The following is a 63,022-nucleotide window of genomic DNA, read 5'->3' on the forward strand; positions in this document are numbered from 1 at the left end:
GCAAAATTTGACACTGAGGATATGTTACTTTGGGAAAAAGGTTCTGTTTTTGTTTCTGCAGAAGATGAGAAACTGTGGATTCCTTCCAGGCTAATGTGGTTTGTTGGAACAAGACCCCAAAGTAAAGGTCTCTGTGAAGCCTAAAAATACTTTGCCCAACAAACAGTATGAAGCAGTTTGGAGAAAAGTATGCCCAGATTTCCAAAATGATTGTTTATAAATGTTTGTTTTCATTTAAAGGGAGATATGACACAGAAATGCATATTTTGATTTGGTGTGGATCTCGGTCTATTGATACTTTTTTTTTTGTTGTTTTTTGAGAAAGGGTTTCTCTGTAGCTTTGAAGCCTGTACTGGGACTAGCTAGCTCTTGTAGACTAGGTTGGTTGGTCTCAAACTCACAAAGATCTGTCTGCCTCTGCCTCTCGAGTGCTGGGATTAAAGGCGTGTGCCACTACCACTTGGCTTATTGATACAAATTTTAAATTGATTTTGTTACACTGTGTATATGTATTTTTTGCTCTTGTTTAAGGTATTGTGTTCATGCAGCTCATTTTAAAATGTAATATATAAATAAAAATTATATAGATTAATAGTCATCTATAATAGTCAAGCTTGTAGTCAAGTTATATTAATAGATAGTCATCTATAATAGTCAAGCTTGTAGTCAAGTTATATTTTCTAGATATACAGAGATATATTTCAGTTAGATAGTCTTCAACACGTCAAAGACCTATGGAATATGGCATTTAAAATGTTTTAAAAACTTAGACTTTTCTTTACAGTGAGATATGTCTGTTTCTGGCAGCACCAATTACTTTAGAGAAGTTGATGGGCATTGAAGAAACTCATTATGGAATTTGCCTTCAATGCGACAAGGCTAGTCATTTGGGCAAGACACTGCTCTTGCCTGTACTGTTTAATGGTATGCTGCATGAACTGGACATTCAGGACCCACAGAAAAGTGACTGTTAAACTTTCTAAAAGATGGGAAGGTCCTTCAGGGTTCCTGCTTCACAGAAGAAACTGCCAGATATTCTGCAGGACACAGAGGAAAGCAACTGATGAACTTTGCCATTACAAGGCAGAACAAATCTTCAACTTTCCTGCTTCAAGGAAAAGTCTGCTGGATACTCTGGGCCTACAGGCTGAAGATGGATACCCCAAAATTACAGAAAACTTTGGGTGACTGTCTAGGGAGAAAGATGTCTCTCTGTCAGATCTAGAACTTTGGAAGTTATTTATAATGCACTTTCTTTTTACTTAGGTAATATTATATCCTTCTGGGGTTTTTGAAGAGTTGAAGACAGATAGTTATAGTTTTCCTTAGTTGTGATAAAAGATAAATTAGATATAAAACTTTAGACTCACAAAGATAGGACAGATAATAGATTATTTTTTTTAATTTGCCAAGTAAAAACGAACTAAATATTGTAACTATAATTGTTGCTTGATAACTGTTTTGTATATGTAATTTCACTATGTTAAAGTTAAAACCTTTTTTATTTAGATATAAAAGGGGAGTTGGTGTGGGATGTCTCTCTGTATATGTGTTGCAGTTATTGGTTGATGAATAAAGCTTTTTGGGCTAATGACTTAGCAGATTAAAGCCAGGCAGGAAATCAGAACAGAGATGGAGAGGGGGGTGGAATTCAAAGAGATGCCATGTAGCTGCTAAAGGAAGCAGATGCTGGAACTTTACCTGGTAAGCCACAACCTCATGGTGATACACAGAATAATAGAAATGGGTTAATTTAATATGTAAGAGCTAGCTAGGAATACACATAAGCCATTGGCCAAGCAGTGTTATAAATAATATAGTTTCTGTGTGATTATTTGGGTCTGGGCAGCTGAGAAACAAACAGTCTTGGCTACATAGGGCTCTCAGCTACAATACCACGTCTGCCTGCTGCTTCTATGCTCCCCGCCATGATGATAAGGGACTGAACCTCTGAACTATAAATCAGTGCTTCAATTAAGTGCTTGGAGTCATAATTGCTCCTGGCAACACTGATCTATTCCCCAGAGAATGTTGGGCACCAAAGACACTCCACTTGGAGCTTGTTTTCTTCTTGGCCAAACTGGCCTTTGGGAAAGGAACTGCCCATGCCTCGACCACTGACAAAATGCACAGTGTCTGGACTGGACAAGCAGGATACAAGAAAAAAGATTGCCAGATCTTGCCAAGACAGGGTAAGATGGTTTTAAAATTTTTCCTGCCTCTGAAAATGGCCTGTCAATTACTCTAGAGCTTAGCCAAATCTGGTTGCTCTAACGTTGCAAATGAGACTTTGGGGGATTGCCCAAGTAGCCAGTTGTCTCTGTCATCAACTACACATTTTGGAAGCTGCTTGATTGCACTTCCTGACTACTAAGTTAATATTGTGTCCCTTCTCAGGCCCTCAAAAGGGTTAAAGATTAGATAGTCACAGTTACTTTCCTCTCATGACTTAGCCAAGCTATTTCTAATACAAGACTAAGACTTCTTAGGATAGAGTAATTATTGAAACATTCATTTAGCATGTGTTTCTTGCTTAATATTGTTTATGCTGGTAGTAATTATAATTTTATAATTACTTGATATCTGTTCTTATTGTATATAGTATTGCATTGGTTTTGGAACTCTCCTATTTAGACCAAAGGGGGAGGGGATGGGGAACCTCCTTTAGCCAATGGCCTTTGAGAGGCTGAACCAGGTTGGGAGTGGGTTTGGGTACCAAAAACCCCATGGGTCTGCCCATTTTCTCCCTTCCTGCTTGCCACCCCTGGATGCTGGTTTCCATTTCTCTTCCCTGTTGTGATTTGTGAGTTCCCCTTTAATAAAGAACCCCTTATACCCTGTTTGAAGCTAGTGTGGGATTCCTTTATTCGCATTTCCCTCCTTCTGACTCGTTCCCCTTCAATGGTGTCTCTTCACAGAAACAAAAACCTAACTGAAATACTGTGGGAACCAACAAAAGATCAAAGCAGAAGGAAGAAAGAGAATGGAGTAATAATTTCTTCATCCCACTCTTCATCCTTCAAAAGCTCACAGCTCTAGCCCAGGGGTCTCTCCTGTACTGACAGCCACCCTTTCCCCAAGTCTAGAGTCTTGGAAATCAGTTCCTCTCCACTTCCTTTCAGACCTAGGTCTGAGAAGGCTGCCATATTGACTGTTTCTCGTGACCCTCCCAACACCCATGTAAGTATGTTTTACTTGGATACTGCTGGAACCTGCCTCAGACTGCTGGTAGAAAGTCAAACTCAGGTGTAGATAGCAAACAGTTGATTGAATCACATAACTGAAAGATGCAGACATCTATCTTCAAGTAGCTCGAGTGATGTCCTCAAAGCTCTCAGAACTAAAAGAGATTGACAGTCAGACTGTCACTTTCATTATAGGGTCATAAGTCTGTGTGCCCCTAATTTCAGCATCGTCAGAAGAGGCAGCAAGAGGCTGAAGATAGGCAGCAAGCCGCAAGCAACTTCGACAGCACTGAGGACCTGAAACATGGAAACACCTGCTTCATGTTGGACCAGATGAAGACAAGAAAAAAATGGTGTGAAGGCACAGACGGTCTTGCCGGCTAGAGAGGGGAGAAATGAGGAAGAGAATAGACAGGACCAGCCTGGGAGGAGAACTGCAGCAGCAGGAGGGGAAGGAGCAGAAAATTAAGTAAAGATCTTTCTTGCGACTAGCGCTGTAGGCCTCGTGGATAACTGGAAGGAACAGGACCATGGCCCCAGCAGCGGTGGCCAAAAGAAGAAAAGCAGAGGAGCCAGTCAGAACGGGCACGAGGGATTCAGAATCTGAAGCATGTGCCAGTGTGGCGGTCCTGTGTTTAGACCGTTTAGACCGCAAGAGTGCAGGTGCCTGGACGACACCCCAGTTTTGCCCTTTTGCAGCTGCAAGGGCTGGAGGGCATTTCCCAGCGCAGTCACTACCTCAGCCCTCCAGAAGCAACATGTCTGATGAAATGCATGGGTGTGATTGAAGCCAGAGTACAGAAATGGCTTTGGAAGATGAGAGAACAATGCAGGAGCTATAAGATGCTATAAACACTCAGAGGTGCTCCTCCTGCTTCCCAGAACATCTTTCTCTGAAGATTGTGGAAGAGTCCTAGAAAGCCACCTTTGTTCAGGAGCCAGATGCACATGCAATTTGGCTGTCCCAAAATCCTTTACTACAAACAAAAAACAAACAAACAAAAAAAACCAGAGGCCGGTGGCCCTGACAATAGGTGCTAATACTCATTTCTTGTCCAAGAGTGTCACGGCCACCCTCGTCCCACAAGGATGACGCGACCACCGGAGCTCTTCTCACTGCAGTTTTATTCCAGGACTTTTTACACTTCTCTCTCTCTTCCCCTCTCTCTCTTTTTTCCTCTCTCCCCCTTCTTCTCCACTGACCTCTCTCCTCTCTCCTTTTTCCTCTCTCCTTGACCTCTCTCTTTGTTGACCTCTCTCCTTTTTCCTCTCTCCTCAGGCAAACCTCTCCCAGCCCTTAAGTAGGCATGGGCTGCCAACCCCGAACTGCCAGGTGGGCACTGCCCATAGGTTCACGCATATGCAGGCAGCTGATAATCATTGTGTGATCATAGCATAGGTCAGGCCTTAGCCATCTCAGGAGTTGACTATACATCTCCATCAGGTGTGATTCCATGCAGCTCGCTACACAAGAGGTCACAGATCTGGCAAGACAGGTAACTAAAGGTGGTAACAATCTCTCTCACACATATTCTGGCCATTGCCCAACTAGGGCTTCATGAAGCCACAGTTTTAGATGAGAGGCCATCAAAGTCACAAGAACACCGAAGCACTATACAGCAGGTGTTTTGGCCCATCAGTGATACTGTAGCCAAGTACCTGAGTCTGGGTGATTGATAGGTAGTGGAATTTATTTCTCACCTTTGGAAAGTTGGGAAGCCTGAAACAAAGTTTCCCATGGCTTTCAGGTCTCACAGTGTAGTATTAAGGGCAGCGGGGCTGCGTCCCCAGCACCCCAGCCACCCGCACGGCTAGCTTATGCCCAGAAATAACAACACACAAACTGTATTCTTTTAATCACTGCTTGGCCCATTCTCTTCTAGGCTAATTCTCACATATTAATTTAGCCCATTTCTAATCATCTGTGTGTAGCACCCCAAGGTGCGCTTACGGGGAAGATTCTAGCCTATGTCCATCCTGGGTCGGAGCTTCATCCCGGGAGCGGGGCATGGCGTCTCTCTCAGGCGTCTGCTCCTGAGAGGAGAGTTGTCGAAACTCTGAGTTCACTTCCTCTTCCTCCCAGCGTTCTGTTCTGTTTACTCCTCCCACCTATCCTCTAACCAATAAAATGGGCCAAGGCAGTTCCTTTATTAGCCAATGACCTTCCTCCATCATTTCCCCTTTTTCGGTTTAAACAAAAAAAAGGCTTTAGCTTTAACATAGCAAAATGACATATAACAAAACAGTTATCAAGTAAAAGTTACAATAATCTTTATCATAACTAAGGAAAACTATAACTATAACTAACTATTCTTAACTCCATCAAAGACTCCAGAAAGATATAATATTACCTAAGCAAACAAGAACTAAGAAACTTCAAACTCTAGAAATGACAAAGACATCTCGCTGCCTGGACAGTCACCCAAAGTTCTTTTGTACCGTTGGGGCATCCATCTTCAGCCTTCAGGCCCATGGTATCCAGCAGACATTTCCATAAAGCAGGAAAATTCAAAGTCAGTTCAGTCACTATCTGTTGTGTCCTGCAGAATGTCTCGCAGACTCTTTCATGAATCAGGAACCCCGAAAGATCATCTCACCTTAGGCAAGTTCAGTAGTCCTCTCTCTGCGGGTTCTTTGTGTCCAGTTTATGCAATAGTCCAGGCAAGAGCAGTTTCTTGCCCAAATGGCTATCAAACTCCATAAAGTGCCTCTTCGATGCCCATCTTCCTCTTGAAGTACATTGGTGCTGCCAGGAGCAGAGTATCTCATTGTCACGAAAAGTCCTCAGTTATTAAAACATTAAATGTCCTATTCCGTAATCTTTGAAAGACATGAAGAATGTCTATCTAAAATATATCTCTATATATCTAGAAAATCTAACATGACTACAAGCTTTACTATTATCGATGATTATCCATTAACAACCTATATTTCTTAATTATACAGTACATATTTAAATGAACTACACAATCACAATACCTTAATCAAAATCAGAAACACTTATACATATAACAAAATTGACCTTAAATCTCTATCAATAAAGGAAAATCAATACTAATGCAAATTATTCATACCTATATCATATCCCCCTTTAAATGTAAAAGAACATTTATAAACCATATTTGGGAACATGGGCGCAGTTTTTTCTCTCCAAACTGCTTCCTGCTGAATGGGGGCGTCGTTAATTAGGTCTTTCATGGTATAACCTGTGTGCTAGTTTCATCTCAGTTGGCAGTTGAGCGAAGCAATTTTTTGAAGGCGTGCACAGGAACCATTCAGGAGGACGTGGTCCATCATACCAAATCAGAATAGAAGAAATGAACAGTGCCTCATCCTCTGTGAAAACAAAATAAGAAACTCCTTTCCAAAGTATCATATCCTTAGATCCAAATTCAAAATATCTATGTTGGATTAGTTCAGCAGCATTTATAAACAAATATCTTTTAGCAGCTGTTGCTCCTTTCTCAGCATTCAAACAATTCAAAGAAAGCATAATAGCATACAGTATCAAAATTCTCTGTCTATTTCTCATCTTTGTACAGCTTTGTTTTAACCTCTATTTCGTTTATTTTTACTTTTAACTCTTTGCTTTTTGAGAGAGGTTCTCTGTATCTTTGACCTGAAGTAACTCTGTAGACCAGGCTGTCTTTGAACTCTCAGAGATCCACCTGTCTCTGCCTCCCAGGCATTCGGGATTAAAGGTGTACACTGCTACACCTTGAACTCACAGAGATCTGTTTGTCTCTGCCTTCTAGGCACTGGGATTAAAGGCGTGTGCTACCACACACAACAACTCTCTTCCTTTTATTGTTTTTTACTTTAAGAACTTCAACTTTTAGTCTGCATATATTTTTAACACACTTTAAACCATTCAGAAATTTTCTCTGTCTTTGAATCTCTCTTTACTGTATATCTCTCTTTTTCTGACCACATGAATCTTTAATTTACCAAGCGATCTCAGTAGGACTAAAGGCGTGGCTTTGCCAGCTAGATCCAGTCCATTCCTTAGCTTTCCAGCCTCATGGCGGATATACAGGCTATAGCCATGTTTACTGCCACAACTGTATGGCATTTCAAGGTCCCTGCCAGCAAGTGAGCTACAACAGACAACACTCAAGTCCTCTCTCGGTAGCCGGCCCTCCTGCCTCAAACAGTCAGAGTTTGCCCTTGCAGGACAGCCCAGAAAGCCAGCATTTTTAAACGGCGCAGCTTTTTTCCTGCTACGGCTGAAAACCAAAAAGCATGCGTTTAGCTTTTCGTCAACACCGTTTAAGTGTTTCGTGGCAGGACCTCTTAATGAGCTGCAGGCTTTTCAGCTAAAGCTGAGTCAGGAAGCCTCTCTTAGATGAAAGTGCATGCTTGCCTCTAACAAGCAGAGCAGACCCGAAAACACAGCAAGTCTAGTTGCCATCAAACAAATCGTAGCACTTTACTCCAAATGCTCTATTCAAAAGCTCTGTCTCCCGCAGGAGCCAGACAGAGATCGCAATGGCGGCACAGCCCCAGGAAGTCGCGCTTTAAAATGACACAGCGTTTTTTCTGCTACTGTTGCCGAATCAGGAAATCTCTCTACAGCACGCCACCAACAAACAGCAAAAATCTGTGTTAAACTCTCTCTCCCTTATTTTTAAGCCTTCTCAGGTTTTTTAAGTGGGTTTAGTCCATTACGTCAGGCGCCAATCTGTAGTATTAAGGGCGGCAGGGCTGCGTCCCCAGCACCCCAGCCACCCGCACGGCTAGCTTATGCCCAGAAATAACAACACACAAACTGTATTCTTTTAATCACTGCTTGGCCCATTCTCTTCTAGGCTAATTCTCACATATTAATTTAGCCCATTTCTAATCATCTGTGTCTAGCACCCCAAGGTGCGCTTACGGGGAAGATTCTAGCCTATGTCCATCCTGGGTCGGAGCTTCATCCCGGGAGCGGGGCATGGCGTCTCTCTCAGGCGTCTGCTCCTGAGAGGAGAGCTGTCGAGACTCTGAGCTCACTTCCTCTTCCTCCCAGCGTTCTGTTCTGTTTACTCCTCCCACCTATCCTCTAACCAATAAAATGGGCCAAGGCAGTTTCTTTATTAGCCAATGACCTTCCTCCATCATCACAGGGTTCTTTCTTTGCTTCTAACAAACACAGTGCAACCATGGTTCAGGGTCCTGCCACTGAAGCCACCGCCACAGTGTAACCATGGTTCAGGGTCCTGCCACTGAAGCCACCGCCACAGTGCAACCATGGTTCAGGGTCCTGCCACTGAAGCCACCGCCACAGTGCAACCATGGTTCAGGGTCCTGCCACTGAAGCCACCGCCACAGTGCAACCATGGTTCAGGGTCCTGCCACTGAAGCCACCGCCACAGTGCAACCATGGTTCAGGGTCCTGCCACTGAAGCCACCGCCACAGTGTAACAAATGGAGTTTTCTTGCTGTGTCCTTACAAAGATAGACAGAGAGTAAAAAGGGCTAAACTCTTTTCCAGAGACCTTTGAGGCCATAAAGCCCTTCAGCGATGACAGAGCCCTCATGGCCAGGTTCTGATAGGGTGACAATCAACATACCTTCACTTTTCTCATTTGTGAAATGAAAGCCTTTAACACCTCTAGCCATTAATATTTTATGCTATATTGACCCACATACAAACTTGTATATGTGCATTTTTGTATTTATTTATGTATGAAGAAAGAGGAAGGGACATGTGTCTTGGTGCTACTATGAGCTACTTGGAGCCACAATCCAGGGCAGGTCCCATGCCCAAGAGTCAGCACAAAACAAACTCTGGTATTGGGGGAGATTTCGTGTTTCATTTTGCTTTGTTTTTTGTTGTTGTTATTGTTGTATTTTTCAATAATGAGTTTTATTTTTATTTTGTATGTCTTTGTTTTTTGTCTCTCTTTTTTTTAAAAAAAGATAAACAGAGAAAGAAAGAACATGAGTTGAGTTGATATGGAGGCAGGGAGAATCTGGAAGGGATTAGGAGAGGGAAAAATATGATAAAAATATTATATAAAAGGTTTTTTTCAATTAAAAATTTTGATAACGGGGGGGGGGACACAACCAACCAGCAGCTGCTTTGTCCATGTGGGCTTAAACTGGTAGAGGACACAGCTGCCCCTCCTCCCTCAGACTTCTTGGTTTGGGTGGGCACAACCAACCAGAAACCTGCCCAGTGACTCTGGCACATGGTGGACAGGCCCCATCATACCAAGGGCCACCCGAGGTTTCTAGGCCCAGGCACGGGAGAGAGGAAAGGCAACAACTCCACGCCATGCCTTAAGACTTGGGCAATCAGGACTCAACCAAGCACCTCCTGTGACCCACCCGAGAGCACTACCGCCAGGCCGTTGGGCACCATTGTGTTGAGAGAGTAGAGTGAGCAGGCAAGAGAGGGAGAGGTGGAATGGCTCGAGGTGATGTTGGTGAGGAACGGGCTATCGTGAATGACCTGCTGGTCTCCTGAGTCCAGGGCATGTCCAGTCCTGGGGTATAGCCAAAGGCCAGGTCTTGGTCCAGTGCCTTGGAGCAGCCGATGTGGCCTCTGTTGATGTCTGTGGATCCTGTAACTGCTGGGGCCTGCGGTCTGAGTCACCACCTAGGCTCTGCTGGTATCCTCCGGCCACACTGCCACGGTGGCCATGCCAATGTGGGTAGCCTGCAGAGTCACCTGGGACCATGGTGACACCCTGGCCCAGGCTGCTGCCAAAAAACGTGTCTAGGTCCATGGTCCAGCTATGGCCAGGGTCCGTGCTGATGTCCTTAGCCCGTGTTGCCTCCAAGGGTCACAAAATGCCTGGGATCTGGGCTGGGCTGCAACCTGTGACCATGTTGGTGTGTGAAGGATGTGCTGCTGCTGAGGCCAGGCCTGTTTGAGTGACCAGTGCTGTCAGCTGAGGCCATAGTATTATCCAGATCAGGACTGTGGCCGACAGTCATGTCTGGGTCCATGGTCCTGCCCCAGTCAATGTCTGTGTGAATGTCTATAACCCCTGAGACCATTAAATACCAAACCAGTGCTGGAGGTCTGGGCTGCCACCTGGGGCCACATTGATGGCCAAGGGCCATGTTGCCCTGGTGGCCATGATAGTCCAAGTGGCCTGCACAGACACCTGGAATCAATGTGACTTCCAGGCCCAGGCTGCTGCATAGGACCATGTCTGATTCTGCGGGCCTACCACTGCCAGGTTCTATATTGATGTCTGTGGCCCACGTTGTCACCAAAGACCACATAGTTGCCCAGATCTGGACCACAAACCATAGGCATGAGGGTATCCAAGAGCCATGCAGTCCCCAGGGACATACTGATCTGGAGACCTGCACTGTCACCCGAGGCCATGGTGTAGTCTGGGCCAGGGTTGCTGCTAAGGGCCATGTCTGGGTCTATGGCCCTGCAGCAGCCAGGGTCTGAGTTGACATCTGTGGCTCCTATTACTACTAAAAGCCATGTATAAGCCTGATGTCTGGTCAGTCACCTGAGACCATGTTGGTGTCTGAGGACCATGCTGTTGCCAGGGCCATGCCGATCTAGGGGACCAGTGTAGCCACCTGGGGCCATGGAGACATCTGGGCACTAACTGCAGCCTAGGGCTATCTCTAAGTCTGTGACCCTGAAACTCCTAGGGTCTGGGGTGGTGTCCATAGCTCCTGTTGCCTATGAGAGCTCTAGAGATGTCCAGGGTCTGGAAAGCCACCTGAGACCATGTTGGTGCCTGAGAATCTTGCCGCCACCAGGGACATACAAATCTGGGTGGTCTGTGCTGCCATCAGGCTCTGGTGACCTCCGGCCTGCGTTGCTGTCAAGGGCCATGCTGGGTCCATGATTCTGCTGCAGCTGGGGTCTGTGATGATGTCCCTGGCCTGTGTTAGCACAAGGGCTCATGGGAGCAATGCTGAATTGAGGCTGTCCTGCCCTTTACTGGACCTGGGGTAGCTGGCCCCACACCTGTCTAGATAATGCACCAGGAGAACAGGCCCTACACCCTCAGGGGAGACCTGGCCCCCGGCACTCAGAAAGATGGCCCCATTCCTCACCTTATGTGTGAGCCTCACCTTGACAGCACAGTAGACCTGACCCTGTTGTCAGGGGCACAGTTGAGCCAGCTCCGAGGATATGACCCCACCCCACCACCTCATATGTCACCTACAGCTATTGGGAGAGAGGACCCTGCCCCTTGCCTGGACACAGCAGTAGAGCTGGCCCTGGTGATGTGAGTGTGGGTGAACCTGGTCTGAGGATCTGAGAGCAGAACTGGCTCCGTCCTTGCTGCAGGCTGTGCGGGGTGAGCAGAGGCAGTGTTGGAGAACTCACCTGGGTGAGGACCATGAGGAAAAGCTGGTCCAGGAAAAGTTGTGATCCAGCTGCCCTCACTCCCCCTGACCCATGGGGGAACTTCCTTGTGGTCTGTAACTGACAAGGATGTTTGTGTTCTTTCTGGCTGCCCGGTGGGTCTCCACAGAAGGAGTAGAGGTATAAAAGTTTGCTGGGCAAAATGAAGGTTGCTGTTCTTCCACCTGAAAAGAAGACATCCGTGTCTCAATGCCGGCACCCCTGCCAGTCTTGGCTATCCAGGCTGCGCTGGTTGCAGCAGGGGACAAAGCAATCCAACTACCACCCATGCCCAGAACCAGGGCTATGAATTGGCCCACTCCAACATCCACCGAACCTGTGCACTATTGGAACATGTGAAGGGGCCAAACCTACAGATCCAAAACTGCAGGATCTCCATGACACAGGACAACAACAGGATGTCCAAGAGGAGCCCCCGTGAGAGGCCAGTATTGGTGGTGTAGCAGAAGCCAGAGGCCTTGCGCCGGACCAATGAACACTTAAGTAAAGATGAATGGACTGAAGGGTAAACTGTGTGACTCCAGGGGCCACGTGCAGCTTCCATGACAAGGTTCTACTACTTTTGTTTTATTTTGTTGTTTATTTTTTTTCGGTTTGGTTTTCGGTTTTTCTCTTAAATTTGGTTTTGATGGGGCAGGGGGGGGGCTGCAAGGGCAGAGGATGGATTCAAGGGAACAGGGAGATGAGTAGGATCATGATGTGAAATCCACAAAGGTCAATAAAGTTAAAAATAAGAAATTAATTTTAAAAACTACAAAAATAAACTAATATTTCCAGAATATTTCCAGGGAGGGTAGGCTGAGTGAGCTAAAGGGGACCCAAAGGAGTCAGGATTGGTGAGTCTTCCCCCAGGAGGCTGATCCTCTTAAGTCATGCCCACCTCTGGAGCGCTGATTTCCCAAATGACCAATACGGATGGGTTTATCTGTTCCTATTGAGAGTGGCCTGCTTCATCTTAACTCATTTCTCCAGCTTGGAACATTTTGACCCAGTGTTAGGACACCACAGTGCCAGGCCTGGCAGGGAGCATTGTCCTCCATTCCGGAGGTTGAGTCTGGGCTGCTGGCTCATATGGACGTGTGCTCAACACCTGAGACCTGCAGTCCCCATGGTGAGCACACGTTGGCTGACAAAGGAGTCTTCTGAACTTCAGTAACACTGGTAGCTGATCTGCACATAAAGTTTTAGCCAAAAAACATCAGGACATATGGTCATGAGGCTCAGAAAATACACACACAGTAAAAATCTGTACTCCATCCTTGGCCTCTCTGCTGCAATGCCTGACACAGGGCATTTGTGAGAATTATTTTATTCCCATTTTTGGACATTCAGAGTCCAAGATAGGGGCATGAGAGCCACTAGCTTGTCCTCTGATGGGAATGAAGGAGTGTGTGGTTGGGGAGGGGAGAAGCAGCATGCATCAGGATGAACAGCCAAGTCTCAAAAGGGAGGGAAGTGTAGGCAAACTTTTCTGTCCCACTAGCCAGTTCCCAATAACCACACAGGGATTTACTATTTATTATAAGCTCGGTCTATTGCTTAGACTTGTTACTAACTTGCTCTTACATCTTAAATTAAGTCCTATGTATAGCTACGTTCTACCACATGGTTGTACCTCTCTTCAGCACAGCATATTCATTTTGCTTCTCCAAGTGTCTCCTGTGACCCCTCCCTTCTTCCTCCCAGCATTCTCTCAATCTGGCTCTCCCGCCTAACCTCTTTCTGCCCAGCTATTGGTCAGTCAACTTCTTATTAAACCAATGAGAGAAAAGCATCTTCACAATGTACAAAAGGATTATTCCATAGCAAGGGAGGAGAAAGAGAAGGAGAGAGATAGAAAGCACAGGAGAGAGACAGAGAGACACGGATCTCACGATCCCCTTGAGAAGCATGACTCCATGACCTAAGGACTTCCCATTAGCTCCATGTCTTCAGGTCCACAGTATCTCCTAGTGCTATTGCCCTAGAGAACAAGCCTTTAACATGGGGACCCATGGAGGAAATTCAACCTCCAAACCACAGCATTCTTTATTATGATTATGATAATTATTAACAGGGTCTACTAATTAGCTCTGGCTACAACTTACTATGTAGACCAGGCTGGGAAGAAAATCAGATATCTTCCTTCCTCTGCCTCCTACATCCTGGGATCAAGGTGCAAGCCACCACACCTGAGTGACAGCGTGTTTTAGTAAACGAGAAATGATTGGATGGGTGGACATGCTTGTAGTGCAAGTGTAGGACCTGAATCTAAATCCCAAGGACCCACATAAAACCAGGTTGTGTCATGAAGCTTCTGCAATCCCAGCATCCCTAGAGAAGGATGAGAAGCAGAGGCAGTAGACTCCAGACACTGCTGGGCCAGCCTGCTTAGCACATGCAGCAGAATGCTGCAAAAAGACTCTCTGTTTCAGACACAAGGCAGAGCACAGGCTGTGACACCCAAGATGACTGTCTTCTGACCTCCACACATTTGCCGTGGTGTCCATGCTCCTGCATTCACACATGAAGGAGTATACACGTGTTGTAAAGATATATTGTACATATGCAAATATAGGAATTTAAGAAAATTTGAAAAGAAATATGCTCTTACTACAAATGAATATCAATGTCCTTTTCTTCTTCAGAACTTTTTCTTCCCCGTGATTCTATCTGTGCTAATAAGTAGCTCAGTTGGGGCCTCTGTTCATTAATTTTTGTTGTTGTTGTTGTTGTGTGTGTATATTTATTTCAAAATGCCCACTACAAAGTGCTCAGTCTCTATAATGTGACTTGTATGCATGTCTTTAGGGCTGAGATTTGGTGCTGGACAACCAGCTGCTGTGCTCTTCCCTGAGGAAGGTTATTCTCCAGCTCTCAGCAGTCCTTAGCTGCCTGTAGTTCTCTGTTGAATTAGGGCATCAAGGGCTTTCCCCTGTCCACATTTCTGTATCTATTGCTGTCCTTGCTCAGCTCTTGTTTGGGCAGCCATGTTGGTGAGGTTTAATGGGTGTAGCTTCTGACATTCCTGGGGGATAGTCTCACAGCAAACTCCTCCAGATCTTACGATCTTTCCCTCTTTCCTAATGTTCCCTGAGCCCTAGGTTTGGGAGTTGTATTGCAGATCTCTCCTTGGGGACTGGGCTCTACAACTCTGTATTTTGTTGGTTGTGGTTTTCTGTAATGGTCTCCATCTGTAGCTAAGAGAGTTCCTTGATGAAGGATGAGGACGACACTTGTTTGTGGGTAGAAGGACTAACATTTAGAATGTAGTTGTGGACTCTGTTGGTTGACTAAAGGATAGTTGTAGATTCTTCACCAAGATTCACGACTTCACTAGACCTGAGTAGTTGGCTAGGTTTCCAGTACCAGTCATGATTTCCCTCTTGTTGAGTGAGTCTTAAGCCCTGTTAGAGAGCTGTTGGTTACAGTCAAGACATGTGTGCTGATATTGCAGTGTTAGGGTTATTGTGCCATGCTGGTCAAGGTGGTTCAGAAGCATCATAGCTGAGTAGGACTGATGGTTGATTCTCTCCTTTGAAAGATTACACTTAGATTAGACAAGCAATCATTTCTTTTGGTTAATCATATGCTAAATCATATGGAATTTTAAAAATCATATTCTGAACTCTCAGAGTTTATTACTAAAAAACCGAAAGTCACAATAACAACTATATATGAAGGCACTTTAGCAATTTTTGATCTGTTCTGGTAGCAATGTGAATAGATCCCTGCTTGTGACTACTGTGTCCTGAGTACACCATCCTTGAAACTGTTAATTCCCAGGAAGAAACTATACAGGGGAGAAACTGTCATTTACCCAGTGCAAGAATCAAGACCCCCAAGTCCCTTTCCTTAAGAGCTACAAAAAACTGTGCGGCTAGAAAAATAGGTCAGCAGTAAAGAGCATTTAGTGCTCTTGCAGAGGACCCGAGTTTTGCTTCTCAATACCGCTGGAAGGCTCATAATTGTCTATAACTCCAGATCCAGGGAACCTGATACCCCCTTGTAGCCTCCAGGGGACCTGCATTCACTCCCACATACAAATACATAATTAGAAGCAAAATCTTCAAAGACTTAGATGATAGGAACTACTGTGTCACGTCTCTGTTAAAACACAATGAGTTTTAATTTACCAGGGGAGGTGGAAAGCACAGACAACTAATACACAGCTGACATATGGGCCAACCATAAAAGCAAATGAACCAACCTTACATGCATTTAAGAATATAAGACTCAGAGCTGGAGAGATGTTCTTCAAGAGGACCCAGGTTCAATTTCCTGTATTCACATGGTGGCTCACAACCATCTGTAACTCCAGTTTCAGAGACTCCAAAGCCCTCTTCTGGCCTTCACAGGTTCCAGGCACACTCATGCATGCAGGCAAAACACCCGTACACATAAAAATAAATTCTTAAAAAAAGAATAAAAAACATTCTGTATTTTAGCAGTTTCCTAAATAGACCCTGAAGGGAAATGCATGAATAACTTAATTTGAGGGTAGATTACTAATTGCTAACTATAACAGCCTGCAGCAAATTATTTAGGTAACTAGACAAAACCCACCCCCTGCATTCTGCCTTCTTCCTCTTTACTCCTGATGGAACATCAGCAATAGTGCAGAAGTCAGAAAATCACGTAAGGACAATGAACGTGTGAGGACCTGACTTTGCAAACTCTATTTTAAAGAAGGGGCTTCATCTTAAGCCATATAATGAGTGGGGGCCGATCTCAAGTCCGGTAATGTGCTGCCATAGAAGAATTTGAACAGATACCCTGAAAATGGCCAGTTAAGGAACTAGGGAACAGGGCCATAAAATTTAATGAGGTCCAGATGTTCCTAGGTGGCATTCTGTCCTTGAAGATACCTTGTCAGTTATTAATGGTTTTTTGTTAAGTTTTTGTGCCCCAAGACTGACCAATGGTTTCAGAAATTACCTTACCCTATGTCCTCCTTACCCAATCCCAAGCCACAGGATATGAACTCCCCTGATTATGACGTTTCCCGTTTAAAAGTTCTCCCCTCCCAGGCTCAGAGCTGCACTTTCTCACCCACTGTATTGGCATGCTGGAGGTGTGGTCCAAACTCGAGATTAAATATTAAAAACCCTCTTATGCCAGATTGGAATCTGGTTCCATGGAGTTGTTTTTTGGGGGGGATCTTGGGAATAACAGAAGGTGACAGTGTTACTCGCCACATGGTGTTCAGGTCTAGATGTCCTGTTTTTCTTGGTTCCTACAACTCCTAAGGAATCTGTTCCAGTTGATCATCTCCCATCTGCCTCCTCTTACTATTGTAGATGTTTGGTTTGCTTAGAAAACAAGGTCTACAATCTACTAACCTATGAGGATCAGTTGGTCTTTCTTTCCAAAGAAGGTTTTGTGATTTACGATTTCCAAAACTTGCCTCTCCTCTTAAGTTTCTGGGTAGGAAGCTAGCTGAGTTGGGGGGACAATCTCCACAGATCTCTGTACTTGGGTAAGTTTGCACTTTGGGAAGTCAAGCAAAATCAACTGGTTTCTAGACCAGTTGTAAAACCAGGGGTTTTACACAGTGAAATGTTTTTTTAGTCAAACCTTGGGGAACCTCTTTAAAAAGTTCTCTCTAAGTTACACAGACCGCAGAGCCTTGGGCAATAATGAAAGCATCCCCAAAGAATTATTTCTGTCTTCTAAGAAAAACATTGACTAAAGTGCCAGAGGACATTTTTGTTTTTTATTCTCCCACCAACATTCATTTAGCTGAGCCAGATGACAAGTAGGAAGTGGAAAGAAAAGTACCAGAAATGCATGGTCATGAACGTGTATATGGCAAGAGGATGCACGTGTGCTTTATGATGCCAGTGCATCCCTAGGGGAGAAAAAAGGTAGATGGGGATGGTCACTCTAAGGAAGAAATTGTGACATTGGGAATAGAGGAACTGGCACATGGCAGAAGGCGGAAAGCCTCGCTTCATTTCTCAGGCTGCCTTTAAACTTCCAGATCTGATGAGATGCAGTGGAGACATCAGGACACAATCCACACTGTGAGGAGGCTATCTATCTACCACCGCTGGCTAACAAGGTCATAGGGCCTGAGTATTTATCTGCCTGTGGCCCATTTTCTTATCTTTGTGGGCTAAAGAGCAACCTCAAAAGTGTGAGAAGCAAATTTCCAATCTGGGCTTCCTGGTAGCTGGATCACAGCTTCTCGGGAAGTTTCCTGAAGCCAGCACTGCTGTCTTGAACTCACTCAGTCCCCTGTCCAGACTCTTCCCAGAGCATCTGGCAGTCATCCAAGTAGGCCCAAGCTGCTCCTCCAACCTCTACACGGTTTTGAAAGCATCCAGTTCCTTTAATTTCATCTCTTTCATGTTAAATACCTGTGCTGGTTTCTCTTTTTTTACTAACCTTGACTAACATAGAATAAAAACCTAAAAATCAATAGAATCCTATACGTAAATGAAAATATCAACAAATTTTTAAAGATATTAAAATCAACAAAACAAAACAAAGAGTTGGTTCTTCAAGAAAATCAACAACCTAGACAAGCCCTTATCCAAACTAACCAAAAAGCAGAGAAAATATCCAAATTAACAAAGTCAGAAACGAAAAGGAGGACATAACAACAGACAGTAAGGAAACCCAGAGAATCATTAGGTCAACTTCAAAAACTTGTACTCCATGAAATTGTAAAATATAAAAGAAATGGACAACTTCTTGATAGGTACCACATACCAAAATTAAATCAAGACTGTACAAATGATACAAACAAATCTAAGACCCTTAAGGAAATAGATACAGTCATTAAAAGTCTCCCACACAAAAAAAGCCCAGGACAGATGGTTTCAGAACAAAAGTCTATCAGAATTTCAAAGAAGAGCTAATACCAATACTTATCATATTGTTTTGTACAATAAAAATGAATGTAATATTGTCAAATTCTATTTATGAGGCCAAAGTTACCCTGATACCCAAACCAAACAAAGAAGCAACAAGGAAAGAGAATTATAGACTATTCTCCCTCACAAACATCGATGAAAAACAATAATATACTGGCAAACTGAATCCAAGAACACATCAAAAAAATATGCATCCACCATGAAGTAGGCTTCATATCAGAGATGCAGGGATGGTTCAACATACAAAAATCTGTCAATGTAATCCACCATATAAACAAACTGAAAGAAAAAAAAACACATGATCATTTCATTAGATGCTGAAAAAACCTTCAACAAAATCCAACACCCTTCCTAATAAAGGTCTTGGAAAGATCAGAGATACCAGGAACATACCTACACATAATAAAGGCAATATACACCAAGCCAACAGTCAACTCAAAATAAATGGAGAGAAACTCAACGTGATTCTACGAAAACCAGGAACAAGACAAAGCTGTTCACTCTCTCCATATCTATTCAATATAGTACTTGAGCTTCTGTCTAGAGCAATAAGACAACAGAAGGAGATCAAGAGGATACAAATTGAAAAGAAGTCAAACTTCCACTAGTTGCTGATGAAATGATAGTATACATAAGTGACCCCAAAAATTCTACCAAGCTCCTACAGCTGATAAACACGTTCAGTAATGTGTCAGAATACAAGATTAACTAAAAAAAATTAGTATCCATCCCTTATATGAATGATAAATGAACTTTGAAATAAGAGAAATATTGCCCTTTATAATAGCCACAAATAATATAAAATATCTTATGGTGACTCTAACCAAACAAGTGAAAGACATATATGACAAGAACTTTAAGTCTTTGAAGAATGAAACTGAAAAAGATATCAGAAAATGGAAAGATCTCACATGCTCATAGATAGGTAGGATCAACATAGTAAAAATGGCAAGCTTACCAAAAGCAATTTACAGATTCAGTGCAATCCCAATCATAATCTAAACACAATTCTTTACAGACCTCGAAAGAACAATACTCAACTTCATATGTAAAACCAAAGAATGCAGGATTGCAAAAATAATCCTATATAATAAAGGAACTTCTTAAGGTATCACCATCCCTGACTTCAAGCTCTACTATAGAGCTACAGTAATGAAAATAGGTTGATACTGGCAGAAAAACAGACATATGATCAATGGAATCAAACTGAAGACCTTGACATTAATCCACAAGCCAATGAACACCTGATTTTTGACAAAGAAGCCAAAATTGTACAATGGAAAAAAGAAAGCATCTTCAACAAATGGTGCTGGCATAACTGGATGTCAACATGTAGAAGAATGCAGATAGATCCTTATCTATCGCCCTGCACAAAAGTCAGGTCCAAATGGATCAACGACCTCAACACAAATCTAGTTACACTGAACCTGACAGAAGAGAAAGTGAGAAGTAGACTTGAAGCAGTAGCGCAGACACTGAGAGTGACCATTAATAAATGGGACCTCCTGAAACTGAGAAACTTCTGAAAGGCAAAGGACACAGTCACTAAGACAAAACAGCAGCCTGCAGAATGGGAAAAGATCTTCACCAACTCCACATCCGATTGAGGACTGATCTCCAAAATATAAAATTGGGTACAGAACTAAAAAGAATCTTTAACAGAAGAATCTCAAATAGTCGAAAGACATTTAAGGAATTGCTCAACATCCTTAGTCATCAGGAACATGAAAATGAAAATGGCTTTGAGATACATCTTACACCAGTCAGAAAGACTAAGATCAAAGACACTGAGGTTTTAAGCCATCAGGAGAGGATGTAGAGTAAGGGGAACATACCTCCAATGCTGGTGGGAGTGCAAACTTGTACAGCCAGCCACTTTGGAAATCAGTATGGTGGTTTATCAGAAAACTGGAAATCAATCTACTTCAACACCCAGCATTACCACTCTTGGGCATATACCCAAAGGATGCTCAATCATACCACAAGGACACTTGCTCAACTATGTTCATAGCAGCATTATTTATAATAGCCAGAACCTGGAAACAACCTAGATGCCCCTCAACTGAAGAACGGATAAAGAAAATGTGGTACATTTATACAATGGAGCACTACTCAGCCTCCCTCAGCAGCTCCAGGGTCCTGGATCAAGACCGAGTCCTTGGTCATAGCCCAGGCCCAGCAATCTTCCTGAACTTGGGTAGCTAGTTGGCATTTCGCATCAGCTCATTCCTTCCCACCCTCATCTCTCTGGATCTGCCACTGGGGATCTCCGAAGCCCACAAACCATTCGGCCTCTCTCTTCCACCTCCTCACACTGTACCCTCGCCACAATGGTGCCCAACCACCCAGCACTAGGGTTTTTGGTTGGGTCACAGATGGCAATTGGTTGAATACTGTGCAACCCAGCCAGAAGGGATGGCATGAAGCTGTTTCTTTTCCTTTCTTCTGTGCCCAGGTCTAGAGACCTTGGTACATGGTACAAAAGTATGGGGGCACCATCTGTGTCCATCGCTGATTCAGGCTTCAATGGGGCCAATAGCATCTGGTTGACTGTGGCCCCTACAGATCCAAAACTGAGTGTGTAAAGGGGTCTATGTCCACCAACAATTCAGCAAGCATTAAATTTTTAATCAACTTCCTTTATCCAATTTCCCTCAATTAGATTTTATAGCTCCTTCATACAAATACTGTGCATCTTCTGACACCTTTCCTTGGGTGTTTGCATATCTTGTGTTGTTAAAGATGATGACTTCCCCAGAGAAGCTAGGTAGCAAGGAGGACCCTAAGAGAGATGCATGGATTGCCCTGGGAAAGGGAAATAGAGAAGATCTCCTGGGTAAACTGGGGACTGGGGGAAGGTAGAGGAGAGGAGATGGGAGATAAGAGCATGAGGGAACTGGATGGTCGAGTTGGGGAAGGATGGAGGGGGAGAACAATGAAAGAGACAACTTGATAGAGGGAGCCATTATTGGGTTAGGGAGAAACTTGGTGCTAGGAAAAATTCCCAGAAATCCACAAGAATGACCCCAGCTAAGACTCCTAGCAATAGTGGAAAGGGTTCCTGAACCAGACTTCTCCTATAATCAGAGTGGTGACCACCCTAATTGTTACCATAGAACCTTCATACAGTAACTGATGGAAGCAGATGCAGAGATCCACAGTCAAGCACTGGGCTCAGCTCCTGGAGTCCAGTCAAGGAGAAGGAGGAGGGATTATATGAACAAGGAGTCAAGATCATGATGGGGAAACCCACAGAGATGGCTGATCTGAGCTAGTGGGAGCTCATGGACCTATACGGACAACTGTGGAGCCTGCATGGGACCAGACAAGGCCCTCTGAGTGTGGATGACAGTTGTGTGGCTTGTTCTATTTGTGGAACCCCTGGCAGTGTGACCAGGATTCATCCCTGGTGTGTGAACTGGCTTTTGTGGTGGGATAACTTGCTCAGCCATTATGCAGAGAGGGACTTGGTCCTGCCTCAACTTGATACACCAGGCTTAGTTGACTCCCTGTGGGGAGGCCTTACCTTCTCTGGGGAGGAGATTGAGGGGGAGAACAGGAGGACAGGAGGGAGAGGAAACTGTAATTGGTATGTAAAATGAATAAAAATTTTCAAACAATAAAACAATTACTATTTCACTGGAGACCACAAAATTATTTTGTGTATTTCTTAATGTGTTTATTACAGTTTTTCAATGGCCTATTTCATCATGGTTTTGTTGTTTTCATTGTTGTTTTTGTTGGTTTTTATGTGACAGAGTTTCTGTGTAGCCCTGGCTTCCCTAGAGCTCATTATGTAGACTAGGCTGACTTTGAACTCAGAGATCTATCTGCCTGCCTCTGCCTCCTGATAGCTGGGACTAAAGGTAGTTATTTATTTTATTTTTGCTAAGAATTCAAAGAATCAAATTAAATTTCCAGACAAAATTAGGCTTATTATAATTTATATTAAGTTTGTTTTGACAGCAGTACTAATACACTAATTTTTTAACAACATATTTCAATTTTTTTGTCTAGTTTGCTTCTCTGTTGTTTTTATGAGCCATTCTGACTAAAAGCAAGATGGGGAGACAAGGGCTTATTTGGCTTACAAGTTACAGTCCCTCATGAAGGAAAGCCATGGCAGGGCTCAAGGAAGCAACATGTAGGCAGGAACTGAAGCAGAGAAAGAATTTGACTTACTGACTTGCTCAGCTTACTCACTTGCTTGCCACCCACGCACACGCGTGCACACGTGGGGGTGGGGGAGAGGGAAGACCGTGCCACCCCCTCCAACTGCAAACAGCTCTTTCACGCATCCACATCTCTCAAGGCTTTTAAGAAACTTCATGACTTGCTTCATGGATTTATCTGTTCTCCCTAAAAGATAAGTTCCACGAGGGCGGGGATAGCCAACCCTGAGTCACCATTATATCCCTCAACACCTAGGAAAACAACTGGCCACAATCCCTTAACAAAAAATGAATGAATCTTTTTTCTTTTTATTTGTTTTTATTGAGCTATACATTTTTTTTCCTACTTCCTTTCTCCCCTCTCTTCTTCTACCCTTCCCCTGCCCCCACACTCAGAACAGCTTGTCCTTTTCTCCTTCCTAAGTGAATCCATGTATGTCTCTGTTAGGGTCCTCTTTGTTGTCTGATACATCTCATTTTCTAAAAAGAAAAAAAAGTCTCAGTAAAGCCTCTTACAGTTTTGCTTTCGGAAAAAAAAATATATAAGAAAGCTAGTGCTACTCATCTGGAAGAGAAAGAGCAGTTGGACAGGAATAAGGCTGCAGGGTCAGGACAAGAAATGGTTCAGATGAAGTCTGCACTCCCATCATTGATGGTGTAACACATACTGAGCCACTGTATGCGAGTCATGAGTAGAAAAGGGGACCCAGAACTGCAACTCTTAGGTTATGTGCACAAATATTGGCCATTATACAAGTTTCTGTGCACAATACGCAGCAATGGGGGTGGTTAACAAGAGTGGAAAAGGAGGTATGGTGTGCAGAGGGGAGTTAAGGACCGCTGGGAGGCTGTCACAGTAATTGTTCACTGAGTAACCAAGACCTGATGAAGACAGTGATAAGGAAGGGAAGAATTCCAAACATCTCAGTTGTACAATCACTAGACTGGCGAATGACTAACAGTAGGGCCTGGCTGGCATACTTTCAAGGTTTCTAGCGTGACTGGGTGGATGATGTAGTGACCAAAATTACAGATATATCATGAAGGGAAAAGGTGCTGCTGGGGCATGGAGATTTCTAGTTCAATACCCGGGGCAGACAGACATCCAGAAGAGAGCTGGAAATACATATCCATGCAGGATTTCAACATTGTGCTCAAAGTATAGCTGAAATTCTTCAGAACATGCAAACAGGAGAATCAAAAATGATTAAGGAGGAGGAAATTTCTACAGGCTGACTATTCTTTATCCCAAATCCTCATGATCATAATTGTATCAAATGTCAGATTTTAATGGGGAAACCGAAGCTTTGTATATACATGAGTTGTATTGGTTTCAAATACATGTGATACATATAACTAGAAATTAATGTTATACAGTATTTTTAGTGGCCTGCATTTTTCCTGCAACTCATTAAAGTCAGACATGCTCTTTTCTACTTGTAGCATCATTTCAATATTCAGAATGTTTAAGGTTTTGAAGCATTTTGGATGTTTGAACCAAGGATTACCAGTCTGAAATTACAGGGCCATCTTGGCACACAAAACCCAGTGTATCTGCCTCGTAGGACGAGGAAGCGGGAAAGGCAGAAAGGTCTGGGACCAGGGCCTCTGTGCCATTTCCATACCCCTCTTCATCTCACGCGATATCTGCCTAATGTGGAGAAATTTTAAAACCAAACAACATAGGGTGTTTCATAAGGGCAGACAGGTAATAGGTAGGTAGGCGAGGAGCCCTTTCTTCAGACTCCTACTGAAAATGAGTATTCAGTGTTCAAACTTCTGTCGTCTAATTTTTGCCCTATCAACAGAATTCTTGTATGCTTCCTTATCTCATGTAAACTGACCCTTTTAATGCTTTTTAAAAAGCTGACTACAAGACGGGCGGTAGTGGTGCACGATTTCAATCCCAGCACTTGGGAGGCAGAGGCAGGCGGATCTCATGAGTTTGAGGCCAGCCTGGTCTACAAGAGCTAGTTCCAGGACAGGCTCCAAAGCTATAGGGAAACCCTGTCTTGGGAGGGGGTGTACTGGCTACCACTGCAACAAAAACACAAGTATCACTTTTCAAAGACAGTACACTGTTGTCTGCAAGGGTCTGGGAACAGATTTGGTTAGAAAAAAGGGGGAAGGGCGGGTTAAAGACATATTGTATCATAAGGCTAAGATGGAGAATATGTGAACAATCAATAGTCAATACCAAATAAATCCTAGCTGAAAGAAGATATTGGATTTGAGAAATGAAATATTCTAGATGGGAGAGAGAAAGAAAAACCAATTGTGCTCTAGTGTGCACAACAAGGAGAACATGAGGCTAATAAATTAAATCTCTTCTGAAGGTAATAAAGCCGTAGTTTAAGATGAAGCTCATAAAGGTTAGTTTTGGTACTGTACTTGGCTGAATCTGGAGTCAACTGAAAGGCAAGCCACTGGACACATCTATAAGGGATTTTCTTCATTGGGATATCTGAAAGGAGAAGACCCACCCTAAATGTTAGTGGTGGATTTTTGTGGCAGCCTCACAAAAGGAGGTAGAAGGAAGCTCTTGCTTTTGCCTGCTTTCCTTCACTACCACGGAAGTTCATCTGCTGCTGCTGCTGCTGCTTGCAGCAGCTGCTGCTGCATTCCTTGTTATTAGAGTGCAAATGCCTCCAGATCCTAACATGTACCAAACACCAAGACAGCTCTAGGAATCCTCCAGGTTTTCAGCACGAGACCGGGGTGCTTAGCTACCCAGCCTCATGAACTGAGGCATTACCAGGGCTCTCATTGTCTCCAGAGTGAGACAGTCATTGTTGAAAACCCAAATAGTTTTATGCAACCTGATGGCATATTTCCCTTTGAATATATATATTTTATATGTTAAATATAACATATGATTAAATATAACATGTATGTTATATTCAACATATAAAATATATGTTTAAATATATATTTCTCTACAGAACCCTGACCAACACAAGCCCACAAAGGAGTTTGCGTTCCTTGCCGTATATAGTACTGACCTAACCCTTTGCATTTGGTAAGCACTCAATCTCTACTAAATGAAATAGTGTTTTCATTTACAGATCAACTGACCTATAGAAACAGTCCAGTGCCTTCCACATAAAACAGTACAGGACAGAATCATCATTGGGTAAGAAGGACTAGACAAATCAAAACATATTTTATGTTCTAAGTTGTGGGCTAACTGGTGAGAAGTCCTTAATTCTCCTGCTCCCTGACAGCACATACCCAAATTGCAGATCACAGTGGGAAGGAAAAGAAATGACAGCCTTCAGAGTAGCATCGAATGGTTAAAAAATAAAAGACCTTTAACTATCTTACTTTACAAAAGGATCAGGCATCAAGCTGCTACAATTCACTGTAATTACATATCAATCATTATATTGGACATATGAAATCGAGACTTGGAGGATTTTGAAATAATGGGCTTAGGGTGTAAAAGTGGAAAAGCAGACCACCATATTGCATGATGCTTGGGGCCAGAGAAAATGGGTAAAGTCAACATGCACGAATCAGGTGTACATATAAAGTGAGAATAAACGACTACAGAAAATTAAAATGGTCAACAGGCCTGAGTGGTAGAATTCAACTTTATTGTCTTTATCTTGTCTGTAGTCCCAACTTTCTACAGCTACAACAATCTGATATTCCCCAGTGTCACGGGAACTTGTATCTAAGCGCTTATCAATTTGACCACTTCTCTCTGGTCTAGAAGGCTCTAAAATAACAAGTCACCTAGTAAATAATGCCAGACTTGAAGTGGCCTGCAGTCTCCTGCATCCCGACTCTGCCTGCTCTTTCCATCTTAACTGCAGTTGTGGCAGCCATCACTTGTTGGCTAACCTGAACCCCACTCCCACTGTCACCTCCATTTCATGGTACCCCAAAGCTGCACTTGTGTATCCTGGCACCCCAGCAGTGGGCTACATTTGTGGCCAGAGCTATGACCCATGAAACATACACAAACAAGCCTGGGAGTTTGTGCTTTCCCAAGATGCAGGTCAACAATAGGAGCTCAGATTGTAAAGCCGAGGTGCTGCCTGGACCCGGACATCCCTAGGAGCAGTGAAATAGGAAGCACCTTTGTATCTGTGTCAAGTAGTGCACGTGGAAGGAGGGAGGGGGCCTAAGAGACTTCTGGGAAAGCCCTGTGTGAGGAGACTCAGGCATGGGGACCCCAGGAGTGACCTCACTTCCTTAACAGTGACATCACAATGCAGAAACCTGCAACCAGGCAGCCAACTGCTTACAGACAGCCCAGAAGGCTCACTTGTCTTGAGACAAGACTGACGATTAGTCATGAGTTGCTGTAGCTGGTGGAGTTGCTGCTGCTTTAGTAATGGGAAAAAGAAACACAGAAGCCGTGGCCTAGGAGGTGCGTGGAGACGCCTGGTTCGCACTTGGCGCCGGCACCTCTGGCCATTCGGCCAAATGAGAAGGGGCAGCGAGAGACAGACCAACATAGGCCAGGTAACCACTCTGAAATCTCGGTTTTCCCAGATTTCACTCTTGGTGTTTGGCAGAGTGAAAGGGTCAGGAAAACTTGGAATGATAATAACCAATCATGAATTGCAGTCCTGTGCCAGTTTGAACCACCCACCCTGATCTCTCCTCAGGTGGCAGAAGACCAGAAGAACCGCTGCCCTGGGGACCAGAAGGAGTCAGCCCCAGGGGATCTTACTGAGTCCGCCCCCAGGGACCAGAAGGAGTGCCTCTCCAGGGACCCAATGGTCTCCTCCCCGGAGGCCCAGCTGCAGTCCCTCTCCAGAGACCCTATGGGCTCCCTTCCTGGGGACCAGATGGGCTCCGCCACGGAGGACAAACCTGACTCTGTACCCGGGGACCCGACGGGCTCAGCATGGGAAGACCAGCCGGAGTCTGGCCCGAGGGAACCAATGGGCGCCACCCCAGAGGACCAGACAGACTCGATCCCCGGGGCCGCCACTGGTTCTGTCCTTGGGGACCCAGTGGGCTCCACTCCTGAGGACCAGCTGGACCAGCAAGACTGCGTCCCCGGGGACCCAGTGGACTCCACTCCGGAGGACCAGCCTGAGGCCGCTCCTGGCGAACCGATGGGCTCTGACACTGGGAATACAATGTGTTCGGCCCCACAAGACCAAGACGAGCCAGAGTCCATCCCCGGGGACCCGGTGGACCCTGCCCCCGGGGACCTGACAGAGTCCTTCCCTGGGGACCCAATAGACTCCGCCCCGCAGGACCAGCTGGAGGACCAGAAGGACTCAGGCCCAGGGGACCCTAAGATCTTAGACTTCGGGGATCTGGAGGAAGTGGTGGAAGACCTGATCACTTCCCTTCAGAACGGGGACCACGAGCATCTCATGGCTTTCCTGAGCACCTACCCAGCTCATACCACCATCGAGCAGGTGCTGGATGTCATCTTCAGGCGGTGAGTGCCCACTTCCGAGCTCAGAGGCCTCACATCCTCTTGTCGTTTATGGGAAGCCTCTGCTTTTCTCTGAGCCTACCTAGTTGCTAGAGTCTTGTCAGAAGCCAGCAGCATGTAGTCAGACATTACTACCTCCAGGTTGGGCCCTAGGGACTGCTGTGACCCTAATGAGTGTGAGTGTGGGTGTCCTCTGCACCTTCAGGAAGCTCTCTACCCTTGGCCAGTTTTCCTGAAGCATTGGTCAAAGCGCTTCTCCCATTGTAAAGGAGGTTCTAGAATTCATATTGGAGCACCCGATAGAGATGGGTCTTGAGTGGAGACCCGAGGAGGATAAACCGAGGGAACCTGTGTCCACTGAGATGTCCGGGTAGACATACTGCACAAACATATTTGAAGCACCTACAGAATGCAGGTGAACTAACAACCTGAGACTTTGATTCTGCTCCAGGAGTCAGCAGGCTCCCCAGATGTCTTTTAGGTAGGGAACTGGGACCCCACAGGTAACATCCTTCCTGATCTCCTCCAGGTATGCATGCTTCCGCCCCGGCTGCCAGGAGGATGAGCAGCTCAAGAAGTAAGTGAGCTTTACAACATGAGAAAGAAAGGCCTTGGCTCTGCAGGGTGGGCTCCCTTGGGTAACAAGGGTGAGGGATGGCCGATGCTTGGGGTTCATGCTCCACGTTTCTACCACCATACACCATACTGAGGTCTAAGCATTGACTGGAGGGTGAAAAGAACTGCATGGGCACGGTCCTTGCCAAGTGGGGATATGGGGAAAGCCTGTGGCCTCCGGTGGCCCTCTGAGACTCTACTACCCTCATCTCAGTCCATGGTGTGAAGGCTCGCTCAGCTGTGCTCCATTAGAGCCTGATCATGGGGCGTATGGAGTTCCCTGCTCCCATGGACCTCTCAGCCCTGCTCATTGTATGGCTAAGGGCTGGATAGCCTCTCCTTTGCAGTCTCACATGCACGGAATCTTGGGCGGGGTGGCAAAGGAAAGTCCAGGCCACTGGGTGCCCTGTCTGTCCCTTTCCACCAGCACCCTCTGCACCCTCCTGGACACGTGGACGAGCGTCTTCCCCGGGGACTTTGCCACAACATCCGGCATGTCCGCGCTGAAGAAGGTAAAGACCTACCTGATAATCCACCTGCCGTACTCGGACGTCCTCATACGTGTGCACGAGCTCCTTACGAGACTGCTCTCAGTAACTTCGGAGGAGAGCGATTAACAAGTCAGGTAGGTGCTTGACACTGTGAGGAGGTCTCAGGACCTGGTCTCAGGTCTCAGGAATGATTGGGGGATAGCCACACCGACTCCAGTGTCCTCTGTGTGACATGACATACGTCATTATGCCGGTCTGGAGCTGCGTGTCCTATGGGACCAGGCTTCCTGGAGGTCCATGGCAAACGGTCCGGTAAAGGCTGCCGTTGAGGCATAGATGGGTTTCTCGATTAGCTGGCTATGCAGGATATGGGCTTTGCACGATCTCTTTTATGATAATGATAATCTTTATATGTACAAGACAAGAATTATCTCTTCAGGAACAGCTCTGGGATAGGGAAGCACAGTATGGGAATGAATAAGACTACAGCAGAACCCTTGCCATACACGGGGGTGTATGATGAGCAAGGGAACAGAAGGGTTAATGTTGATGGACAAAGAGCGGTATAATATACTATGAATTTTATGGATAGGCTTGCTAGATCCCGACCCCCATGGTGTCTGCTGCATGAGAAGGTACAAAAAAGTATATTTCGGCAGGTGCAGAGAGCTGTCAGGCACATTTGGTCACTAGATGAGATAAAGAAAGGGTTAGAAAGAGGAGCTTGGGGGAGGCCCAGATAGCTCCTGATCTCTTATTTCCTGTGGCGTTTATGAGTCATCGAGCTAACTGTGTCTGGTTCCAGGGTGACACATCTGGAGACTCCGAAAACTCTGCTGCTGCTCTGTGGAGAAGAGGACGACTGGGGGAGCCAGGAGCGCATGGTGCCGCTGCCTCCATCAGCTGCCCTCAGCGACCTCAGCCATGCCCTCCTTCTTGCTCCTCACAAGCTGCCTTACTCACGCGAGCATGCTAATCACCAGATGTGTCACAGATGACAATAGTGCACCCTCCTGATCTCCCTCTTGACAGTAGTGACGGCCTTAACCCCTGTGTGTGTCTTAGTTATTGTTATTGTGTGTAGCGGGGCCAGATTGCTTTTTATAATCTTTTTAAAGCGTCTTTTATATTAAGTTAATAAATAACTCTGTGACCTTGACCAGAACCTTAGCTGTGAAATTGTGAACTCCTGGAAATGCTGCCAATCAGGCTCAGTGCTTTATCAGACCTACAACATTATGAAGGTCATATCAGGAAGTTTAATGACAAATAAACAAACATTCCCTTCCCTCGGAATCCTGTGTGCATCGACAAAGTTTATCTAACATTGATGCTCTTTTGAAACCTGGCATTTGACAGTGGCATTGGTAAAAGCTAAAATTATAGTACATCTTGGAGTACTGAAAATGCAGCCCTGCCAGCAAACCAAATTTCCTAATGGAGCAAGATGAAGGAGGGTGAAGGCATGGTGGGGGGGTTGGGGAAGTGTCTGGGCTGGGCTTGGGGTGGAGTGGGACTCAGGTGCAAATTTGTGCAAACGTGTGTGGAAGGGTGTGCGTGCGTGCATATGTGCATGTGCCTGTGTGTAGGTGGGTGTGTATATGTGTGTATGTGCATGCATATATGCCTGAGAGTGTGTGCGTGTGTGTGTGTGTGTGAGTCTCCGGTGATGAAGAGGAAAGGGGTTTATTTCTTCATCAGCTCACAATCCTGTGTGCTTCTTACTAGCAGAAAAAGTACTTTTTGCTCTATCTAAAATTTCAGAGTGCTAGCTTTGACTTTTGCTCTTTGCCCTCTCGTGAAGTAGCACAGACAGTATTTTTAGACACATTTCTTCACCTTTCCTAATACTTGCCTTTCAGTTTCCTGCATCCAGGTGCTTTTCCGTGGAGTTATTTGCTATTTGTACTTACGCTACGTATTCAGGGTTACCTTTCTTCTAAGTAAAATATTAACCTTCCTTTAAAAAATTTAAATAACAGCAATCTTTTTACAGCCTTCAGTGCTCTACAAAATCACTAAGGAAATTGTAAAAATTGTGTGTGAGATCACGGAATGTTGGGTTTCCCCTCCCAAGCTCCACAGGCGCAGATCCATGTTCCACATTACATGCATAAGCTGGGCAACAAAGGCTGACATACTCAAGAGCCCCGAGCCGGGTGTGGTGGCTCACACCTGTAACTCAACACAGAAAGTTGAGATAAAAGGGACAGCTGGGAGTCCCAGGCCAGCCTGGGCTACAGTGTGAACTCTATCAGAAAAAGAAAAATAACTCTTTGGGCTTTAAATAAAGATGGAAACACTTTGCCGTGTGTTGTATTTATCCAGTTTGTAACCCTGCCACGGACCGGCTCCGTGGAGCCAGTTAGACTGTGGGAGAGGCAGGGGCTTGGTACTCAGGAAGGCACGAGGTCGGCGATGACAGACAGACACAACTCACAAGAATGGTTTGAATCTGCTGTGATTTTACTGAATTCAGGTACCTCCGGTCATAGAGGTTCCTGATCCTAACATGTGGCCTTGAGCTTTAAGGAGATAGAGCAGTTGAAAGAGGCCATGGCAGCATACGGTGCTCAGGCCCCCTTTACTCTTGCCATGGTAGAATCTCTTGCGGTATTGAATCTTACACCTAGTGATTGGCAGCAGCTATGCCGTGCAGTTCTATCAGGAGGATATTACTTATTGTGGAGGGGAGAATATCAAGAAAATTTTTTACAAACAGGTTAAATGCTCAAGCGGGACTGGCACAGCGCAATCTATACATGCTAACTGGAGCAGGAGCTTATGCTGACTTGGCCAATCAAATTGTGCTCGATCCTGCCGTATATCTCCAAATGGCCGCTGCAGCTACCAAAGCTTGGAAAGCCCTGCCAAACAGGGCTGTGGGGGATCAGCTGTCCAAAGTTTGACAAGGGCCTTCAGCACCATTTCAGGACTATGTGGATAGGCTATTGCAGTTGGCCGGGAAATGGTTTGGCGATGTGACCACAACTATGCCCAATAGTTAAGCAAATAAATACTGTAAGGAAGCCTTGAGGACACAAAAGGTAAAAAGCTTAAATGAATACATTCAGATCTTCTGGGATATTGATGGGCACTTAATTCAGGGCCAGGTGACTGCCACTGCCAGGGCGAGGACCCCGGACAAGTGGGGATAAAACCTACTTTAACTGTGGTGCCCTAAACATAAAATGTCCACAGCTCCCTCAGGGAGCTACCGCCAGACCAGGAAAGTGCCCACAGTGTTAAAGGGGGGCCCATTGGACAGATGGATGTTTCACACCTGCCTGCCGCAGGGAAACTTAAGTTTGTCCCTGTATCAGTAGACACCTTTTCAGGAGTAATTTTCACATCCTAGCATTCGGGAGAACGAGCAAAAGATGCCATTGCACACTGCCTATCGGCTTTTGCCTATATGGGCAATCCTGAGGCTATTAAGACAGATAATGGGTGTGGTGTGTACTGGTTAGTTTTTTTTGTCAACTTGATACAAGCTAGGGTCATTTGGGAAGAGCTATCTTCAAATGAGAAAATGCCTCTATCAGATTAGCCCGCAGGCAAGTCTTATAGGGGCATTTTCTTGGTTAATGATTGATAGAGAGGACCCAGCTCCCTGTGGGCAGGGAGGACTTTTAACAAGGTTTTCAAAAGCTGCTGAGGTCAGGCAATGGGTGGCAGAGTCAGATCCTCTTCAGGAAGGCCCCATGAGCCCCGACATAGGACTGTGAAAGGAAGCCTCACTTAGGATGTCAGAGAGCCAGGACTGTGGGGTGTTCACTGAAGAAAGCTGTTCCAGAGAAAATGGAGAAAGTCAACATGCACACATCAGGTGTACATACAAAGTGGGAATAAACGACTACAGAAAATTAAAATGGTCAACAGACCTGAGTGGTAGAATTCAACTTTCTACAGCTACAACGGTCTAAAATTACCCAGTGTCACGGGAACTTGTATCTAAGCGCTTATCAATTTGACCACTTCTCTCTGGTCTAGAAGGCTCTAAAATAACAAGTCACGTAGTAAACAAACGCCAGACTTGAAGTGGCCTGCAGTCTCCTGCATCCCAACGCTGCCTTGCTCTTTCCATCTTAACTGCCCTGGGCTCTTCCTGCCTTCTGGATTCTGAAGATGACTTCTGAGCAGGGAGCTGGGGGAGTGGAACACATCCCAAGCTTTGGGAAGGCAGCGGTGTAACCAACCCCTCCCACTGAGAAAGCGCTGGTGACTGAGGTCCCCAACCACGCCTCGCTAAATGCGCTTCTAGCTGACTCTGCGGTGGTCTTTCATCTTCTACGTGGAACCTCACGGAACTGAGAAAGGCTCGACGGGGCTCGCTGGGGCAGGAAGCGCCACAGGGGACGCCGTGCGACCCCGCGGTCCAGTGTCCTCCCCGGAACGGCCTCCGAGGGCTGGGGTCCGGGAACCTGCCGGGTGACTCGGACGCCCCGTCAGGGCTGAGAGCCGGGGCTCGTCGCAGCCTGCCGTCCCCGGACCCAGTCCGCGACCGCCTCCACCGTCCCTGGCGAGCACGGAGCCCGCAGCCATCAGAGAGCCTCCCGCAGCCCGGAGCCCGCGGCGGGTTACGTAACGGGCCGCGAGCCGCCGCGCTCTCGCGAGATTTACGCCGCCTCCTCCCCGTCCAGGCTCCACGTCAGAAGGAACCGGGCGGAGCGGCCAACATGGCGGAACGCAGGCGACACAAGAAGCGGATCCAGGTAGCTTGGCAGAGCCATGGGTCGGGGACCTGGGCGCGGCGGAAGGCAGAGGGAGTGGGGAAGACGTCCGAGTGGGCGGGCGGCGGCAGGATGTCTCCGCGGGGTCGCGGCGCCGTGACGGGCTTGCGACGGGGCCCTGCTGCCGGCCGCTCGTCCGCGGGGTCTGCGGGGCGGTGGGGAAGGAAGGGAGGGAGGAGGAGCGGCGCTCGGAACCCCGCGGCCGCCCCCGCGTTCCTGCGGCGGCGGCGAGCCTGGGACTGCGCGGCGAGGCCGGCCTCCTCTGGAGCGCGGACGCGGGGCTCCGGGCCTCCTGTCCCTTCCCCGTTCTTCCTGGCACTGTCGAAATTAAGGCCACGGTGGCTGGGGTGGGAGGCGGCGGAGGGCGGACCAGAGGGCCGAGCCGCTGCTTTGTGCTCCGGGTCACCTGCCCCCGGCCCGGCCTGCTGGCTCCCCGTGCAGATGTTAGGTGGCGTCGGCCCTCCCCTCCCTCTCTGGAGTTCTTTTAACCGCACAGCCTACTGGACGCTCGCCGACTTTCTTCCAGGCGACGCGATGTAAACAAACCCAGCCAGGTCGGTGCTGCGATGAGCTGGTGGCACCTTTCCTATGCCAGCTCGTCAGCCTCCTCCCTGCATACCATCCCCCTCAGCCCGCACGGATGGATGTCATCTGTGCATCTCTTCCCGCAGTGCTCTCCCAGTTGTTCGTTCTTTGTTGAACATCCATAAGGGTTAAATATCAATGTGACGAGTGCTCATGATCTCACCCAGAAACCCAAAGGCGTAATAAGTTGATGGCATGTGCTACATTGTTAATAACCCAGTCACAAGTTGTCTCATCTTGTCTTTCTGCTCCTCGCTCAAGATGGCTTTTTCTTTTTTGTCTACTTGTAAAGTTTTCTTGATTAATTGGCCTTCAGGTTTTTTGAACTATGTAAGTTGAAGTTGAAACCTTTTTAAATACTGTGGGAAAGATACTAACACTCAGTAAGTTTGGAATTTGGCTGCCGTAACAGTAATTTTGAACAGGGTACAGAAGGGAATTAGAGACATATTCCAACTTCACGTAGGTCTTTACACCAAAGTGTCAAGACAACAGCAGTTTCTGATTATGCTATCCCTAGGCTTTTGAAATTTAGTATTATGGTCTAACATGGATAGTTATTGTATTACAATTTGTATTGAAGTTGTACCTCCTGTACTGCCTATATTTACCTCTGGCAGTACAAATTTGTACTTTTTTGCTCCTTAATACACATTATTTTACAGTTTCATCTGCTCTTCAATATTGTCATAAAGGTAATAATGTGCTTTTTAAATGGCTGCTCATATTTCAGTTATGATCTTAGGTTAAGCAGGAAAGTAGGTGAAGAGGCTTTATAGCCCTCTAAGGTGGGGGCCACTCAGACATCATGGACTTGTTTGTACTCCAGCTCCACTAGTTAGCAAGGGCTTGGAAGTTTTGTTTTTTTTTAACTTCAACTTCTGCTTTTGCAGGGATTGTTTATCTTAAGAAAACTCTTTAGAGTTATAGAGTTGATATGAAAACATTAAGTAAATGAATGACTTATTAAAAGTTTTTAAAACTGCTTGGTACATAACCTCTTTCTTGCCCTCCTTCACCAGAATAAAGAAATTGGGTTAGGTTATATTGATTTTTTTAATCTCTCCTTAATAAACTTAAAAATAATTAGCAGCCACCTATTTGGTAAATTAACCATTAGGCTGTAAATTATATGAAATATGGCTATTTAGTTTGTTTGAGACTCTATTAAAAGTCAGCTTGGTATTATGAAATTAAAATTTTTTCTTATTCTCTACATTAATTTCTGTATGGCAGTATAGGATGTTTGTGGGAGATCTGACAGTACCATTGTAATAATAATTTTTAATGCTTATCTTTTGCTTATGTGTGGTTATGTGCACAAGAGTCCAGGTGCCTGTGGAGGCCAGAAAGGGGTGTCAGCTCCTATGGACCTCCTGACAGTGGGTGCTAGCATCCAAGCTGACGTCTTCTGGAAAAGCAGTACGTGCTTAACCACTGAGACATTGCTTCAGCCTCTTCCAGCTGTCCAAGGAGGGCATTCCTCAGTTCTTTTATTCTCGTCAAGAATCAAAAGCTCTCATATTGACATTACTGGAGATTAAAAGATCGAGTGTAATGACTAAATTCAGAGTTTGTTACAGGAAAAAGCATTTCCACACTAACTGTAGAGTTTCCTGTTGTTACTTGATGGTTTTGTTTAGAAATGATTTTTAAATAGATTCTATTGATTTTGAATTACAGCGACTTTGTTGGGAGGGGGAGGATGTTTGATACAAATACTTAGGTTGAGAGTTTTGTTTTATTTTTGTAGCCAATTCATTTTCTTTTTTCAAGACAGAACAACTTTGGAATCTGGTTCCCCAGCATAGTTGGAAGCACGGGAACTGTATTCACATTTCTTTCTCGGACTCACATCAGGTCACTTAAACTGTGAAGTGAGCTTATGTGTTAATTGACATTGTGTTGCAGAATTTGAACAACTGAGATTCTCTAATGAAAGTGATGTCAAGCCAAACTAATGAAATATTTAAAACACAACAAAAATAATTATTTTTAGGAAATACAGTGACTTTATAGATGAACAAGGCACTAGAAGCATTGATTTAGAATTCTAGTATCATGAGGTTTAAACATGGAAAAGGATCTGATAGAACTTATTCGGAATTCTCTGTCTTCAATTTAGTCTCAGGAGATGAGATGGCTCGGGGCAGAGGCATGTGCCTGATGGCTTGAGTTTGATCCCACAAGGTGGCAAGAGAAAACTGATCTCTAGAACTGTCCTGACTTCTACTTGCACATGCTCTCTCTCTCACACACACAGAGAGAGACAGAGAGAGAGAGAATATGAGAGAAAATACATTCAGTCCGTAGTAGGCTTGGAGCTTACTGATCTCACCCTCATTTTCCTGACGAACTGATATCCAGTGAGGTTGTTTGACTTGGACTAGGATTGCCTTTTAAGTTAGTAAAATTAGATTTAGAGTGATCATCTAATTCACATCTTATCAGTGATTAAAAAATAAGTTTTGAAATACTTTAATCCCAAACTATTTTACAAATATATGCTTAATTTTGTATATACCTGTGTATCTTTGTGGAGATCTGTGCACCTTTGTGCACCTGAGGACAGAAAAGGGCATCAGATCTGGAACTGGAGTTACAGGCAGTGTTGGCCACCCAGGACAGGTGCTGGGAAGAATGCTAGTGTGTGTCTTAACCACGGGGCTATCTCTCCAGTCCCCCCAATTCTAAATATAAAATACTTTAGCAAAGATTTAGTGTCACTTATTCCTGCTCAGAGAATCATTCTATCTAGTATCCCGCTTGTCTATAGAAACTAGCTCAACTCTGAAATCTTCAGATGACTTTTGTATCTTAGAACTTGTATAACCTCCGTAAATCATTTTTGTTCTGCCCATCTGTTTCCCTGGCAGTAAAATCCTGACTTGCCATGGATTTATATGCCTCGTTTCAGGAAAGAGAAGAAAAATGTTAGGAACTGTTCAGCCAGACTCCAGGTCTGACTTCTTAGGACCTTCTGAAGGAAAAGAAAGAACCTCTAAATCCAATCCTCAGTCTGAAACTTCATCCACTCCCCACTGCAACTTACAGGGTTAATAAAGAATTTTGCAGTATATAGCAAACCTGTTGCCACAGGAACTATAAAAGAAGCAAATTGAAGAGGGTACTGCTCTTGTTAGCTTACAGAGCTCTATGACTTTAAGCAAATAATTTATTTAAGATCCCCTCTAGTTTTCAGAATATCTTCTATTAACCTGTTTGCATTTTCTATAATACAAATTGCTGATGCTACCGTCTTAAGGCAGTTTTTCTGATACTGAAACCCCAGCAGGTGCTCCAAATGATACATTTTCATGAAGAGCTGTCTGCAGTAGCTATTATGAGTTACTGATAGTTGAGGAGAGTGCTAGTAGACAATTGAATTCTGTGTCCACTTGAAAAAGTTCTTCAGTTGTTACTTTTTCTGATTCTTTCTGTCCATTGTTGTTTAGTAGTGCCTTTACCAAGGAAAATACAGAGTTGGGGGGAAGTCGATTCACTTCATTGTTAAAGTGAAATTTAAAGAATTTTTGCAGATACTTAACAGTGTCTGACTTGCAATTACATAATCAACTTTCCTGGGTTTTTATGTCTTGATATTTAACCAGTCAAGAAAATAACACAAATTATCTGTGCTAATTAAAGGTTCGTATACAATGCCCAAAGTCTTGATTGTTCTCTAGAATCACCTTTTTTTTACGCATTTTCTGTTTTTGAAAACTTAAAAAAAAAAAATACTTTGAGCATATTCACCCCAGTCCTCCCAGATCCCTTTCTACCGCCCTACCCACCCAACTTTGTGTTTCTGTTTTACTGATTAACATAGAAATCTGATATTTAGTATCTACTCATTTCATTTACCCTTTACCATTAATCCTATGTACTCTACCTTTGAAATATTTCAAATAGGTATATCTCCTTCTGATTCTTAGACTAGTATCACGTCACATTTATTTGACTGTTACCACAGTCTCCTAACTACTTTTCATATTTTCCCCTATTCCTTTTGCCTGCAATCATGAAAAATCATATTTGTTACTTTCCTATTTGTGTTCTGTTGAAAAACATAGTGACCTTCTGCTCCATATGGAATAAAGGTAAAATTTCTCAGCTTGCCTTAAGGACTCTCTATTCTCTCTGTACAAATTTAGCTTCCTGGTACATTTATAACTGGTCTCATTAAAGTCAAGTCTTTGCTCATTTTCAGCTTCATTGTTTATGCTGTTCATTCAGTGTGCTCAGGGCTTGTCTTTCAAAATCAAGTTCTCTGTAAGACCCTGTACACTGATGATTTCACTTCTACTTTGTATATCCAAAACATTTTTATTATCATTCCTTTGGGAAAACAGCAAGTGCTGTTCAGGGCATTTATGTAACAAAGCACAGATATCCTGTTGTCCTAATATATAGTGCAGCATCCAAAGATTATAGGATAAACACTCGGGAAGTATGTATTTGATTGCATGAATGCCTTGCATTTATTGAGACCTAATTATTTAATCGGGTTTCCTTCCTTTGATTTCAAATCAAGTTCATCTTGGTAACAAGTTACCAGTTAAATGGTAACTTTTAAGTTAACAGCAGGTGCAATGAATAAGGAAAAACATTTAGTAGATGTTGTTGGTGTTATAAAATAGAATTGGTTGAACTTTTAATTTTTATTGCCATGAATAATTATATGGTGGTAGCTGAGTTTGTATAAATATTTGGGAATAGATACAGAGGAATAGACATAGGAAAGGATACAGCAGTTTCTCCAAACTGCTCTGTTACTGCACTACCGTTAATAGCAATATCCCTTTCTACATTTCTCTTTTTGCCTGTCTTACTGTGAAGAGAAAGTCCAGACATCATCTGTGTCCTGGGGAAAGGAAGGGACTCAGTGCCAGTCGTCAGCACTTCCGTACTTCTGGTCACTGCCTTGAGAATTTTTACAAACTCACCCATTGATCAAGACACATCTTTGACTGTGTTTTAACATTTATTTATGGCACCTGCTTCTACTTACTGTGCCATGTAGGCTGTAATGATTGGCAGCATCTGATCTTTTACATTATTGCTTTGTGAGTATTAGAAGAAGCCATACAAAGTTGAAGAAAACTATATAAAATAGTTACTATACTGGAAAAACAGCCTAATGATCTGTAATTGAGGCAAACATATAGGGCGGTTTGTATTTAGAAAATGTTGTGAAGAGTGTTCAGTTTTTCTTTTGAATGTTCTCAGATCTGCTCCACAGATTTGCAAATTACTCTGTAGAGCTTGAATTTCTCAAGTACATAAGCGTGCTAAATTAATATTCCTGTGTTGCAGGAAGTTGGTGAGCCATCAAAAGAAGAGAAGGCCATAGCCAAGTATCTTCGATTCAACTGTCCAACAAAGTCCACCAATATGATGGGTCATCGAGTTGATTATTTTATTGGTAGGATTCCATCTCTAAAGTCTCACTACTATACGAATGCTATGAAGTTCTCTGAATTAGGATATATAAAGTTATGAAAGAGCTTGCATGTGTGATTATTAAAGCTGGGCAATGGGCATGTGGCAATTGATAATCTTTGTTTTTCCTTTAGGATTGACAAGAAAAAAGATAAAGTGCTTTATAATTAGTTTTGTTGGAAATTTTAAAAATAAGATTTGTTTTCAGTGTTGGTATGAAATGCTACCTTTTGTTCAGATAGTATGATTTCATAGAACTAGTTAGTACATTGTTCATATATATCCATTCAGCCTCATAAGCTGATATCATCTATAATATAGCCCAATACCTGATAAATAGTGATTGTATTTTTCTGTGTTCTCAGTTACACTTGCGGTTTTCTTTTCTTTTTTGTTTTGTTTTTGTTTTTTTTTATGTTTTTCAAGACAGGGTTTCTCTGTAGCTTTGCAGTCTGTCCTGGAACTAGCTCTTGTAGCCCACGCTGGCCTCAAACTCACAGAGATCCGCCTGCCTCTGCCTCCCGAGTGCTGGGATTAAAGGCGTGCGCCACCACCACCTGTCTTGAATTTCTTTATACAGAAGGAATTCCTTCTTTGTTACAAACATTTTCCCATTAATTTATTTTGTTTTGAGTAATCTTATTTATTTGTCAACATTGCTGTGGAGATGCTTATTAATATATTTCATGGGTTGGCCTTATAAAAAACTCTAATGGTAGTCATTAGACTTAATATTCTATTCTGTTTTATTTTTGTTGTCAGAATGTTGTGTTTATAAAATGATTTCATTAGACATATTTATGTATACTGAATTTTAAATAACAAATTTCTTCTGTAGCTTCAAAAGCAGTGGATTGCCTCTTGGATTCAAAGTGGACAAAGGCCAAGAAAGGAGAGGAGGCTTTATTTACAACCAGGGAGTCTGTGGTTGACTACTGCAACAGGTAATGTTTCTTGATAAAGCATGACAGTTAATAGTCAGCTGTTTCCATAGTGCTAAAGCCTCTCAACTCCTTTTGTTACTAACCATAATGAGCTTTATATGTGACCTGGATTTTATCGGTGGAAAAATATTTGTTCTTAGACCGACAATATTTTAAAATGTATGTAATTTGTAGTTATCTTCTTTTGCTGTTGTATATTTGTCAGGGCTTCTAAATGAAAAAAAATCGAGAAAAAAGCTTAAACATGTCTCCATTCAACAAGTTCTGTATAGAAAATGGTCAGAGAGGGTTTTTCCTGGATCTTTTCCAGGGTTGGCTATTAACTCTGTCATCCTTAGGTTTTAGTGACTTTATCTGGAATAAGCCAAGCTTCCTTGCTGTTTCCAGCATTCCCTTTAATAATCAAACAGCTGCACTGTTCTCGCAGGCTCTTCTGGAAGATTCAGGATGAAGTGTGCACCCCTTGGTGACGCACACATTTTTCATTTAGTTAATTTTCTTCGTAAAGAAACTTGTGGTAAAGAATTTATACCTAAAAAAGCAAACCAAATTACCTTCCTCTTTCTGTTTAATATTTAAAGAGTATACTTACTAATCTGTATTAGCTAAATTTTGCTTTATGGTACCAAAGTTTAACATCTGAGTATCTGAGATTTTAGATTATATGTTTGCATGGGAGGTGCATACGGCACTTAATGATACCCTTAAGTATCCACCATCCAAGGTGTAGTGGTGCATGCTTATAATCCCCGATTGGAGAGCTGGGGGCAGAAATACAGGAATTCAAGGATATTCTTGCCTACAAAGTGAGTTGGAGGCCAACCTGGACTACTTGAAATCCTTTCTTACAAAAAAAAAAAAAGAAAAGAAAAGATAGTATTATTTGTAACATGAGGGCCTGCTTGTTAGGGTTTCTGTCCTGCCCAGTTCCCACAGCCGTTTAACGTCCAAAAAAATCACACGGAGAGTGTATTAGTTATAAATTGATTGGCCCATTAGCTCAGGCTTCTTATTAACTCTTCAATTAGCCCATTATTCTAGTATTTGTTAGCTACATGGCTCGGTACCTTTTTCATTGTGGCAGGTCACATCTTCATTCTTCCCTGTCTGGGCAGGACTAAGAAGGAATGGGCTTCCTCCTTCCCAAAATTTTCCTGTTCTCATTGACCCACCTGTACTTCCTGTCTGGTTGTCCTGCCTATACTTCCTACCAGGCCAATCAGCGTTTATTTAAAATAGAATTGACAGAATATAGACAATTGTCCCACACCAATCTGAGAACCCTCTTTAAAAACTGTTAAAGTTAATAATTATCAAATACTTCTTAAATTTCTTAGTTACTGAATGACTGGAGATGAGTAATGAGCATTTCAGAAACAAGTTTTATTTGGGGAGTAGGACTGATCTAACAGTGATGCAGTTTGTATTTACTGTCTTGTACAGTGAATTATCTGATGAGAATTTCAAAATCCAAACTTCTCTGCTTCAAGTTGTGTGTATGTGTACAAGCATGCACGAGTGTGCATGAGTACTTTAAAAAGTTAAAAGCTGCAGGAACTGGCACATAGCAAAATGAAAAGCCTACCTGAGGTCAGAAAACAGCAGTACAGGCTAAAGCTCGAAATGGAGCCTTCAGGTCCCTTACTCTCCACCCTTGCAGCGTATCTCCTCCAGCAAGTTCATGATGCATTTATTGGAACAGAAGTTAATCTGTGTCACCTGCCAATATTACTACTAAGGATATTAAATCTGTGAGCCTAAATATCTCATCAGGAGAGAAGCTAGTATTAATTCACATATTGTGGCCATTTAGGAACCTTAATACATTGTTATATGAAAAGTTCTAAAAGATACTGAAGCTGAAGAGATGGCTTTGGGGTTACCTTGCTGCTCTTGGTCAGGAGCCCAGTTTGTTTCCCAGCACCCACGTGACAGATTATGATCCTCTGCTACTCCAGTTCCAGAGGATCTGGTTCCCTTTTCTGACCTGTGAGGACACCATGTGTGCACGTACAGTGCACTTACACAGTGCAGGACACTCGACATACACAGAAAAAATCTTTAAAAACACAGAGAGATCTGGAACTTGGGAGAATGACCTAGAGACGAACTCTCTTTGAATTGCTAGTTCCTTCTATTTATGTCCAGTTGTTTGTATTCCTTCTGCACTAAAATAAAGGGCTGGACCTAAGATGGTATCAGCCACTTCCGATATAACCATAAAGTCCTCCTTATGACCAGTTCTCATGGGTTCCTGCTTGGCTGTAGAGTAAACCACAGTAAGACATGTCCAGTTTCATTTCTTAAGCAACTAAGTAAAGTCTGAGGGGAAATGCCAGATTGAGAAATTCTGTGGTAACATTTTAGGTATATTGTCTTATTTTACATGTATGGGTGTTTCTGTTCTGTGTGTACCTGGTACCTGTGGAAGTTAGGAAAGGATATCAGATTCCTCTGGGACTAGAGTTACAGATGGTTTTCAGCTGACATGTGGTTGCTTAGCAATAAACCCTAATCCTCTACAAGAGTAGCAAGTACTCTAAACTGCTGTGTCATCTCCAGTCCCTATGGCGTATTTTTTAGTATATATTTTATGCATAAAGTCTTTAATTTCAGTGAGACGTTGTATCACCAACTCACAATCTGGTATCTTAATATTTTCTTTACTCTTAAACCCATAGAGTAGCATAATCAGTAAAATGCCAATAAACAACAATTGTACTTACCATATAATACCAATACAAAACAAAAGATGACTATGAAATTGGGTTTATGATTCTATCGATGCAAAACCTCAAATTCAGACTGTAGCATTAAGACAAGCTTTCATCTTATAAGTGAGGAGATATAAAGGATTTTTAAATTACTTTAAATTTCCCTTATTCTGGTTAGAATTCCTTCATAATAAAGAAAACTTCCTCTAGAAAAAAAATAGTGATACCAGATTTGATAAATAACTAGTATTGATGGGCAGGCTCTTGGGCAATAAAAACTATTACTTTAGAAAGAGTAGAAGGATCACAGTGTTCTTTTATTCTTTTTTCACTTTTGGTAAATATGAGTTTTAGATTTCAGGCCATAGAAATATTAAAGTACAACATAAACCTTTGCGCAGGTAAAGTGTTAAATAATTTGACCAATGTCTTGGTAATTTGAATCTGATTGGAATTCCCAGATGCTTCTTTCTAGCTGACTCCAGTGCACTTTTCTAAATTAGTCTCCAGTCATACACATTTTAAAGGATATTAATTTAGTATTTCACTTTCCAGTGGCCTGAACATAACGTGTTATGATAGAAATGATCATTATAGCTATGGGTTTCTGAAGGGACGTTTACATATTATACGCACTCTTTCTTCATTTGCTGTTAATAAAATGCTACCATTCAAAAAAAATATTCTCTTTGCTCTTGTTTGTTTGCCACATTTCTTCTCTAATCTGGTCTTGGTGTGGTGCTAACTTGCCTCTTTCCCTGCTTGAGTCTCTTTTCGCTCAGGTCCCCTAACCCACATTAACCTTTGTTATCTGTGGTTCTCTGGCTCCAAACTCACAAGAGATCCTCCTGCTTCTACCTCCCAAGTGCTGGGATTAAAGGCCTGAGCCACCATCCCCTGGTGATCTCAGTGTTTTTTAATGACTGAGTAACATTCCATTGTGTAAATGTACCACATTTTCTTTTTCCATTCATTCATCACTGAACATCAAGATTATTTACAATTTCTGGTTGCAGAGCAGCAATAAACATGATTGAGCAAGTGTCTCTAGTAGAATGAAACCTCCTTTAGGTTTATGTCCAAGAGTGCTGTAGCTGAATCTTGAGGTAGATTGATTCCCATCTTCCTGAAGAATGTCCACACTGATTTATTTCCTTAGTGGCTGTGCAAGTCTGCACTCGTACCAACAGTGAAACTGTGTTCCCTTGCTCCACACCCTTGCCAGCATGAACTGTCAATCGTGTCATTAATCTTGGCCATTATGTTTGGTGTAAGATGAAATTTCCAAGTAGTTTTGATTTGCATTTATTTCCCTGGTGACTAACGGTGTTGAACTTCTCCTTAAGTGCTTCTTAGCCATTTGGGTTTCTTGTTTTGAGAAATCTGTGTAGATCTGTACCCCATTTTTTAACTGGGTTATTTGTTTTCTTGATGTTTAGTTTCTTGAGTTCTGTATATATTTGGTTATTAGCCCTCTGTGGGATGTGTAGTTGCTAAAACATCTTTTCTCCATTCTGAAGCTTGCTGCTTTGTCCAGATGACATTATCTTTTGCTGTGCAGAAGCTTCTCAGTTTCATGAGGTCCCATTATTGATTTTAGTGCCAGTGCTGTTCTGTTCAGAAAGTAGTCTCCTGAGCCAGCAGGTTCAAGGCTATTCCCACTTTATCTGATTCAGTATATCTGGCCTTATATTGAAGTCTTTGATCCTTTTGGAGTTGAGTTTTACGTAGGATGATAAGTATGGGTCTGTTTGGGTCCTTATACGTGCTACCATCCAATTTGACCAGAACCATCTATTCAAGATGCTTTCTTTTTTCCAGTATGTATTTCTGACTTATATATCAAAAGTTAGGTGTCCGTAGATATATGGATTTATGTCTGGGTCTTCAATTTGAGTTTATTAACAGACTTGTCTGTTTCTATGCCAATGCCAAGCTGTTTTCATTCCTATAGTTTACAGTACAATCTGAGGTCAGGGATGATGAGACCTCCAGAAGTTCTATACTAGTCAGGATTGTTTTGCCTATCCTGGTTTTTTGTGTTTCCGTATGAAGCTGAAAATTTTCCTTTCAATATCTGTGAAGAATTGTGTTAGAGTTTTGATGAGGATTGCATTGAATCTGTAGATTGCTTTGGTAGGATGGCCATTTTTACTGTTTAATCCTACTGATCCATGAGCATGGGTGAACTTTCTATCTTCTGATATCTTTTTTAGCGTCTTAATTTTTTTTTATCGTATAAGTCTTTCATTTGTTTGGTTCGAGTTACCCTAAGATACTTTGTATTACTTATGACTATTGTGAAAGGTGTTGTTTCCCCAACCTCTTTGTCAGTGCATTTGTTATTTGTATATAAGAGGGCTGCTGATTCTTATGAGTTAATTTTATACCCACCACTTTGCTAAATGTGCTTATCAGCAGTAGGAGTTCCCTGGTGGACTTTTTAGGGTCACTTACTTATACTGTTAGATCATCTGCAAAAAAGGATCCTTTGACTTTTTCCTTTCCTGTTTTCATCCCCCTTGGTCTCCTTCAGTTGTTTTATTTCTTCAGCTGAAACTTCAAGTACTATATCGAGTAAGTGTTGAGAGAGTGCACAGCCTTGTCTTGGTCCTGATTTTAGTGGAATTGCTCTTAGTTTCTCTCCATTTGAGCTAATGTTGGCTGAGGCCTTGCTGGGAAGTGCCTTTATTAGGCTGTGGTTACATGCTTGGCTAGTGATACAGCTTCTAGATTGTGCTGTGGCCATTGTATACCATATTTCCAAGGCAAGAATGAAGAATAATATCAGGAACTATGAAATCAGAGCATGAACTTTAAAAAGATGGTGTATAACTAACAATGGGAAGAACCAGATGGTTTCTTGGGTAGGATAATAATGGTAGGAAGAAAAATAAAAACAAAAAGATTGGCTTAGTATGGGATCAGCTAAGCTTCTGAAATCGTTAGATAATTGAATGAGATCTAATTTTTCGTGGTTTAAGTCTAAGGAAAAAGCAAACTTATAAATAATCCAGTAAATTAGTAGATAAGTGCTATTGATAAGATAGCAGGAAATGAAAGGTATAACATGAATTCTAATTGGTCTTAATGATGAAAACTTGGACTCAGCTATCAGGGGAAAAGCTGAAAGATCTCTAAGCAGAGAGGCCAGCCGCTAGAGTTACCTCTACCAGTGCTCAGATAGAAGGGGCTATCCGTCCTGTCTGTGGGAAACCTCTAACTGTGAGCTCAGACTGAATCCTCAGACTGCATCTGAGCTCCTGTCTCCTGCATTATATTCATGTCTCAGCCCAGCCATTGTCACTCCTATCTTTACCTCCCTAGTGCTGGAATTAAAGGATCACCTTTGTGTGAGCTCTGTTTCTCTTCAGACAGATTCAATCTCACGTAGACAAGGCTGGCCTTGAACTCACAGAAATCCATCTGCCTCTGTCTCCTGAGTGCTGAAATTAAAGGTGTGTGCCTCCACTCCCTGGCCTCTGTGTGGCTAACTAGTGGCTTAGCTCTGTATTCTGATATTCAGGCAAGCTTTATTTGTTAGATTACAAACAAAATATCACTGCAGAAAGGGGATTAAAATGGGCATATGTATTTTAAATCAGTTAGGTTGTAATTCAGGGAAACCTTGAAAGGAGTCCAGGTGAAAACAGAGCTCTTGCCTTTTGGAGGAAGGATATTCCACATGGTGGGAATAGTCTTTGAAATGGCTGACCTGGGAATGTGGTGTTTGCCTCACACACTGCACAATGTTTAGATTCTTTGTAGTAGGAGAAAGAGCGGGCTGCATCCTGCCGACCGACTGGCTACACCCAGGCCAGTAGGCTGCTTGTTGTCCCAGCCACCCGGCTAGCTTATGCCTGAAATAATTACACAGAAACTATATTTATTTAAACACTGCCTGGCCCATTAGCTCTAGCCTCTTATTGACTAACCCATTTTATTAATCTGTGTGTTATCACGAGGTCGTGGCTTACCAGCATGAGTCTAACGAATGTCCATCTTGGGCAGGAGAAGCATGGCCTTTACCATACTGCCTTTTTCCTCCCAGCATTCTGTTCTGTCTATTTCGCCCACCTAAGTACTGCCCTATCAAAAGGCCAAGGCAGTTTCTTTATTCAACCAATGAAATCAACACATAGAAAGAAGAACCTCCTACACCATTTTCCCTTTTTCTGTTTAAACAACAAGGAAGGCTTTAACATAGTAAAATTACATATAACAAAATAGTTATCAAGCAAGAATTATAGTTACAATATTTATATCTATTTTATCTTTTATCATAATTAAGGAAAACTATAACTATATTCTTTAACTCCATCAAAGACTCCAGAAGGATATAATATTACCTAAGTAAACAGGAAGTATATTGTAAGCAGCTTCCAAAACTCTAGAAATGACAGAGACATCTCGCTGCCTGGACAGTCACCCAAAGTTTTTGTTGTACTGTTGGGGCATCAATCTTCAGCCTATAGGCCCATAGTATCCAGCAGACTTTTTCATGAAGCAGAAATTTTAAAGACAGTTTAGTCACTTTTTGTGTGTGTTCTGTAGAATATCTCATAGACTCTTTCATGAATCAGGAACCCCAAAGGATCATCTCACCTTTAGGCAAGTTCAGCAGTCTTCTCTCTACGGGTTTTTCATGTCCAGTTTATGTAACAGTCCAGGCAAGAGCAGTTTCTTGCCCAAATATGGCTAACCAACTCCATAAGGAGCCTCTTTGATGCCCATCTTCCTCTTGAAGTAGCTGGTGCTGCCAGGAGCAGACGTGTCTCATTGTCATGAAAAACCCTAAGTTATTAAAACATTTTAAATGCCATTTGCTGTAGTCTTTGAAAGATATGAAGAATGCCTATCTAATTGAAATATATCTCTATATATCTAGAAAATCTAACCAACATGACAACAAGCTTGCCTATTATCGATGATTATCCATTAACAACCTATATTTCCTAATTATATATTACATTTTTTAAATGAACTACCCAATCACAATACCTTAATCAAGATCAGAAATACATATACATATAACAAAATTGACCTTAAATTTATATCACTAAAGCAAAATCCATACCAATGCAAATTATCCATTTGTATATCGTATCCCCCTTTAAATGGAAAAGAACATTTATAAACAATATTTGGCAATATGTTAGGCGCCATTCTGTAACATGATGGCTGGCTTGTTGGCAAGCCCCCCAAAAAATATCACAGAGGTCTCCATAAGATTATTAACTGATTAGCCCAATTAGCTCAGGCTTTTTATTAGCTCTTGTAACTTATATTAACCCATTATCCTTATCTATGTTAGCCACATGGCTCGGTACCTTTCTCAGCGGGGTAGGTCACATGTTGCTTCTTCCGTGGTCTGGGAAGGACTGTGAGGAATGGGCTTCCATCTTCCCAGAATTTTCCTGTTCTCAATACCCTGCTTCTACTTCCTGTCTGGTTGACCTGCCTGTACTTCCTACCTGGCCAATCAGCATTTATTTAAAACATGACTGACAAAATATAGACAATTCTTCCTCACCACTAGATTCTTGGTGTGAGAATCCTTGTCAACGTGCAGGAATGTCATCTTAGTATATGTAATTAAGATACTTTATCACAGCAGTAGATTTAATGATGAAGTACATGTCAAGAAACAGCCCTCCATAAGACAGCTGGGAAGATATGAGTAGTACAAAGCAGTCGTGAACACGGATTCCCATGTTGACATTTCTTCAATAAACTATTTTCCCTTTGACTATTTTATTAGAGACATAACATAGAGAATGAGTCTTAATTAATGTCACTGAGACTGTCATAGAGACTATGCGGGTAAGTCTCAAAGCAGTAACGTCCCTTATGTTAGCTCAAGTGGCAGTTTTGATAGCTTTTCAGAGTCTGATTGGCTTTTTTCCTTTGTGGAATTCCTCATACTCTTTTGTATGCTTGCTCTACTTCACTGTATTTTTTCCGTAATCTTACTGATGATAATTTCTTTTATGAGTTGCCAGTTCATATCTTCCTTTGCTCATTTTATTTGGGTCTTGATATTTTTGCTTTTTTAAAAAGTTTGTGTCTTTGTAGTTCATGGGAATTGTAATACTAGAACTGTCACTTTTCCCACAGGCTTTTAAAGAAACAGTTTTTTCATCGGGCCCTGAAAGTAATGAAAATGAAGTATGATAAAGACATAAAAAAAGAAAAAGATAAAGGAAAATCTGAAAGTGGGAAAGAAGAAGATAAAAAGAGCAAGAAAGAAAATATAAAAGAAGAAAAGACAAAAAAGGAAAAAGAGAAAAAGAAAGATGGTGAAAAGGAAGAGTCTAAAAAGGTAAGTTTCCTGAAGTTAAATTAAAACTTTAAAAATCATTGTGGAGGCTGGAGGGATGGCACAGAGGCCGTTCTTCAGGGGACCCACAGTCAGTTTCCAACACCCACGTGGAGGGTCATAACCTCTGTTAACTCCAGTTCCGGGGATGTCTTCTGGCTCTCTTAAAAGCTCTACGTGCACATGTTGTAGACAAAATGCAGGGAAAACATCCATACACAAATTTAAAAAGTAAAAATCATTTGTACATGTGATCTTTAATTGTCCTATGATCATAAAGCTTTTACGGCCACATGAGGTAACTGTAGGGCTATCTGTAAATACTGATCTTAAGGATTTTTATTAATGTTGAAATCGTCAGATTTCTCTCTTCATTAATGTTACAGTGTTTGCTGTCTGAAGCATTTATTCTATTCACCTGTCTGTTCATAGGAGGAAACTCCAGGAACTCCAAAAAAGAAGGAAACTAAGAAAAAATTCAAACTTGAGCCACATGATGATCAAATTTTTCTGGATGGAAATGAGGTGAGATTAGAATATTGGATTTGAGTATGATAGAACACCAGTTTTTCATAGAAAATCTTAGAAATATATTTGATGTCATCACTATGAAAAGAAATAATTTAGAAAAATCTAATACTAAATTTAAGTACATGAAAATAACTTCCAAAAAATTCACTTTTCTGATCTAGTTTTATAAGAAGTTAGAATCAGATTTGACTCGCTATGAGTGATGTGAAACCTGAAATTACGATTGCGTAGTATAGAACAGATGCTGGTCTCTTTCTCATTAATGGAGTCTAGGGGTGAGCAGCACAGGCATGGAGCTCCATGTTGGGCCTGAGAGCCTCCTTTCTTTTTCCCTGTGTTAAAATCTTCTGGCCAAGGTGCTTCATGATCCATGATGACCATTAACCTTAAAACTACATCCACAGAGAAAAGGAATGAGAGGCACCTTTGTTCCTTTTCAGCAAACCATCTTACGGACGCACACTTGGATTTACTGATTCCCTGAAATAAAGTCTTAAAAATGCACTTTTTATACTAAGAGTTTAATTTGCCCAGTCAAAATGCAGAGTTTCTATTATAATAGAAGCATCAGACTGGTTCATGGGAATCACCTACTGTTTCTGGCTCTTCAACGGTGTTTCATCAGGCACAGCTCCTGAGAGGTCTGAAATTTTCAACATTGCTAATGCTTTTTTCAAGGACATAGTTCCATTCTATGTTTTTTAGTGAGATTTATGTGGTGATGGCCTTGCATGAAGGCTGTTATGGTAGTCACTTGACTACTACAAAAATACAAAAATAGTCTTAGCAGCTAAACTGATGTAAATTTCAAGACATATTCTTTCTTAATTCACTGATACCGATTATCAAATATGTAAAAAGCAGTGGCTCCTAGGGCTCTCTGTTTGAAATTCTGCAATGGGAAGAGCTTAGATATCCTGAGTTAAGTGTTGAGTACATCAGCATGTGCCAGATGCTTCACAGATGCTGGAAATGGTGTAGTAAAATACAGTGCAATTCTCTGTAAAGAATTTTAGAGTCCGCTAAAGACATAGGCACCTACACATCTTTCTGTATTCAGTATAATGTAGTAAGCATTGCTGGTTACCAGTTAGGTAGGAGACGGTAGACACCTGACGTAAGTCTTCAGAACCCACTGGCCGATTGCCCATTGTACCAGGAAGGAATTATAGGTCTGTCCGGGAGGAAGCAGGCTGAACAAAAGGTGAACGCTTGTCATCTTGAAAAGGTTAGTGTTTACACACATACCTACACACTCAAGAAACACCATGTCTCTGGACTTTTAAAATTGGAAAATGTTAAATATTTAATGTTAAAAATTGGAAAATGTTAAATATTTAATGTTAATGTTAAAATATAGCGGTTTAGGGTTTTATTTAATGGTGAGTAGCAAAACTAATGTTTGTGAATCTAATTCCCAGGGAATATGTAAACAGTACAATAAAGGTTGGTTTGAAATCTCGAGTGTTGGAAATATAAATAGATCAGAATAAAAACAATAAAAAGTTTGTTCAAAATAGAACTCGGAAATGGAAGAATACTGTACTTTACAGAAACTGAGAGCTCAAACTAAGAGCCTTTTAATGATTGAGTATAGTTCTGATCTGAAAGGAAAAAGTTCTTCGGGTGTTAGGAGGTTGGGGTGCCTTCGAGGAGCTACAGTGTGGAGTAAACTTGACTACAATATGACTGTAGAACTTTTAAGCACTGAGGTTTCTTGATTCTTCTAGGTTTATGTGTGGATCTATGACCCAGTTCACATTAAAACATTTGTCATGGGATTAATTCTTGGTAAGTAGGCGGATATAAGTAGCTTTTCAGTGTAATCTAGAGTTTAGAGGGCAAAGTGAAGCACCCCAAAGGTAAATATTTCTAAATTTAATACAAAGTAAGAACTGTTTAAGAAGATACTTTACATAAAATCAGAATATAAGTAATAAACTAAAATTGTTTGCAACAACTAAAACAACTATGTTTAAGAGATTGACATGGTAGAGCAGCCTGGTTAAATAGAGAGATGTGGCCACACATAGGAGGAAACAGGGCCAGTCTTTGTGAATAAGACTTAATTTTAACAGTGAAGTAGCAAGGACTAAGGTTACAAAAGGTATCAGTGAAAGTACGAGGGGAGAGGAGGGGAGGGAGGACACACACTTCCAACAATCGATGGCATATATATCAGGCAGTTCGACAATACTTTTCAAATTGTAGGTGTAAATACCTTGACCCTGTGCGTCTTGCAGGAATTTATCCTGTATTCACCCATTTTGTGCCCACAGTTAAACACAGTGTGTGCCCTTGTTTACTATTTTAATCCACATACTTCAGTCTAGCAAATAATGTTCAAATTTTAAATGTCTGTATCTTTTGGCCTACCAGTTACATTGAAAGGAATTCACTGTTGTGCTTTTCGGTGTTGTTGGGTTTTGATTTTGTTGCAGTGCCTGGCATCAAACCCAGGGCTTTTTATACATGCGAGGCCAGCACTTCACCGCTGAGCTACATTCCCCAGCCTAGAACTCATTCTGTTATGTAATCCCAGTCATGCAGTATACATGTGCAAATATATTTGCAGTATTGTCTCTTACCATGTAAAACTGGAAGTAGTTCAAGTTTCTCGGTAGAAGAATGAAATAATGGCCCTGTAATAGAGTTTCATGAAGCTTTTAAAGATTGAAAACAGAAAACCACCAAAGAGAGAATTACCTAAGTTCATTATTTTAGAAAAGGTTATTTGTAACTAATTTTTATTGTACATAAGCAGTCTCTGGAAATAGAAAATAAGCTTGGTAGTGTTTACCGCTGGAAGGTGGAACAAAAACTGAATGATTTAATCTTTACCATAGCCTTTAACTCAGTTTTTATATGGGTGTTAAACTTGTACATGTATTTTTTATAGTTTAGGGGCAAGATTGGGTTGGAAAAAAATAATTAAATAGCAAAAACAGATACTTAACAGATAGTTAAAATATGATTGGTCAATAGAATGCTATAGGATCCCATTTAGAGGAATTTCCTGTAAGAACTGAAACTTAATTAAACTCCAAAAGATAGAATTGAAACTTAATTAAACTCTAAAAGATAGTCCTGTTGATTGCTTGCAATGTGCAATCACTTTGTCATTAATTCCCTCTGATGTCTCATTCTAATAGGAACAGATATATTTTTTAAATATTTATTTATTATGTATACAATATTCTGTCTGCGTGTATGCCTGCAGGCCAGAAGAGGGCACCAGACCTCCTTACAGATGGTTGTGAGCCATCATGTGGTTGCTGGGAATTGAACTCAGGACGTTTGGAAGAGCAGGCAATGCTCTTAACCCCTGAGCCATCTCTCCAGCCCCATAAGAACAGATACTTGCCAAATACAAGGTAAAATAGCTTTGAGAAGGTTACCTACTTACACACGATAGAGCAAGAATTGGAATTCTCTTCTTAATGGTCAAGACCTAATAACCAGGCTACTCATTTCCTAACAATTTTCCCATTTCAAAAAATAAATAAATAAAACTAGAGGTTCTTGTATATAGTGTCCCTAACCACTCTGCCCACCCCCCCCCTCCTTTTTTTGATAGTCTGTGAATCTGATTCCCCTGGGAAGGAATCTTAAAAATTTTGAGAGTCGGGTATTGTTTTGTTGTTGTGGGGTTTTTGTTTTGTTTTTCAAGAAAGGGTCTCTCTACATAGCCTTGGCTGTTCTGGAACTTGCTGTGTAGGCCAGGCTGACCTCGAATTCACAGAGATCTGCCTGCATCTGCCTCCTGAGGACTGAGATTAAAGGTTTGCACCACCACCCCACCATCTAGCTGTTTTTTTTTTTAAGCTTCCTTACTCTTAATATTTAAAAAAGCTTCAAAGTGACAATAGTTTTAATTTATATGCAGTAATTTTTATAATCAATGTAATGTACTTTGGTCCATAGTAACATAGTTTAAGAACAATATAAAGTAAAATTGCTGATAATTCATTTTTATGCAAATGGTACTTTTTTGCTTCAAGTATTCTTCAGTTTTCCCCCTAAGAATGTGTTCATTGTTAATTGTAACCAAGCCATTAAGATATTTGTTCTAAAACTTTCAACTTTTTTGTATGTAACTTTGTCATTTCTTATTCCAGTTATTGCAGTAATAGCAGCCACCCTCTTCCCTCTCTGGCCAGCAGAAATGAGAGTAGGTGTCTATTACCTCAGTGTGGGTGCAGGCTGTTTTGTGGCCAGCATTCTTCTCCTTGCTATTGGTAAGTGTTTAATAATGCTGATTTGGTTATAGGTAGGTGTTGAGCTCTTAGACTTTAACCTGGAGTGGAGCTCCAATGAAGTTTAATAGCAAATAGCAAAATTAATACAGATTAAGTCCAGAAGTGTGACCCTCCTTTCTAGGTCAGATCTCAGAGCTCAAACATGATTACATTGACTCTGATCTGGGATCTGCTCTATCTTTTCAAAATTTAATCTTCTATTAATACTGCATTTGATTAATGAACATAATTCTGTAAAGTATAAAGTACAACTCATATATATATATTTATATATGTGTGTGTATGGATTTAGGGAATGATTAAATCAAGTTAAAATATCCATTGCCTCGTTTAGCTATCATTTTTATGCTGAGACATTTGAAGTTTACTCTTAGTTATTTTGAAATATGTTACTATAGTTTAATCTGCATGTAGTTATGTCTTCAATTAGCTATAATGAAGATTTATTTTTGCAGTGATTGAATTATTAGTAGATATTTGAGGTAAGGTAAATGGAGTTTGTATTAAATATTTAAGTTCAATTCATGTATTCAGTTAAGTGGTTCTGAACAATTTGTTTGCCACTTTAGGGACAATTACAGCTTTTCACATGGGTACCAAAATTAATTCTAGACAAATTAAGGAACTAAGTTACTAAAAACCAAATAGGATATAAAAGTGAATGTTTTTTTAAATTCAAAATTATTGAGATCTTTCATGCCTTTTTTAAAAGACAGGATCTCATTATGTAGCCCTGGCTGGCCTAAACTCACTATATAGACCAGGCCAGCCTCAAACTCACAGAAATTTACCTGTCTCTGCCTTTCCAAGTGCTAGAATTAAAGGTATGTGCCACCTCTCCCAGCCAAGAGTAGTAGTCTTTTATAGAAAAATAAATCACCCACAGTATTGATGTAGTTCCTGTTGTTGAAAGCTACAACACTAAACTGGATGCATATTTCTGACAGATAGTTCATTTTCATTTCTGTACTATAGCCCTAAACAGCTTTCTCTGTTCACACTTTCCCCTGGTCACCAGGGTACCCACATGAACCCAGGTTTTCCTCTACTAATTTTTGTCTACCATGGTGACAGGACCCTCCCCACACACACACACACACATTTCATCTGTGTTCCCTGACTAAATGAGTCCCTTCCCACCTAACTCATTTTTTTTCCTTCTTCTAGCATAGTCATCTTGAGAAAAATCACTTGCTACTTCTGCAGAAAGCACAGCACAATTGTAGGCCACGAAATAATAACTAATCGTATTAAACAGGTAACTAGTGTCAGTGTGATGCCTATATCAAGGAGAAAAGCCACAAACTTTGAACTCACATTTAGATACAATAAATCAGTCTTACTATTTGACCTAACTGTCAAACCAGTGAAATTTACAGAAATTCCTTGCAGTTTTTCAGCAAAGGGTTAGCTCTACTGACTAGATTTATTCTAGTTGCTATATTTTAATTAAGCCATAGTCACTATAATTTATGTTAGATTGTTTTGACCTTTAAAATGTTTCTTGAATTTGGAAAATATTTTTCCAAGTTCCTGTATGTATAAATACGTAGTTTGGATCAGATAGGCTTGCAAGTTAAAGTTAGAAACAAACCGTTATACATGTAATTACAAATGTTAAGACAAGGTCTTGTATGTTGAGGCCAAGCTATCATCAAAATTGCTCTATAGCAGAGAGTGACCTTGAATGTATTACCCTGTTTCTACGTCCCAGGTGCTGCCAATATGGGCACGCATCACCATGCCTGGTTTTATGTGGTACTGGGAAATAAACCCAGGGGCTCTTCCTGCTTGTTAGGCAAGCATTCCATCAACTGAGCTAATTCCATCCTCTGAATTTGAAATAGTTTTAATCTATGGCTGACTTAACAAATCCAGTGGTATAGATTTTGATTGTTCAAAAGTCTTTTGGTGTTTTTCAGTTTGCATGGTTAAATCACCACTTAAGTAAGACTGTGACATTTTTCTAAAATGTAGAGCTTTTACTACAAGAAATGGTAGGATGGTATGTTTTACTTTTTCTGTGGTTCATTCTTTTATCTATTGCCATATAAAACTGGAATGTTAGAATTCTCCTGTGTGTAGTTTACATGTCATAAGAAGTTCAGTTTTATTTATAACCTTTCTATAATGCTTTTTCTTCGATTTGATAAAACATTTTACCTGTCTTGTAACTCTGTGAATGAACTAAAACATCGCGGTTGCATTTGAAGGAAAGAATGTGTTGCCTCTTTAAAAGTTGCACGTTATTTTTCCCCCCTTTGTTTTTTCGAGACAGTGTTTCTCAGTGGAGCTGTGGAGCCTGTCCTAGCACTCGCTCTGTAGACCAGGCTGGTCTCAAGTTCACGGAGATCTGCCTGCCCCTGCCTCCCAAGTAGTGGGACTAAAGGCATGCATCACTGTCATTACAGCTTCAAATATACTTACCTTCTTTGTGTCATAAGTAATTCTGATCTGCAGTATTATTTGATATATTTTTATTCTCATGAAAATAAAAATACTACTTTATAAGAAAAATTATTTATAAATACTGCCTTATAAATTAAGGCGTATATAAAAACCATTGTCCTTTGATTTTTCCAAAGCACAATAATGAAAAAACATGGATCAACTATTTTGTAAGCTTTCTTTGAAATAGTTATTTTTAATTTTAAAGAGAATGGAACAATACAAAACTGTTTGTACATTTGTATAATCTTTGTGACCTTTTAAAAAAAGAAAGAAGCCAGGTATGGTGGCACACAGCTTTCGTCCTCACACTCAAGACAAGAGGCAGGCCTGAGTTTGAGGCCAGCTTGATCTACAGAGCAAGTTCCGGGACAGCCAGGCTACAGAGAGAAAGCCTGTTTGGGGGTAATAAAAGAAAAAAAAAGAGAGAAAAAAAAATCACTAATCTGTACATCTTTGGTAAATAATAGAAAACCATTTGAAATATTGAAGTGTCTAATAATAATACACCTGATAATCTCAGCCAAGCATGATTAAAAAACACTGTGATCCCAGCTACTTGGAAGGCTGAGGCAGGAGGTCAGGGCCATCTTGGATTACATAGCAAATCACAGGCTCTGGACAATTTAAAAGGGTTGAAGATAAAGTTGTGGGGTTTTTTGTTTTTGTTTTTTTTTTGTTGTTGTTGTTTGTTTGTTTTTGTTTTTTTGTGTTTTTTGTTTTGTTTTGTTTTTTTGGATTTTCGAGACAGGGTTTCTCTGTAGCTTTTTGGTTCCTATCCTGGAACTAGCTCTTGTAGACCAGGCTGGCCTCGAACTCACAGAGATCCGCCTGCCTCTGCCTCTGCCTCTGCCTCCCGAGTGCTGGGATTAAAGGCGTGCGCCACCACCACCCGACGAAGATAAAGTTTTATGTTGCTTTGCCGATAAAACTTTTTAAACTGCCCTGGATTCAAGCCCAAGTACCAACCAAAATAACAAAAAAAAAAAAAAAAAAGAGAGAGAGTTTGTTCATACAGTGTGCGTTTGAGCAGTCTTGCTGTGTTTCTTTGGTTGTTTCTTGTAAATTTGAGATAGAGTCATGATGCATATCCCAGACCTGGCCTCCAAATGCTAGGATTCCATGCCTGCACCCTATTCCTAGCTTATATTTTAGGTATATAGAATTTTTCTTAATATTGAGGGAGGTGGTGCTTAAACATAATTGGCCTAATTAATAAAACAAGAATTCAGTGATAGAAATTTTCTAATGCCTAAATTCTTCTTCCAAGGCTAAGCTATCTTGTAGACAAATTAGCACATGCTTTAGCCTCACAACATGCGTAAAGGCCCACTGACTTCTTCAAAATCATAAATAATAATATTTCTGTATATGGACTTGTTCAGCATTATATTTGCTTTTCTAACATATTGTATGTTGAATGTAGTTAAATTTTTTAATGACGATAAATACATAAGCACTAGGAAGGAAGGCATTTTCCTTTTCACCAGTTGGTTTAACAGATTATTCATGACTCTTACTCTTTACACTCACTATGATCTCATGAATGCTTCAACTTCACCTGACTACTGTGTTTCCTGAAGTAGATCACAAAATGCATAAATCCTAAGTGTGTGTCCATGAAACAGCATCCATATTTGAAAAAAAAATAGAATTTTTTAAGTGTGTCGTTACAACATTTGTTCCCTAAGTTGAGAGCAGAATATAATATTCTCATCTGCTAAGCTAGTCAGATTTTAAATTTTCATCTATATGGTGCATAAATGTGCAAATAAAGCTAATTATTGTCCCAGTTTCTTATTCACAAATTTTTACTGTCGTTGATTTGGTGCTTAATTTATTCAGGAGAAACTTTTCTCCCCACAGCTCGCTGTATTCTGTTCCTCATCATTTGGCTGATAACTGGAGGAAGGCACCACTTTTGGTTCTTGCCAAACCTGACTGCTGATGTGGGCTTCATTGACTCCTTCAGGCCTCTGTACACACATGAATACAAAGGACCAAAAGCAGACTTAAAGAAAGAGGAGAGATCGGAAACCAAAAAGCACCAGAAGTCCGACAGTGAGGAAAAGTCAGACAGTGAGAAAAAGGAAGATGAAGACGGGAAAGTAGCACCAGGGAATCATGGAACAGAAGGTTCGGGCGGAGAGCGGCACTCAGACACGGACAGTGACAGGAGAGAAGATGACCGGTCCCAGCACAGTAGTGGGAACGGGAATGATTTTGAGATGATCACGAAAGAGGAACTGGAACAGCAGACAGATGGAGATTGTGATGAAGAAGATGATGACAAAGATGGAGAAATGCACAAATCTGCACATGAAAAATTATAATCCGACGAATTTGGGGACTGAATAAGTGCAGCAAGTTGGGTTTTCTATGTTGGGTGATCATAATGTACACATGGCATTTGTAGCATTCTTTAAATCCATTTTCTGAAATGTATTTGACATTCAGTTAGAGTCAGCCTTTTGTTTTGTAGAGCATTGGTACTATTGGCACAGTCCAAAGCCATTACTAATTTTATCCATCTGATAATTTTACAGTAAGTAGGCCTCATTTTGATAGTTATCAAAGAAATATTGTCCACAGTGACATTTAGATTAAGGGCATTTTTGATAGTTGTATGGCTTTTTACTGTTAGACTAATGGAAATCACTAAAGAAACTGCAGCATTTCAAATTATGCATAATATATAGCCATTTTGCAGTTTCTTTACAATGAAATGCATAAACTCATTGTTCTTGGTAGCTATGCTTTTGTTTTTCTTCATAAATTATACCAGAAAATTCCTTTTTAAGATTTTTGAGTTAGCAGGGATCAAGAACATTTTGTGGAAACAAACCAGCTAGTAACAGTGCAGCAATACTTTTAATTTTGCTACAAATTCTCCTTTTCCAACTTAGGAAATCCAAACTGAATTGTGCATTCAATCCAGAGAAAGGTGGTCATCTCCAACACAGTGAAGAGCACTGATTAGAAGACGAGGGCTCTTCCTTCCTCCCATCTCTTTGTCATAAAATGTATTCTGTACATAATTTACAAATAAAACATTTTATTTTAATTGTTACTTATTATTTAGACATTTCTCAACACTTAACATTTGTAAAACAACAACCATGGAAGATCTGTTTTTAGGGTTTCAGTAACCCACAGGACATCCACTCTTTCCACAGCAGCTTGAGTCGTGTGCCAACATTCCATGTGTTTAGTGCGAGTAAAAACGATCCTCATTTTAAATGAGAACAGACTTAAAGTAGCTGTTTGTATGCCTGAATGTTCATTTTGATTTATTTTAAATCTTTACATTTAGAAATGGGGACTGTGTTATCAGACCAGGAGGCACTGCTGGGAAAGACAATTTGCTGTTCTAAAATACCAATTAAAAATAAAGGATATAAAAGAAAACATAGAAAACCATTGGACTCTAATTGCTTCCAACTAGTTCTGCCATTTCATTTTTTTTTACACACTTTAGTTACAGACCTTTTAAAACATTTGTTTACTTACAAACATTCATTCCTTGGAGCTACAATCTTACACACTGATAGTGAGCACTAAATACTTTCCTTCAATCACGGTGACTGTTATAGTTAGTAAGTGGTGGAATATGTGAGGTCTTCGTCTTTCTTTAGGCTGTTTTCCCCCTGAGTGTTTTGACTAAAGATGACCTTTAATTGTGAGAAAGTGCACTCTGTATATTGGAATCTTAGGAACTGATTGACTTGATCATTTCCTCTGTCTTCCCTGTATGGATGGAATTGTGACTGTAGTCCTTCAAGAGGTTCCTCAAAGCACTGTGCAGTGGTTGCAGTGCCTGGGTATTTTTCATCTACGTTTGCAGAGCCCTTCTGCTTCACTTCTACAATAAAGAAAAGGGTAGCTACAGCTTATGGGCATACTAGTTTCAGTAGATTGGTACCTCTTGGGGGCTATGAAAATGGAGCTAGAATGTTTTATAACAATAAAGCTGCTTTGTTAACCTCTACTCCTATGATACCCAGGCATTCAATATTTATGTGCGAGTTCTTGATAACATTTGTCTTGTGTCTAGTCTAAATTATAGTGAGGAATGCTATAGCGTAGAGTCCACCCATTGACGTGTGTGAGTTTCTACAGGGTTTATAAACATTTGATGACCTTTGGGGGGATAGTCTTATTGTAGTTAAATATGAGCTAGAAACTTCAGCTTATTGTATGCCTCAAGGTTGAACAGTTTAAAAAAAATATAAAAATCAAAATGCTTCCTCTGTTGTAGCCTTCAGAAGTCTTGGCTAACTAAATATAAATATCCTTGTGTCCAAGCATGGAGAATTGTTTACAATAGCCAATGGAGTGGTGGTTTTAAACAGTGATTTCATATGCTGCTGTAAGTAGAAGCACAAAGCTTTTGAGTAATGTGGGATGTATTGTGGAGTGTGTACACTGGCCTAAGCAGGATGGACCAGCAAGGGCCTGCGTCCAGATGGAAGAATGGTGCATATGTGAATGTTCTCAGAATTAAGGTATTATTATCTAGGGTGCTTTACCTTTCCCTCCTATTGAATTCTTTAATTTTTAAATTATAAGGCCTTCTAGAGAATGTTAAATATCTCAATGACTACTACTCAGAAAGTAATAAATTTTAATATATTACATTGAAATATGCAGTAGTGGTGGATTTTGGTGTTTTCTCCCTCTTTCTGGTTTTTTTATTGCTTCTGGCTAGAAAAATGTCATTTATAAGTTTTCTTTTTTAAGACTTTGAGGAATTAGAAAACCATGTGTACAGTTGTTTTTCATGGTTATATTTTATGAAGTCTGGAATTCAGGATTAGCAAATCCTGACCCCCATGTGTAAGGGAAGTATGGGGTTTCTACAGGTTTCTGTTAATACTGTTTCATCAACAGGAAACTTGTTTTAGCTGTCTCTGTTTAGAAGACATGTTAATATATGTTAGTGACTCCTTAACATTGAACTCCTGACCAATAGAATATTAATTTCTGCCCGAACATATTTTCTCTATAACTCATATCGTTGTATTTTTGCCCTTCAGGAACATGAGATGGCATTTTAACACTACCTTTGGTGATCATTTTAAAATCACCAACAAAAAGCACAAAAGTAAAAAAAAAAAAAAAAAAAAAAACCATAGTGCAAGATCTAGGAAAAGGTAGCCCTGTCCAGTTGCCTCTTCCTCTGAAATAGGATTTATTGATGAATCATACTCCAACACTGAGTAATGTTTTAAATATTTACTCTGCCTGGAAGTAGTTTCTAATTATATCATCAGTAAATTGCCTCTCTATTTCAGCCGTGTTTCAGGTCTATTCACTGATTCAGTAATACTGAGCTTTCACATGTCAGAATCTGCTAAGGCACACCCATGAATGAAAGCCCAGTTCTGCCACCATGGAGCTCCACGCAGTGGGATGAGCGCTGGGTGTCTCTTACCTGCCCAGCTCCTCTTTGGTTCTGCCCACTGAGGGAGACCTGAATGGAGAGGAGCAGTCGACTCTTGTTTCTTCTGATAAGTCCCTCACTGAGGGAAGCCAGGGTAGGAGCCAGTGGAGACCTCACAGAGGAATACTGCTTAATGGATCTCCCTGTGACTTGCTCAGTCTGCTTGCTTGCTGTATTGTTGTTTGTTTGGTTTGTTGTTTTTGTTTTTTTTTTTTCTGGGGGATTTTGTTTTATTGTTTTTGGTTTTTGAGACAGGGTTTCTCTGTGTAATAGCCCTGGCTATCCTGGAACTTGCTTTGTAGATGAGGCTGGCCTCGAACTCACAGAGATCCACCTGCCTCTGCCTCCTGAGTACTGGGATTAAAGGTGTGCGCCACCACCACCTAGCTTCGGTCTGCTTTTTTTTAAATTATGTTTTGAGACTATAATTACATCATTTCCCCTTCCCTTTACTCCAAACCCTCCTCTATATTCCTCCTTGTTCTTTTTCCAAATTTCTGACTTCTGTTTTTATTAATTTTAAATAAATACATTCCCAA

General features: G+C 41.7%; 1 protein-coding gene across 2 annotated transcripts; it reads left to right on the forward strand.

Moving 5' to 3' along the window:
* Window positions 1-33,668: 33,668 nt before the first annotated feature.
* On the forward strand, window positions 33,669-60,451 carry Sec62 (SEC62 homolog, preprotein translocation factor). 2 transcript variants are annotated; one of them, XM_041659086.1, is made up of 9 exons: window positions 33,669-33,780; window positions 39,700-39,808; window positions 40,664-40,769; window positions 49,601-49,805; window positions 50,235-50,327; window positions 52,064-52,124; window positions 54,452-54,571; window positions 58,907-59,341; window positions 59,940-60,451. In XM_041659086.1, the coding sequence occupies exons 1-9, from the start codon at window positions 33,745-33,747 to the stop codon at window positions 60,014-60,016; spliced, it is 1,242 nt and encodes a 413-aa protein (XP_041515020.1). In that variant the 5' UTR covers window positions 33,669-33,744; the 3' UTR covers window positions 60,017-60,451. The 2 variants fall into 2 exon arrangements, with proteins under 2 accessions (XP_041515020.1, XP_041515019.1); XM_041659085.1 differs by having other exon boundaries at window positions 33,670-33,780; window positions 58,907-60,451.
* The last annotated feature ends 2,571 nt before the right edge of the window (window positions 60,452-63,022 follow it).

The sequence above is a fragment of the Microtus oregoni genome, unplaced genomic scaffold (genome assembly GCF_018167655.1).
Source record: "Microtus oregoni isolate MIOR12 unplaced genomic scaffold, Mior012 000010F_ref0000083, whole genome shotgun sequence".
Lineage (NCBI taxonomy): Eukaryota > Metazoa > Chordata > Mammalia > Rodentia > Cricetidae > Microtus > Microtus oregoni.

Coding starts and splice junctions, on each gene's coding strand:
- Sec62 (XM_041659086.1), top strand. CDS start 33,745: ATGGCGGAACGCAGGCGACACAAGAAGCGGATCCAG. Junction 39,809..40,663: donor TCGAGTTGATTATTTTATTG/GTAGGATTCCAT, acceptor TTTCTTCTGTAG/CTTCAAAAGCAGTGGATTGC. Junction 40,770..49,600: donor GTGGTTGACTACTGCAACAG/GTAATGTTTCTT, acceptor CTTTTCCCACAG/GCTTTTAAAGAAACAGTTTT.